The sequence below is a fragment of the Dermacentor albipictus genome, chromosome 10, assembly GCF_038994185.2.
Source record: "Dermacentor albipictus isolate Rhodes 1998 colony chromosome 10, USDA_Dalb.pri_finalv2, whole genome shotgun sequence".
NCBI classification, from domain to species: Eukaryota; Metazoa; Arthropoda; class Arachnida; order Ixodida; family Ixodidae; genus Dermacentor; species Dermacentor albipictus.
The window spans coordinates 94,810,637-94,880,847 of record NC_091830.1 but is presented as its reverse complement, the minus strand read 5'-3'; the positions used below and the strand labels follow the sequence as shown (position 1 = coordinate 94,880,847).

General features: G+C 45.9%; 1 protein-coding gene across 1 annotated transcript; it reads right to left on the bottom strand.

The window, feature by feature from the left end:
• Positions 1 to 12,770: 12,770 nt before the first annotated feature.
• On the bottom strand, positions 12,771 to 69,940 carry LOC135909571 (uncharacterized). The gene is made up of 6 exons (XM_065441546.2): positions 69,769 to 69,940; positions 46,539 to 46,722; positions 38,444 to 38,630; positions 29,913 to 30,211; positions 26,142 to 26,490; positions 12,771 to 14,243 (listed from the first exon to the last, which is right to left on the bottom strand). The coding sequence occupies exons 1-6, from the start codon at positions 69,847 to 69,849 to the stop codon at positions 13,853 to 13,855; spliced, it is 1,491 nt and encodes a 496-aa protein (XP_065297618.1). The 5' UTR covers positions 69,850 to 69,940; the 3' UTR covers positions 12,771 to 13,852.
• Between the last annotated feature and the right edge of the window lie 271 nt (positions 69,941 to 70,211).

The following is a 70,211-nucleotide window of genomic DNA, read 5'->3' as shown; positions in this document are numbered from 1 at the left end:
GCTTTAGTCGGTTCGGCTTTATGCGGGCACGTCGTGCGACAATGTCCATACGTCGCAGTAGGTGCACGTAGGTATGCGTAGGTCCTCTGAGGCCAATACTGACGTCCATCCGACAGATAGGCGGGGCCGTGTCATAATGCGCTTGAGCGCTGAGGCATAATGGAAGAGACGGAGCGATTCAAACCTTGTAGCGAATTATACAAAGCATCAATGCGAGCCAATGTTTAGTAACACAATAACTTTGGACAGGCACAGTGTGATGATTAGAGGCCTACTTTAGCAGGTACATGGAACTGTGTACCGGCCAGCCTTCCCTCTCCTTAACGGGACAGTAAAGCAAAATACTGAGTTGACGTGGACTGCTTAAATACCATTCCAGAAATCTCACAAAGCTCGTCTTGCACCAAGAAAACACTTAGTTTACGATGAAATTGCATCTGAAGACTCCGAATGCCTTTTTCGAAATTCACGGTTTGCGGTTTGAAACGTCAGCGAGATATTGAAAGCAATTGTTCTGCTCGCCGGTAAGAAGTCCCGAGTGAAGTACTTTCGAACAAACCGGTCAACATGCTTTTGCTGCGGGTGCGAGGCTGATTGTGCATTGTACGCTCTTAAAATAGTGCTTTAATTTCAACTGCAAATTTACGTTCACACGATTTTGTCAAACGTATATTTGAGGCATGGATTATACAACTTGACATTTTCAATTTTGCTGCATTGCCAAATGCGTCTTCTGCTAGCGAGCGCACATTCGTTGCGCGGATACCGTTTTTGTTGTAGAGATCTTGTACAGTACATTCTTTAAATGTCTTTATTTGCATTGGTGCCCTTATGGCTCTTGTTGGTTGTTACCAATTGTAATTTTAGCCCTGTAAACTGCTGTCTTCAACACGTTTTTAAAAGTAACACCTAAGTTTCTCACAGCAGCCACCGATCTGCAACATGAAGCTACCTAAGAAAATTTCCTCATGTTGTTTCACGCCTGCTTGTTGGTGGCGGAATTATAGAAAGCACAGACAATAATCGAAGAAAGCAATATTATAGATAAATAAACCAGGTTTACTAAGCACATGGCACAAAGAAGAGAAGCGGATGAATAAACTTCTTGGTAAATCAAATGGTACACAGACATATTCACGACATATATATATATATAATAGAATTATTACCAAATACTCTAAATGCACAAACAGAAGAAGTGATAACTCTTGACCGGAATATGCGTGTTTGCAGTAAAAAACGCCGCACCGCCATAATTTTCTTCATGGTGGTGCTCTGTTCATCGGAGTGCGCAAGGCAGCTTCGACCGACAGCGGTGGCTGGAGTGTTATCACGGATGGAACTAGCGTGCACAACAATTCTAGTAGCCCAGATGGAACTGACCCCTGTAAATTTTGGAGTCGGGCATGAAATAGATGGTAGCTGGCCCATGTCATAGTTCAACTTATTCACGCTGAGGATGTTGAAGGGAAGGACTGCTTCTCATTGAGAACGAGGAATATGGGTTTATTTACAGTATCTAAAAATGACGTTGCAGTTCATCAGTCTAGCATGACTGCAAGAGAAAGCACACTCAGCAGCCGCACAACAGTTGCTTATAAACACTCTGGCCTCCCTGGATCCCTAGGTGAGGGAAAAACGGCCGTTCAACCTGCTACAAACTCGGAGTGTTCACAGTCATCGTAGCCGACCCGCCTTTGAGGCGAGGTGTTTACACACAATTCCGCACAGCTTTCACTGACCACGCCGAGGTGAGTAGGTTCTCGTGGTCACGGTGCTTGGCCCGAGCAGGCGCCTCTTCATCCCAGTGTTGACCCCGCAGACAATGGCCACCGCGTCCGTCCATGACTTAGCGCCGTGAGACGGCCGCGCGAAATATCTTCCAGGGGCTCCGCTGCTTCAAACAGCGGACACGGCGAATCCACGAACAATGCTTGGTCCGCCGACCGCGTTTAGTCAAAGCGGCCCCGAGGGGGTGTTGATGCGGGACATCGTCGTCCCTACGAAACGAGTCACCGCGGCAGGTGGTGAAGGCTTGCATGGTCGCTTCGGGGAAGTTCGCCACGCTCGCAGCTGCAGCTAGCTGAGAAAAGTTTGCGTGTCGGCACCTCTGCAGGCCGTTCCTAAGACCCAAATATACCAATGGGATTTCCGAGAAGGAATCATGTCAATGATTCAATATACCGGTCTCTAATATTTGTAATCTCATATTAGAGACCGGTATATTCCCTGAAAAAATGAAAGTTGCACGCGTAACCTTAATATTCAAAGGAGGAGGAAAAAATGATCTAAATAATTATAGACCTATTTCTGTTTTGCCGCTCTTTTCTAAGATCCCCGAACGCATAATATACACGAGGTTAAACAAATTTTTAAATGCTCATAATATAATATGTAAACAACAATATGGATTCCAGGCTGGAAAATCAACGGAGACAGCACTGCTATTCATAAAGGACCGTATTTTGGAAAACTTTGAACAAAAACTATATACACTGGGTATTTTTCTTGACTTCCGAAAAGCCTTTGATTCTATTAAACATGAAATTCTTATGGAAAAACTGGGAAAGTATGGTATCAGAGGAATAGCACATGAACTGATAGACAGTTATCTCAAAGGAAGAAAACAATACACTAGTATGAATCAATTTCTGTCAGATATAGGAATAATTAAGTACGGTGTACCGCAAGGATCTATTCTTGGGCCTTTGTTATTTATTTTATACATCAATGACATCGTTAACATCCCCCTGACACCTGATATTATCCTTTACGCGGATGACACTAATGTCTTCTTTTCTGGTTCAAATCTAGCCTCACTTGAACAACATGCAAATCAGTGGCTGAGTCAGCTACAGATCTGGTTAAACAACAATGAACTTGACTTAAATATAAAGAAAACACAATATATTATTTTCCGTCCCAAAAATAAGCCCTTGAATCATCACGTCCAACTACAGATCTATAATACCAATCTGTTGCCAACAAATTCTTGCCGCTTCCTGGGCGTCTGTTTCAAATATGACTTAACATGGACAGATCACGTGGATCAGGTCCGTTTGAAGGCATCTAGGTCCATCGGTTTGTTGCAACGCGTAAAATATCTTTTACCTCTGTGCTTGAGAAAGCAGATTTATTTTTCCGTAGTTCACTCCTACTTTATGTACTGTCAGCTAGTTTGGGGTACATGTAACAAATCAGATTCAGACCGCCTTTTCTCGCTTCAGTTCAGGGCGTTGAAGACGGTATTCCGTTCCGCACCTGTTGTCAAGGAATCCCTGTACGACGCAGTTAAGGTACTGCCGTACTATCAACTTTACAGCTTCTCATTGGCTGTACTCATTTTTCATTACATTAAGCAAGATTTTACATCCTTCCGCACTAAGTACTTAAACAGGAACCTTACCCATAACTTGCGCACTGTATCTATGGTTTGGTCCAAGCCACGCACAAATTATGGTACTCGCATCATAGACAACCAAATAGTTACACTCTGTAACACTTATCCTTCAATGATCAACTGCATAAATGATTGCCAAACCCTTTCTCAATTTAAAAAAAAAATGAAAATGATGCTTTATTCTCCGGCCTCTTTTGCTTAGAATTGTACCTTTCTTTTATTTTGATCAAGTGCTATTTGAATGATTCTCTACACCATTGTTTCCGTGAATTAGAATGATGAATTCAATGTATAATATTAAATCATAGGATAATTTGTCATATGTGACACAGTTTTGTATTTCTGAACTTCCACTGATTTCTTTGACTTTGCAATGTAGTGAGATCTGCAGAATGCAGTATTTTGTCGTGCCGACCTGCTGTCATAATGTGATCCCGAGGTGAAGACCCTGTCAGGAGGCATTGTTGCCTCCTTTTGTCGCGCCTCGTGGACATTCTGTACTATCTGTATGTCCGAATAAACTGAATTGAATTGAATTGAATTGAATTGATTGGACGCTATTATGATGATGATGACGATGAATGTGGTATTTTGTGGTGCAAGGCCAAAAAGCACCAGGCCAGTGTTAATGACTTTGCAGTGGAGCTATGAATTGCGAGAGGTACATGGTATGTGGCTGTAAAGGGGCCTAAAAAACTGTCGCTGTGAAGTGCGTAAAACCTATATGTAATAACATTATTTGCCACGATCCGTTAACATTACCCAGCATCTTAGGTTCAATGCCCGGTCCTTCAAAACAGCAGCGAGTTTTGTATTTATTGTTCAACTACCTGTCAGAAATTGGTCTAATAGGAAAGCTTTAAAGATTGAACATTTCATATACAAAAGCCTAGATTTGCCCGCCATGTCACCTGTAAATATGAGTATCAGGTCCACTTGTGCATATCATACTTATGTATGAAACACGGGACAGCGTTAAGGAGCTCGTGTCGCCGGCGTTGGTGGCGATGGCCGCGGGTGAAAAATCCCGGAAGGCAATTCATAAATGAACAACTTGCAAGATGGGCTGGGTGGGAATCGAACCAGGGTCTCCGGAGTATGAGACGGAGACGCTACCACTCAGCCATGAGTTCGATGGTTCAAAGCGGCACAAAACGCCTCTAGTGAATGCGGTGTTGCCTTAGAAACGCGCCGTAGAAAGTTACACTGTGGTGTATATCGATAATTAGGAACATGTAAATTACAGAAGTCGCAGTTAAACGAGTAGCTAAGTACGTTTCCGTTACATTTCTTCTGCGCTTGGCGCACACGCAGAGCCATCTTGCGGCAAACACAGAAACGCTCCTCGCAATGTACTCGCCCGGTTCTCCCCTTCGTCTCGTTTGAACGCATAGGGGTCGTGCGGGGATCGATGCGAGGATGCCCCAATACCTTTGCGTTTAGTAAGTTTTCTCGCTCTCTCCCCTTCCAACTTCCAGCGTGCGTCACTCGAACCCTCGCGTTTAGGCGAGGCGGCCCCTCTTTCTCCTCGCAGCGCGATTCCTAGGTGCAGCGTCCGATGTGGGACGCCTCTGACGTGATTGCTGCGCCGTAGCTCGTCTGGTGGGAAAGCGTCCCCTGCGATGTGTGCCGTGCTGCTGGCGAGGAGTCATGCGTCTGCGTGGTGCTCCCAAGCGAGATAGAGAACGATCCCATCGAGGCGTCAGCCCCATGATCGTGTCCGCCTTCATGGCGCGCCGCGGCCCGGCTGTCCGTGCCGATCACGACGTTTGGCTGGCGTAGATCGTTTCTCCCTCCGAGACACCGAGTTCTTTGGTTCGTTCCGCTTGCTCAGGCGCACGTTTCGTCTTTGTGTAACTCAAAAGCATGCCGAGCGAATAAGTGGGCGGTGCGAACGGGGTGCGATAACGCCATCGCGTTCCACTCTTGAAGGCGAAGTTTAAGCGTCCTCCAATTTTTTATTCCCTTTTTCTCCCACTCTTCTCTGGAATCTTAATCCCATTCCCCATTCCTATACAGAGTAGTGTGCCAGCGGTTGTATACGCGCCGGCAAAATTCTGTTGTAATAGATGTTTACCTAACATATTTTACTATATGATCATTATTTCACAACGTAGCTTTCCTGTCCATAGCAGACTTCATTAGCCATTGGCATAGAGAGGGAGAGAGAGAGAAATAAACTTTATTGCTAGACCAGGCTCCTTGAGCCCAAAGGTGGGTGACCTGGACTGAGGGGGCCACCCACCTATGGGCTCAGGAAGCCTGGTCTAGCAATAAAGATTACTTCTTTCTCTCTCTTTAGTAAAGAGTATGTATATCTCTCTCTATGCCAATGGCTAATGAAGCCTGGTATGGACAAGAAAGTTACATCGTGAAATAATGATGATATGTAGTAAAGTATGTTAAACGTAAATATTTGCAAGAAGCAATACTGCATTAACAAAGCCCTTGAAATGCAAGGGCCTGGAGGCATGCGCTGTACAAAACTGCTATCACAGTGGCATCTGAAGAGGATGTGCTACAAATTTATGGGGCTAATAACATGTAAGACATCTTTCAGGAAACCTAGGACTGTATTGGTATAAAAAACGGTTCTGGTTCGAGAAACATTACAGGATGACGAAAAATCTGCTGCCGGTATGCTAGATGAAAATGTCTCTTTCACTCGGCTTCCCAACACTCCAGGAGGACGTGGAGGACGCTCAGCCTCTCCCCACATCTACCACAGGTTGGAGGTTCATTTCTAGTAAATGGAAAATTATGGGTGCCAAATGTGTGTCCTATTCTGAGATGACAGAATATAACATCTGTACGGCGTGATTTTGTTGCAGAGGGTCAGAAACCTAACTGTGGCTTTATCATGTGCTGTTTGCTTGTTTCCACGTGCCACAAGCGTTTCGAGTGGTTTCGTAGTTTCTTTCTTAAGAAAGGCCTCAGGTCTGTGGCAGGGACAGCAGCGATAGGATTAATAGCTTGCGATGCAATTCACGTGGCCATCTGGTATGCCAGAACATTGCTCTCGATGCCCTTATGGCATGGCGCCCAGCATATAATGACATGCTGGTTAGATTTATTCGTTTTACGCAGGACAGAACAAAGCTCAAAGAGTACGGGATTTTTGTTCTTGCAGAGTATCGTCAAGGCCCTCGACGTTTAAGGAGTCTATAAATATAATTGTTTTTTGGGGTTTCGATTTCCATATATGCTTCACAGCTGACAACGATGCATAGGCTTCAGCCGTAAAGACGGTAATTATTTCCGGATGCAGTATATCGGATTCCAAGAACAATGGGCCAACAGCTGCATAGGACACCCTGGCATCAAAGCATCAGTGTAGAATTCTGTGCAGGAGTGCTTGTACTGGAATTCTAGGAAATACATTCGGATTTTGAGCTCTGGAGCATGCTTTGTGAATTCTAGTAAACATAATTCACTTTCTACCACCTGCCGCTCCCAAGGAAGTGACGGCTTGGTTGGATGCATTAAGCCATGTTCGAGGAGTAGGACATGCATTTCATCGCTGTGCTCCCTCACACGCAGATAGAAAGACTGTCTTGCAGAGGGCCGATTACAAAAAAGTGTAGCACACGTCATATCGTTAACGGTAGTAGAACACGGATGTTCATGTTTTGAGTTAATTTTGAGAAAATATATGAGGCTGATGCATGTTCTTTGCAGAGGGAGAGAGCACTCATTTGGTCCTACGTATTAGTTTTCAATAGGGTTTGTTCTGAAAGCGCCAGTGGCTAGGCTGGTAGCTAGATGGTAGACGGGATCTATAGCATCTTTAGCAATCTTGGAGCGGCAGAGTTGTTACGACAGCACCATAGTCCAAGATCGAATGAGACTCTTGTAAAAATTCGTTAAACATTTCCTGTCGCTACACCATGTTGTGCGGGATAGAATTTTCAGTAAGTTCTTTGTTTTTAGACATTTTGCTTTAAGATATTTTATGTGTGGAATGGAAGTGAGCCTGGAGTCAAGTATGATACCTAGAAATTTGTGCTCTTTGTTGACAGGTATTTCTTGTCCACAAAGTTCTACACAAGAATCTCGAACCAGGCCTGTCTTGTGAAAAGAACACAGTAACTTTTGTGGGGGTTGACTTTAAATCCGTTTTTGTTTGCCCCTTAGACTCCTTGTTCAAACTCTGCTGCATGTTTCTCTCGCAGTCTGCGAGGTTACATGATTTGAATCCTATTTGTATGACGTCTATGTAGAAGAATAAAAAATAGCCGGTGCTAATAACGTATGGAGTGTGTTCATCCTAACGAAGAGTGTGCAGCTGCAGGAGCACGCCTTCCTAGGGAGCACCAGCTTCCTGTATAAATGCATGTCGCAATACAGTGAAACCTCGTTATAACGAACAGTTAAAAATTCGGAAATTAGTTCGCTATATCCATAATTCGTAATATAAAATTTCGTAAAAAATACATGCAAGAGGAGCAAAATTCAATCAGAGAAGGCACAGCAACTCGAACGATGCTTACTTGGGTCACGTTCATTTATTTACGCACAAAAAACTGCGTTATCGCGGCCTGCTTCTTTGTGTTGATCGCATACCGTATCACGCCCTGTTCCACAGTTTGCAAACACTCAATAAGGGCAAATCCACTGCCCTCAATAGCACTGCACGTTGAATAATCTCGAGCATGGTCTTTAACGTCAGTGCCACTCTTTTTTTCACTTTCATCGCCATCACAGCACTACACACACCCGCGCACCGCACTCGACACGACCACCGAAAGAGCCTCCACACAACGCTACGACGGCCACGCCACTGCTAACACTAAAACGCAAAAGCAACATTCGATCACGCCGCTGCTGAAGCGGCGCTGTCAGCGGTTGTGAGATGCGGACGATTTCTTTGGCTGTCAACTCTCGATGACGACGTGGCATCTGTGGAGCTGTCAGCGCCTGCGAGGTAGTCCTGAACGTTTGCTGCGCCGCACAACACAGCTGTAGTGCAACGAAGCCTGCCGTCTACTAGTAAAGGGAGGTAGGGCTTGGCGTCGCGAAGTTCGTTATATCCGTTTTATGCCAAACCGCGTTCGCTAAAGGAAGTTAAAAATACATGTGTTTGACAAAAATATTTCGGAAGAGTTCGATATATTCAATAATTCGTTATATGCGTGTTCGTTATATCGAGGTTTGACTGTACATTGACAATTTTGATGCAGAAGGTACGATTTGACAAATAGTTTTCTATTAGGTTTAGAACATTCCCACAGATGCCCATTCCCGACAAGTCTCCCAAGATTCCGTAGTGCCACATTGTGTCGTACGGCTTCTGCACATAGAGGAATATGGATAAGAAAAACTATTTGTGTACAAATGCGTCACGGATATTTCCTTCAATGCGCACACGATGATAGCTTGTGGACCGCCCTTCTCTGACACCACGCTGCTAGGGATCAAGCATTTTGTTCTTATCAAGGAAATGTATGAGTCGCCGGCTAAACAGTTTTTCAAATACAGTCGAACCCGCTTATAACGATACTAGTTTTAATAATATATCGGTTTTAAGAATGAGAAGCTGTTGCACCGTCCATCTCCACCACTAAGTATCTAAGAAAACGTGTGATATATACTAGTCTGAAGAGCAAAAGTCGTGAACAGTGGCAAGAATTACTGTTGAAGAGTACAAAATACATTTTGTAGCCGTTTATTTTCAAATGAATAAGTACCAAACAAGCATATTCAGTCAGAGAAATCGTCTGAGACTGCGCAACATGAAAAGCTTCCTTACAAATAAATGAGTGCCACATAGTCATCTTTTGTGTAGCTGGTGGAAGACGGTGAGTGAGGAAGGGCCCCGAGGAGAGGAATTTAAAAATGTGCTGAGGACAGTGCGCTGGTCAACTATATGACGGTAAGAGTGGCTATCGCGGGGCTGAGGCCTCTGAGGAGAACGACTGAGCCAAGGGTTTATGAGTGACTTCCTTCTTTATAATTTTCTGCTTATTGCAGTGAGTGCTTGCAGTGGGCACTAAGCATGATTATCAGCGGAGATGTGGGAGTGAAAACTGTATCTGTCAATTCTTGTTCGTTGAAAAATCTCCATAATTCGAGAATAAAACCTTCAGCCAGGACTGTGAAGGTCTCAATCATTAAATATTGCTGAATGAGTTTCGTGAGGCAGCGCTTTTATTTGTGCAAACAAAGTACAAGTTTTGCAAGGGATTGCAGAACACAGTTACATCATCACAAAATGCACAGGATCCGTTCGTCTTGTTTACATCACAGTTTTACACTCCAAACGTAGCCCACTTAAGCACTTCAAATTCAATGCCATCTGCAAATGAATATTAGGACAGCACAAAAATGCTGGTTTCAATAGTTGATGAGGAAAACGAGAACAAGGTAAAAGCTGGAACCAACGTTTCGACAAGTGTACTTGTGTTGTTTAAGGCCCTTGGATTTTTAAGTGGAACTTTTGCCACCTGCGGAACTTTTGACCACCTGGGGTTCTTTAATGTACACCTAACTCTAAGTTCACGGGTGTTTTCGCATTTCGCCCCCATCTAAATGCGGCCTCCACGGCCGGCATTTTAACCTACGACGTGGTGCTCAGCACCCAAAACAACAGCCACTAAGCAACCACGGCGGGTAGACCTACTCTAACCTTACAAGTGATGCGTGCCCAAGCGAAAGTGCAGCAAACAAGCCAATCATTAAGAACGTCATGCTTTCTAGGTGCAATGAAAATAAAGGCTGTGATGTTTCATTCTATAGGCCGGAAGGTTTCAGCAGTACGTAACCTAGTTTATCGCTGCTCAGCTAGTTAGGTCTATTAAAGTACTTGGTGTGCATTTTTCAGAATCACTGCAGGGGGAAGAGCATATCAATCCGATATTACAAAGGTTAGGTGCAACAACGGGAATTCTGAACAGAAACCGCTACTTATTTCCGAAGTCAATAAGACTGTTAAACTATAACGCCCTCTTCGCTTCCTATCTAAACTATTTCATTTGGTTAGGGGACTACCACACAATCAAATTTCTCGCGGCCATTAGTAATGCAAGAAATACTTTTGAGTATAATTGAGAATGTGCCACTACGGCATTCTACTGTGGAGCTCTTTAAAAGATTTAAAATAATTAGGGCACAAGACACATATGAGTATAAATTGTTGCGTGAATATCGCCTTAACTATGACTGTCATAATTATTTCTTCATAGGTATAGTAACTCTCGATTTCAAGGAAGCATCATGTGCCACTAGAACAACAGAAATATAGAATGTTCCACATTATCGCACTGGCTATGGTCGGCAAATGCTCCAAAACCAACTTCCACGTCTACTAAATGATTTTAATAGAAAAGAAATCGATATTCGCGAATCAAAATTATCTGACTTGTACACATTCTTTCCAGCCTAACATTGACCTTTAGAGCTGTTTACGATTGGTATTTAATTATATTGTTTCAATGTCACTATTACTAAGCGTACGTTGTTATGAAATGTGCTGTCTTTCAATGCTGAGGTGAAGTTAAGTATGTTAACGCATGATGCCCTACGTAGGACAGTAACACATGTGTTTAATTTTATGATTTTGCGAAAGTTTATGACAATGTTGTGCTTAATATGATAGTTTTGTAAAGGTGTACGACAATGTGAACAAAACGTGTGTGCCTCTGCTGTTGTCTTTGCCAGTATGGGGTCGAAGGACTCCCTCAAGCCATCCTTGAATGGCTTTTCCCTTCGCCTCCCATCACATGTATGTGTGATAAACCAATAAAAAATCAATCAATCAATCAATTAATCAGATATCGTCCGCAGTAAAAAAAGAAGGGGTTTTGTGAATTCAGTGTGCACTAGCAACGATAACTTGACACAACCTCTCGTGTGAAGCCGCATGTTTATTTGTACCTTGAGAAATGACATCCTCGTCAAATGTCTCGACTTTTGATATTTTAAATACAATACAAACAGAATCGTCAGCTTCATTCGTGACAGACATTTTTCATGTACAAGACACGATATAATAATAGAATAGCAATTTTTTTCTAAAAATGCTCAATATGTGCACTTTATTTCTCTAACTACATTGATATGGTTTGTTTCAGACACGGCGGGAAAAAGCGTCCAGCAAACATATGTAATACATCTCACGCCCTTCTTCAAACACGCAACCATCATATAATTCACATATTATATCTATATTTCCTGTGGACTACTTTGACAAGGATCACCCATCTATGAGAAACACTCCTTTCTAGGCTTAACAAAAATTTCTTGAGTTGTTCGCTATTGACCCGCATGTACCAGCACTCATTACTCTGGCTTCTCAATCACCTTTACTTGTTCCAGTTATTACAACGTTCTGATAGTATTCAGAACAAAAAGGTTAATCCAGTGGTGTCGAGCCCACATTCACTTCTGCTGAAGCATGACGGACATCAGGAAAGAAAACATCCCATAAGTCTTAAAAAGCTGCAGGACACGTATATTTTATTGTTTTATCAGATGAAAAGAAATCAAGGAGAAATGAAGTGCACCGATATAAATAGCAAGGCAAATGCAATAGCACAAAAATTATTTTCAGAAATCGTCAATGTAAAGTTCAATTATGGAGATTTAACGTGCCAAAACCACTTTCTGATTATGGGGCACGCCGTAGTGGAGGACTCCGGAAATTTCGACCACCTGAGGATCTTTAACGTGCACCTAAATCTAAGTACATGGGTGTTTTCGCATTTCGCCCCCATCGAAATTGGGCCACCGTGGCCGGGATTCGATCCCGCGACCTCGTGCTCAGCAGTATAACACCATAACCACTGAGCAACCACGGTGGGTAAACCGTCAATGTAATAAAAGCAGATAGATGTAGTAAAGAATTCTAATATGAAGACTAGGCGCACAACAATGACATATAATCTGACTAAAGCTCTCCTTGCAATGAAAAACAGCACCTGGAGCAAATGAAACCTTCTGCACTAATGCAAGCGGGTTCTTATTTATTGCCCCCCATATGTGTTGAAATTGTGAGATTGGGGATGCTGAAAAATTAATGGACACACACACACACACACACACACACACACACACACACACACACACACACACACACACACACACACACACACACACACACACACACACACACACACACACACACACACACACACACACACACACACACACACACACACACACACACACACACACACACACACACACACACACACACACACACACACACACACACACACACACACACACACGCACGCACGCACGCACGCACGCACGCACGCACGCACGCACGCACGCACGCACGCACACACACACACACACACACACACACACACACACACACACACACACACATATTTGTAATGAAGAAGAAGAGCACACGAACAAGGCCAGCCAGATCGTCTGTATCATGCCTGCAATGCAACTAGTGGGCCAGCCGGATGGCCAGTGCTTACTTAGCACGAGTGTGAGCTGTTCGGGCAACCAGCTGCTCCTGCTCTGCGACACCTGCCTTCTCGGTTACGAACAGACGTTAACATTTGAACATTTTTGGACTGTTCAAAGGACTGTTCAAATCTATGCATAAATGCGAACTCCATGGAGCGCTCAATGACTTACAAAAAGTCCTTGTAGCTCCTTTGTTTAAGCTTCAGTCCCGATGAACATCATTGCTACGTCAATTTAGCATACTGGAGATATTTTAGACTCATACCATTACGAGTTATGTTTTTCATAGTGTCCATTGTCCTGCGTGTATGTCGCCCATTTTCTCTGTAATACGGCAACACCAGCCACCCTTCGTTACAGCGTAGTCTCTCCACTATACGATTAAATTGCGGGCTCAATGAGGTGGAAATCGCAGCCATACGAGTATTAAAATGCGTCTACTTTTTCACTGTCTATAATGAGGCGTTCAGTACTCTTCTCATGAAAGGACTTCAATTACTACTCCAAAGACGCTACTGTGATTAGGTTTAATAGCTTGTATATCGGCTCTTGAAGCATTTCAAAACATTCTGACATTCCTAGACGTAGTTTCGCTTTAAACAAGCCGTCACTGCATAAACGCATCTACTGACACAATTAAAAATAACCCGACGGCATACATTTACAAGTGTTTTCATCCGGCATCCAATGATTACTCTCTGTTACGTTAGCCTCACCAAATGACTTATTTCGATAGCAATGTTAGCCCTGTCACAAGTAAAAATGTATTTCGAAAGGTGGATAGAGTCCCTACATTTTCGCATGCCTCTAACGCAAAAGAAACGCCAGTTTGTCAATGTAGAAAAAAATCTTACTTGGAACAGACATAACTTGTTGACGTGTCTGCTCTCAGGCACATTCTTAGATCGGCTGTCAGTGCCATACAACGACGATAATGGCGTCCTTTGCGCTTGTCAGAAATTGCCGTTAACATTCCAAAATCTTTTGCAGTTCATCTAAACCCTCTTATGATTCGCAAGTCTACTGACGCTATTCTTCGACAGGCCTGCAAACTATGCAAAGCACATGAATAACATAAGTACCAAGCATTGCAGGGTGCGTAACACTAACTATGTACGGCACCAAGTCACCTGTGCAACCTGTCAGCTCGCGACGGGCGCAGAGTGTCGGTATCATGCTTGTCTCAACACCGGTGGTTGTGCTTACGCCGCGGTGGTTGGCGCACTGGCAGCGCAGGAAGTGGGCGTAGGTTGCGTCGACCTCGTACCTCAGTCTCCGAACGTCAGTGCAGAAGTGTTGCGTCAGGTTCAGCGAGATTTGTCGAGGCTCCCATGGTTCAGTGCCAGCGTTGTCGAGGTATATTACGAGCTGGCGCAGAAAGGGCATGTCCCTGGTAGCATCCAATATTCGTGCGAGGTTTCTGAAATTGAGATAAGACAAGCAATATTTCTCTGCAACTGATTTTATGATTGAAATACAACAAGGAGAATGGTTGCCAGCAACTGAGCCGTGAACAATATAAATGGAATAGCAGAAGCTTGATGTGGGTGAGTTGGTTATGCATACTTGATGAAATGAGCGCTACGAAGACGCGGACGAAAGAACACATGTCTGTCGTACATGTGTTCTTTCGTCCGCGTCTTCGTAGCGCTCATTTCATCAAGAATATAAATGGAACATTGTTTGCAACAACAGCCACATCATTATAAAACAATCACATTGAGCGTTGTTTTCTTTCAAGTGCAACGGTCCAAGAAAAAAAACTTCCTTATTCTACCACTACAACTTACCCATGCTATTCTTAGGCAGTGAACATATTTCCTTGTACACGTCGTTGGTTAAAAAATGGTAAAATAAACGGACGAAAAACTTTTATAGGCACTAAAAGCCATAATATTGTGCACCCCCTGAAGAGTGAACAAGTGCAACGGCGATTGCAAACGAGCGCTCAAAATCATTCAAATATGACCCCAAGAGCAACTCATATATAGATAGCGACCCGATTTCTGTCTGTACGTTGCTGTGGCAGTCTTCCTAACTGGGCCTCTGTTTTATTCAAAAGGCCGCTGAATCCAGGACACGAATAGTGTCAACAATGGTGTGATTACTAGTGAATCAATGTAGCGGTGCTCCGTAATGCCACCATGGAAACCAATGTACAGCATGCGCTGCCAACAGGACTCCACTTTTGCGCTTCCATGGGGAGATACCTTGCTACCAAGCAGCGCCGCCGCGAACTCCTCACAAATTTCTTGGCGCGGCCGCCCAGATTAGGTCGGTGGCGCGTCGGTGATTACGCGCCGCGCTCATCTCTCACGCACGCTATGGGCCTGTTTCATGTTCGTGGGAGCCTCGGAGCCTCTCAAAGCGTACCTACCGCCGTCCGCTATGAAATTCATTGCCAAAGCCAGGAGGCCACCCTATGAACAATAGCCGCGATCGAAATGCTATGCAAGTAAACGCACTTTTTGAAAAAGTTCGGCCCCCAACAGCCAAAAAGTATAGTATATGTGAGCGGTACATCAAATACGTTTACCCAATAGTTAACGATCGAGCATCTCTGATTTCCAAAAAATGCAAAAAACAAATTTTTTGGCATCTTTGAGAAAGAAAACATTTACACGGAGTTTTTTTTTTATTTTTTATACGAGATGGCGCTACAAAGCTCGTGCCACTAAGCTGCAGAATTTGTTCTTTTCGCCATTTCGTGTGACCTAATATTTCGATGTCCAGTTAGCCTTGTCACAAATAACACTGAATTTCGGATTGTGGACAATGTCCCGACATTTTGCCGCACCTCTAGCGTAACATAAGCGGTATTGTTCAACACAGGGAAGACGAAGAAGTGGCTCTTGTGTGGAACCCCGTTTTCTACTGCTCTCATTTTGCGAGTATTTTTGCGTGTTTTCGGGAGGCGCCGCTTCCCAGACCTTCGGCGATGGAAGCGGAGTCAGCTAGACGTCCGGAGGAGACCGACGTCACAGCGTCGAGCGCTCCAAGGAAGCGCAATCACCTGATGAGCGACACAGGCAGCGAGGACACCTTGCTGTACTACTCTGCTTCAGAAGATCTGTCGGATGACGGCGACTACTTGACAGTTGTGAGGCAAAAAAGGAAAGAGGAGAATCGTCACTGCCTCCTCGTCTTCAACAAGGACGACGGCGGCAGCAAAGGCCCTTGACACGGCTCATACCATCCTCTTCCTACCCGAGACGCCCACCGACAACCTGAATCGCCTAAACAGGCAAGCCATGTAACACTAGAGGCTCTTGTTCCAAATGAGATCACGGATATGAGAGTTAACACCCGTAAGAAGATTCTCGCAGTTGACGTCAAGAACAGAGCAGCATTGGATATCTTGAGTACAGTGAAAATGCTGGGCGAGATAAATGTTCGCAGGATAATACCACAGGACAGCAATACTATATCAGGTGTGATTTATGATGTCGATGAGTCAATCGACGACAACGATCTGCCTATTTTGGTCAAACCCGCCGCAGCAGATGTATCTATTATTGAAATCCGTCGCCTAGGAGATTGACGCTGTTTGAGGATAACTTTCAAGGGAGGTAGCTTGCCGTCCCACGTGAAAGTTGGATTCTTTCGTCATCCAGTGCGACGGTTCGTTCCAAGACCACTTCAGTGCCGTAATTGTTTGAAGATCGGGCATGTCAGCGGCATATGCAAAAATTCGACCGTGTGCGCAAGATGTTCTGAGCAGCACAGCGCTGATGCTTACCGTGCGACTCACTTCAAGTGTGCCAATTGCTCCGGTCCCCATGAAGCATCGTCGAAAGACTGCCCGAGACACAAGACAGAGCGGAAAGTACTAAAACAAATGGTGAGAGACAACGCAACTCACAGAGAGGCCGCCGCCAAAGTGCGACGGCGTAGTGTCCGCCGTCACCGTAGACGATCCTCGTCTACTAGAAATACTGATACCGTCGCAAGACAGATGCTACTTCCTGAGGCTGGTGCTCCAGAGGCGCTCACTCACAGTAACAACATGGTGTCTGATGACGCAGTGAATACCTCTACTGCAAACGACTGGCCTGCACTTCCGACATTAAGTCCTCCAGCCCAACAAAGGTCGACGGTGGACGACTGACGAACCAATGAGAGCACAGATCACGTGCGAGGTCAAGACAAGCAAGTATTCGCCATAATGAAATCTCTAATCATTCGCGTGTTTCGGGTGTCTAGTCATTCGCGTGTCTAGGCATTCGCGTGTTGATAAATGACATGCAGACGCCATCTGCTCGAGCTGCACTACAAGTGCTGGACGGCCTGGATCCGGTTCTTGCGAGCCTCGGGTAGCAAGCACAATGGCTCTACCGCGTCAGCCGTTCTTCAGACAAGTCAAGGAAGCATCTATTATGCAATGGAATGCCCGTGGCCTGAAATCCCGCAGTGATTTTTGCCATTACGTTTTCACCAATCGATTCCCCATTGTTGTCGTCTGTGAACCGAAACTACAGAAACCTGTCCGGATCTCAGGCTATGAACCTCATGTGTCATCGACTTGTACTGACATTAGCAAAGTGGTCATCTACATACGGTGTGAACTGACATACGTTGTTCATCCAGTGCGGCCACATGACACTAATCAGTATGTGTGTTTGACCGTGAAAAAACAAAAACTTGCGTTTACTTTAGTGGGCGCTTACCTTTCTCCATCAAGCCGTTTCGATAGGCAGAGACTGAGTGACATTATAGATGCGACACCTGGTCCATGGATTGTTGTTGGGGACTTCAACGCGCATCATTACTTTGGGGAAGCAACAAGATCAATTCCAAAGGAAGAAACCTCGTGTCCTTTGCTTGCGACCATGAACTTTGATGACTAAATGATGGCAGTCCCACGTTTCTGCGCGGGCGGACGTACAGTCGCCCAAATCTTTAACTGGTGTGCGGGAGCGGCGACTTTTCCGGGCGTCAGCGCCGTATGACGCGGCGAGGCTGGAAACAGCCTAGTAGACGATGGGCCCAGCTGAGCGCGCTTTGTCCGCATGCGCTTAGCCTCAGACTGTTTCCAGCCTCGCCCCGTCAAACGGCGCTGACGCACGGAAAAGTCGCCGCTCCCGCACACCAGTTAAAGATTTGGGCGACTGTACAGTAGTTGTTTACACTTAGCATTTGTTTCGCGATGCCTGACTCACGGAAGTGATCACATTCCTACCTACCTGAAGATAAAAGGCCTCACCAAATCCGTTCCATCTAATTTTAAACAAACAATCGATTGGCCCGTGTTTAAATCACTTATGGAAGACGCATGCCACGAAGGCATTTCGTCCACACTAGAATTTGAGATCGCCAAGGCTATGCAGGATGCTATGCGCTCATTTCGGCCATTAGAAAAATACACAGATTTTGATTCGGAAATACAGAGCCTCCGTGCAATTCGCCGGCGTGCGGAGCGACGGTACACACGGACTAAATCATTGTACGACCTTAGAGAGGCCAGACGCATTCAAAAGAAAATTCAGCGTCGCCTTGCTGTACTGCAAAATGAACGCTGGAAATCGTTTTGTGAGTCTCTCGACCCGCGTAAACCTCTGTCGGTTGTCTGGAGAACAATCCGTGGACTTCGAACAGCTCCTCAACAGCCTCGTCCATTTAAGTCTCTAGCCCTACATCAAGGACGCCGAGAAGTCGAGGTAGCCGAAGATTACTGCGCAAGTATCGCGGGTCCGGCGCTCACGTATTCACCTTGCGCACCTATTCCCAATGTGCCCCCTTGTTCCCGAGATCCTCGTATGGACGCTGCTTTCTTCATCGAAGAACTGGAGGCCGCACTTGCTGGGTGCAGGCGATCTTCGTCACCAGGACACGATGGCATCACATACTCTGCGCTTGCAAACTTTGGTCAAGAGGCCAGAGATGCCCTTCTTGGCCTATACGACGCATCATGGCGTGACGGCCTGGTCCCTACAACGTGGAAATCCAGTCGGCTTATTCCACTCCTCAAGGCTGGCAAATCCCTGTTAGAATTGTCATCTTACCGTCAAACAGCACTGGCCAGCTGTGTCGGCAAGGTAATAGAGAGAATGATCCTTGCGCGGTTAGAATGGTACCTGGAATTTTACAACGTCTATCCAGAGGTAATCGCTGGTTTTCGACGTGGCCGCTCGTCAATAGATAGCGTTATTGACCTGGTAACATACGTACAACACCAGAAACATCCGAAACTAATCACTGCGGCCCTATTCCTTCATGTTAAAGGTGCGTACGACAATGTAGACAATCATGCAATTCTGGACGCCTTAGAAGCTATGGGGATTGGTGGACGCACCTTTCGCTGGATATGCAACTATTTGAATGGAAGATCTTTCTTTATTTTGACTGACGACGGACCAACGCCATCTAGCTATACCAGTTGTGGTGTACAGCAAGGCGGAGTACTCAGCCCTACCCTTTTCAACATGGTGCTCGTTGGTCTCGTTGATTCGTTACCGGAAACCGTACAGCTCTCCATATATGCAGACGACATTTGCATATGGGCTTCAGGCGTGACACCTGTACAAGTCCGCACACGACTTCAGAAAGCCTTCTTAGATACTGAAGAAGACAAGGCCTGGAGCTTTCCGCTGAGAAATGTGCACTCGTTGCTTTTACTCGCAAATCGATGACCCCGTATGCTTTGCGGAATAATGACCAAATTATACAATATAGATGAACGCACCGATTTCTTGGCGTCTTCATTGATAGAGATTTGTCTTGGAGCCCTCACATCTCGTACATGACAAAGCGTTTGGCCGCCATTGTGGACCTTCTTGCGTTTCTCGGCGGGAAGTCCTGGGGCGCAACAGTACCGTCAATGTTGCAACTATATAAAGCACTGTTTTTGGGCTTCCTGCGGTACAGCTTACCTGTAATAGGAAATACTTGCACTACGAATATTCGCAAACTCCAGAGCGTGCAAGCCCAAGCACTCAGGACTTGTCTCGGTCTTCCCAAAACTACGTCATCGTTTGCGACAGTGGCCATAGCCAGAGACGCTCCTTTGACAGTCTACATTGATACAGATGTCCTGAGAGCGTACATTCGACACCTGACTCCGATTCCTTCACACTATCTTGCTTGCTTGCCAGCAAAAAGGCCACTTTCAACTTTTGCTAAAACTATTGTAAGACATCAGTCGTATTTGCCATCAGAATTTACGCCCGCTACAAGATTATCAGATCTATTGTGGTGTCTGCACCGACCGCAAGTGCAACTGACAATTCCAGGAATAACAAAGAAAGCTAGAGCGCCATTGCAAGCTTTGAAACACGCAACTTTGGAGCACATTCACAACGTGCACAGATTCCGGCAACATGTATACACAGATGGTTCAGTAAAACTCAACAGCTGTGCTGCTGCAATCATCATCCCGGCGCAATCTGAGGAAATCAAATTAAGAAATTCATGTGCGACCACATCGACGGGTGCAGAACTCGCGGCGCTCCGTGCTGCACATGATTACATTACGCAGAAACCACCGCAACAATGGACAGTCTTTAGTGACTCCAAGGCAGCCCTTCAGTGCATACGAAGCCCAATGCGCCACGGACCCAATGAAGAACTGGCCTCAGAAATTCGGCACCTATATCATCAAAGCTATGACAAGGGACACAACATAATCTTTCAGTGGCTTCTAGGACATTGTAACATCAGCGGGAATGACCACGCCGACGAAGCCACCCGATCTGCGCATGAAAGTGGTCAACGAGTCTTCTTTCCGCTTTCGCGAACAGACGCTGCGGCTGAGCTGCGATTGATGTCCCGTGAATGTACTTTGCCCCTGTGGGACTCAAATGTTTTCACCATGTGTAGGTTGCGTTTGTTGTCTCCAGACATACGGATGCACCTCCCGCCTGGATTACCACGACGTGAACAGACCATGCTCTACCGTCTGTGGCTAGGCGTTGCCTTTACAAACGCCTATGCATTCCTCATAGGAATGGCCAACAGCCCCACGTGCGACACATGTAACATCGACGAGACGCTCACACACATTATCTGTGTCTGCCCGCGATACAGTGGTGAGAGACTAGTGATGTGCAGAGTACTGGACCAGTTGGACAATCGTCCACTTTCAGAACTAAAAGCTTTAGGCCAATGCTCCGAAAGAACATCTGCGTTGAAGGCCCTACTCCCGCTATTAAGGTTCTTGCGGTCTACGGGGCTTCACGACAGACTCTTAGAATGCCGCCCCCTACCGCTCTGTAGTGTACGCGCTTTGTTCGTGCTTGTCTCCTTTTCTTTCTATCTCCCCCTTCCACTCTGTTGCTCTTTTTATCCCTCTTAATCCTTCCCCCTGCGCAGGGTAGCCAACCGGAACTACCTCTGGTTAACCTCCCTGCCTTTCTCTGCATTATTTTCTCTCTCTCTTTGTTCAACACATAAAACATGCGCATTTTCAACACAACGTCCCCAATGCGTATGTTTTCAGGCAATTTCTTAGGAAAAGAGTCGGCATAATATGTAAGCAATATATATTTTTCCTGCATGCTGCTAGCTCTCGCTTTCCGTCTGCAGTCAGTAAAAGTGCGAATGATTTCCCAATGTTAAGGGCAATCGTTAGATTATTCTCAGCAAAGTTCACGTCGAAATCTGAAGCGATAATGAAAATGTGGTACAATAATAAAGACACCATAAATATTTTCACATGAAAGAAGTGCAATAAATAAAACTCATCCCAATTCCTGAAAACACATTACTGATACCAATTGTCTATCCTACAATCCCCATTAAGCTTTCTGGACGCATGGCGATGACCATGACTACATCACTACTTATCCGAAGCTCAAAGCTGTGGCGAAGTTTACTTCAGAAACCTCTTCGCTGAATCGCCTGACCTGCATTTAGAATACGTATGGAGGAAACGTGTAAAAATCATCTTGCTTGGAACTTGGATGATAAGATCAGATGGACTATTCAAGAATTGTCGAGCAAATTCTAGTCATTACCTTAACGTGCAGAGTACGACGAGCAATTACAGCGGCCTGGAGTCTGCCGACGAAAAGCGGAATGCAAATACCGGCGTGCCAAATCACTTCTTTATCTTAGGGGGGATAAACGCACTCAGAAAACGATACAGCGACTTGTTGACATATTCCAGGCCCGTCACCGGAAATTATTATGGGAAATCCAGGATCAACGTAAGCGGCTTTCACAAATCTCGATCTGTGTACAATATAGACGCCTCCTCAGCAGTACGGTGTGGCCCTTTCAGGGCCCTTGCTATTGATCAGCGATATCGTTAAATCGACGCTGGTGAAGATTTCTGGGCAAGGCTACAAGGCACAGAATTCTGCCGTATTACACTTCCTCCAGCCGCTACACTTTGTTCGCGACTTGCACAAATAAATATTCGGCTGTGTATGAGGGTCTTGGAGGTTTCACTAGGTGCGTACGAACGCTCGTCATGTCTGGAACTTGATGGATGCACATATTTCAGACTTGGTAATCTGGACCCGAATCCTCGACATAACATTCTCAACTTGTAAAAGAAAACATGGCAGGAAGGGTCAGTCCTTCAAAATGGAAGTAAAGCCACCTTGTTCTACATTTAGCGCCTGCGAAGTCTCCATCGGCTCCCTCTTTTACCGAACAGGAGCACTTGCCAGCTACATTGGGATAGTTATGAAGAGGAAGGCACTGAAGCTCCTTCAACGCCATCGTCAGAGCAACAAGGTCTCTATGAGCTACGTCTGTGTTCCAATGTCGACGATCAAGACAGATTGTGATGCATCTCGTGACGTAGTTGCCACGCCAGATACTCCTTAAACGTCTAACCGCGGTGCTATTTCTAGACCTCTAGGAGCATACGATAACGCGACTCATGAAGACACACCGGACGCCTTCAACACTGTAGGGATTTGTGGTCACATTTACAATTCAATATGCGCATATATGTGTGATATAGTTCTTTGTCGTATCTGAAATGGAGGAACATTTTAACAGCGCAGCTGCTTAAGCTTTCACTCTGCCGTGGAGCGTTATTAGAAAGGTCAGCTCAGCTCAGCACTGCGCTGCTTCGCGTTGCCTAGCAACCACCTGCAACAGCACCAAGATACGTAACCTCCTCGCGCCCCATGCGCGTATGCCGGAGTCGTGACGTCACAGGTGACTGAAGGCTCGCAACAGCCGGAGCGGCTGCACACATCTCGCCTCCTCTGCTCCGTGCTTACGTGCTGCTGCTATGGGAAAACAAAAACTCAGGACGCCCGAAGAAGAAGCGGCTTAGAAGGAAGAGCACCATACTGCCAAGCGAATAGCGACGCTTCGCCGCCAACCTGAGCTGGAACACCCCGCCGAAGCTGTGGCTGACAAGAAGCGCCGCCGAGTCGAGGATTGCGAGTTTCATTCCGGGGAACGCGAGAGTCGCCGCCTGAAGGGTCGACGTCACCGAGAAAGCGATGCCGGCAGCGACTACTCGAAAACTTCCACGGTCAAACCCGCCGAAACATGGGGGGTGCGTACGGCCAGCGCAAATTTCTGGGCATAGAGTCACCGATCCGATGATGCCGAGTTTTCGGCCAGAAACTACGAACGCTGCCGACTGAATGTTGGGCGCCGCCGGGCATCCGTAGAGGGCCCACCTGTCACAGAGAATTTTAAACGCGAAGCTCGCAAATGCATGCGAGGGACGAACGGCCGCTTCCAGCGCGAATTCCTCAGGATAGAGCTTGGGCACAGCTGCGGCGTATGTGACTGGCTCTGGTTCGATGTGAATCTTTCCACGGTGAGCTCGGCGATGCCTTCCGTGACGCCACCTACCATGACGACAACAACGACGTCGGTCGGACTTTGACGACGAGGAGAGGATCGAAGATGACGACGACTGGTACTGATGCGCTGCACATAATACATTCACATACACGTCCTGTGGTTTTTATGCGGTGATTGGGGGTGGGGGCGGAGTGGCTGGGTTTTGTTTGGCATGCCGGCCTGGCCGTGTATGACCTCGCAAAAATTTTGAGAAACTTAGCAAATGGCGGCGACACTTAATATGAGCATAATTAAGCCATGCCTCACATTGTAAGACTTAGCAAAACCTAGCAACGCTGGGTATGAGCCTAGCCATGCCATGCTTTACATCGCAAAACGTAGCGAAACCTAGTGAACCTAGCCAAGCCATCCATTGCCTCGAAAAACATAGGAAAACCTAGCAACACTCAGTATGAACTGTCGCTAGCCATGTATAACCTCCCAAAACCCAAGGTAAACCTCACTATTCCTGAATTAAAAAGCAAAACTCTTTAGCAGGGAGAGGCGACAACGCACGAAGAAGAAAACACACAGGCAAGGTGTGGACATCTGCGCCTGTCCTGTGCGTTTCTTTCTTCGTCCGTTGTCATTGTTGGCACGGTTACATAATGCATTCCAAAGAGCAAAGCTGTGGTGGCGACAACTGTGCTAGGAGAAGTTACCCTACAATTTCTACACGAGGGGCACTACGGCCCACTCCGCGTTCATACTAACGGTTCTCTCAAATCTACGTGCTCGACACGAGCAGCTCACATGCCAGAAAAGCTTGTGTAAATCGAGATCAAGAATCCTTGTCTGGCGAATGCCACGGAAGCACAGCGTCCAACGCTTCGGTTGGCATACTATCGAAATAGCAATTACATGGACATTCTAAGCGCACTTCCACCTTCGTTGTCGCCGTGATGTACAGTATGAAGGCCAAGTGGGACAACTCCTTGGCTGCGGGCCGCACGCTTTATTTGCAAGTGAAACAGTAAGAGGTTCATCTGTGGATGGTGACTTCCACCTCGAGCAAGGCAATGAAGGAAGGGGGTGCGTTCTGCTCCGACGGCCTGTGCGTATCGCGCAGCTGAGCGCGGACACGCGGGCCCGATATTGAAAACAATCTGATGAGTACAGAGGCTAACTGCGCGGAGGGCAGGTAGCTTATTATGCGCTGTATTATTGCCGCTTTGTTCGTGCTGTAGCGAGAGGCACCAAGAAGGTTGATTCGCTCGCTGCTGCTGCCACTGTTCCGCACGCCACCCTTTCGATAGCAATTGTCCGCGCTCATCTAGTGACCCCTCTTTATGTTTGCCTGTGCGCGCGTCACACCATGCTTGCCAGTCAGTAAGCAAGTGTTTAGGAGTTTACACAACCGATAAAACGACTATAAATACCGTGTATAGCCCTCTAGGAATTTGCTAAAGTAAATGAACCTTGGCCTTCCGAACGAAACTGCTACGTTTTCCTGTAGTAACACCCTCAACCCTGCACTATTTCTTGGGATTTGGAGGCAGCCTTCTAATTTATACAAATTTATATAAGCGTTGTTCTGAAACAAGTGCCACATGCAATGTAATACTACAATGACCCCATCAAGCAGCCGTTCAAGGACATCGCATAATTTTATCAGTGGTAGCCGGTGCACTATGCTGACTTTGAAAATCATTCCGCTAACTTATCAGCCAAGTTTCCCTATGGTAGTGGAAATCTGCTTCAATTCGACTTGAAAGAGCTGGCGTAGCAACTTCATTGTTTCATGTGTGCCAATGATTTCCAAAAACAGTCGCATACAGTTCCCGGCTCCTGACTTGAAAATCAGCTTGCAACCTGCACTAATAATGTGTAAAGAAACTTGTACCGACCGTAGATTGATAAGGCGTTTACCAAATCATACTCTTTCATATTACCAGGGGCTAATAGCACTACCTGTGGCAGACTTGGAACTGTGAAGGTACCATAGCACGTCTGCTTCTTTGTGTACAATATAGAGAATACAGAGAAGAATACAATACAGAGAAGCGAGCGATGTGTACCATGTTAAGGATAGTGCACAGACGGCCAATATCAGAGAAATATTTGGACAGTGGTAACAGTGAACTTGCGCAATGAAGACGACAGCGCTAGTTGGCTTCCTGAGGTCTGCAGTCCTGCGAGTTATGCTTTCATAGTAAAATGTACCAATACAATTTTCGGCGCCAACTATAGATTCTGTGCTCGTTTTTTGTCGCTCGTCGTGACATGCTTGCACGCACCTCTCCTAGCGCTTTTCCAATTAGGGAAATCTTTCTTAGTTCCTATATTTAGAAATATTTCGTTTTTTCTTCATACAAGGCATTGAATTCAACTTTTTTGGGTGCCCTCTCAGCATTTGAGCGTCGTGTCTTACTCTCAGTGATAGAAAGAAAGCCAGAATAATTACACAGTAGGTCGTGTAGTGGCGCAGTTGGCAAATGTATGCGAAACATCCAACAATTCGTAATAAACGTTTCTCCCTTAAATTCGGCGGCTAAAATTTGTCGAAAGCATGGATAATTCGGGTCCTACTTCCTTAAACAGAAAGGAAAAAACAAAACCCTACCTGTTAACGTCCAATTCGAGACGAGCATCCATCTGGAGCAATTCACAGAACATCTCCTGTCCTCGGACGTCACGATTTAGGAGAGCGACGTCTTGAAAGCCTATGTCAGCCTGTTCAACCATTCTTAGTCGAGATAGACTACGCAAATACGGCAATACAAAGTCTATCCACGGGTCACGAAATGCAGAGACTTCAACGTCAATCACTGCGGTTCCGTCTCGCAAACTGAAGCCCCGGTAGAAGTGTCTGGGTGACCGGGAGTCTGCCGAGATGCTCAGGGTCAAGCAGTGAATACAAACGTGAACAGTCAGCAGTGCCCTTGTGAACGTTTCCCATTCGGCAAGATGATCTGCGAACAACAATGTTATGAAAGTATTTCGATTCTCGAAAGTAATTGTTTCGAATATACGCGTATAATAGAAAACTCACGTAAAAGCACCAATAACGTTTATGAATGCTAGCGGGCAATAAAAATATTCTTAGAATTCCCTGCCCAAATCATGACATTTTATCAAAGACAGCCGCAGCCTACAGTGCGTCTGCCGGTCTCATCGTGGTCATCCTTCGGGAAAAATATGTCAGCGATTTGAAACACTAAACTTTCGCACAAGCTGTACGCTATATTAAAAATGCATGTTTGGTTGTCTGGATCTTGTACTTACTTTCCCAGCGTTCGAAATATGTATGTTTCAACTCTTCTCACTCACCCTTGATGCCTGTTTCACCAGGTGTTCTCCAAGGTTCAGTACGTGGTCCTCAGTAACTCCTGCTTTATATTAAACATCTGCCCCTACAAACCTCAGTTAAAATCCGCCGTTTTACTAGTGATTGCGTTTGATATCATACAAACTTTCATCGTGTTGTCCTTAACAATTATTTTCCTGACTTCTTCAACAGGTCCAAAGCATGGCAAATGAACATCAACCTTTACAAAACTGTCTCTATATCTTTTACACGACGCTAAATCCCTTCTTTCTTTGCTTATTCCTTTGACAACAGTACTTTAAATGGGGTCTTTGAATTCAAATATTTAGGTATTACACTAACGCGCGATTTCTCATGGTCGAAACACATTCATGTCCCCTGTAACAAGGCCTTTAAAAGAGTGTTACTTACATCGCAAGATGCCGTCTTGCTCCTCAAGAAACTAAACTTCTTAGACATAAAAACCTCATTTGCCCTATCCGCGAATATGGCTGCGTTGTATGGAACCCATACAAAGGTTGTGACGTCAAAAAACTGGAATCAGTGCAAAAAAGGCAGTGCGTTTTGCGTGTAGGAGATATGACAAGGAATTTGCGCTGTCTAACTCTGTTCCCCTATTTGGTCTCACTCCTCTTGCAGTGCGTCGCAAACTTGAATGCCTAAAAGTCCTTCACGCATTAATCAATCCTCCTCATCCTAGAGAACTAGTTGACTTTTTCCAAACCCTCATGCGTAGGTCATCACGCTCTAAATATCTCAACCTTTTAAGCCCGCACTGATTCCTTTAAACACACCTTTTTCAGTCAACTACTGAAATCTGGATTTCATTACCGGGCAACATCCGTTCACTACCACTGAAACAATTCACGCGAGCTTGTTTATAAATGTTGTATGTTTGCTGTTCATCCCATTCCTGCAATAGTCTCATTGAGGCTGATACATGTAAAAACAAAATAAAATAAATTATAAGCAATTGAACAAACTGAAAAACGCGGATGAGCACTGAAATCTGCAGATAGCGTTTCCGGCATGAAACACACGGTTATGGCTATGCCAGATATAATAAATTATAAGCTAGTGAACAAACTGAAAAACGCGGATGAGCACTGAAATCTGCAGATAGCATTTCCGGCATGAAACACACGGTTATCGCTATGCCAGATATCTAACCCTAATATTACTGCAATAAAAATTGCCCAAACAGGTTCTTTGTTCCTAGTGTGTCGCGGATAGTACGCCGTTATCATGCTGCAGATAACACTCTGGGCAAGTAGGACACACAGGGTGATCAAAATTAACATTTACTGATTTCCTAAACTTAAAATGATAACGAAAGTTCGAACATAAACTATGCGGTCAAGTTATTAGCGCGATCGTAGCTTTCTTGCAAGAGTAATGAATACAGAAAAGAAAATTTGCTCTCGGATATCTCGGAAGACGGACATACTAAAAGTATTCCCATAAATATGTTTGTGCGTAAGTAAAACTGCCCCTTACTTTTTAATAGAAACATGCCCTCTTGCTGCAATAATGAAAAAGAAATGTTTCATTTAATTTATTCAGGTGTTTGGCGCCCTTCTCAATTTGAGTCATCATGGCGCCATAACATATGTGCTGGCTTAGGTAGACTTGACATACACCTCAGCTCCAAACTTTAAAAAAACTGGGAAATTTAATTTCGATCATCTGACCCAAATGTTGCAGTGGGGGCATCACCTCTTTTTGTAAGAGTGAGAATGCACGCCTATTCTTGACGAGTGAAGTATCATGAAAGAGCACGATATCCGCGAACGCGTGATTTCACGCAGTTCATGTTCGAAATTAAGCAGACCAGCATGTGAGCACCATATTTAACATGATTCCAGGACTTAGATGACCTGCGCAAGAACTCAATAGAGGCAAACATAAAGAGACATGCAGGTCGAAACGTATTGATTACATCCTTATACTTGCAGCGGGTTTATACTTGAAGTTTGCTTTATTTGGCCATCAAAATTCTTGGTTTTCTAAACCTTCCGCTCAAAAGTAATTGATTTCGTTTATTTGAGCGTAAACTTGGCAAGACTGACACTTGTGCAAAATCTTTCAAATATCTAGTCAACATACCTTTCAGGCAACATGCGACAGGTCTGTTACGCTGGTTGTCCAAATCATATCACTGAATAGGTAGGGGAACCAGTGCTAAAGCGAATTCACCAAAAATGAGGCAAGTCAGCGTGCCCGAAGACCGAGTAGAAAGAATGGGCAATTAACCCATACATATCTCCAGGTCATCAAAATATATTTGCAGAACGCAGTAATAATACTGTTGCGTTCTCAAGCCAAAATAAATGAACAAGTCTGGGCGGGAAGAGCAGACGAGGCTCACAATCACTTTCTTTTTGATGCTGCCAGATTTATTGTGCTCGGGCGGCTCTATCGGGTGGACAGGCGCGCCCCCGGCGAGCCATTTCACGGACGAGTTCTCGCGGCCGCTCGCCGAAGACTGTCAGTTACTCGAAGGAACACAGGGTGCGTGGCCGTGCCATCTGTTTTCCGAGTGTGAATTGAACCCAAACAAAGCCGGCGTACCTCTCGCGCAATGCTTCGTTTACCGTACAGGCTCAGGGGAGCATTCAGTAGGGGAGTAACCAAAATATGACACTGTACTGTAGGTAGACGTATTTTATAGAATCCTGTTATACGTTTGGACCGTTTGACGACAATGCGTGCACACTCCAAATACATTGGTGTGTTATTTACACTGATCATTTTTAAATGTTTGCCTGTTGTTTAATATGGTGAAATAGGCATTATGCGGATAGCGAACGATGAGGCGTAGGAAAAGGGCTCAAAATATGTTCGCATATGGCCTGCCACTATTATAGAACTAGGAACTTAGATTTAGGCACGAATCCTGCGCAATGCAGCTTAGCATTCTCGCTCCCGGAGGTGCGTGTAGCATATGCGAAAGATAGAAGCATGCACATAGCCTCATTCATGGCAATGGAACTTTGTGAAGTTGTAGAATATTTCTAGATTTCTGAAGCATTGCTAATGCAATTGGTCGTTTCTTCAGCTGCTTACGTGTTCCTTCCGCCGCTCCGGCTTCGTCATTGGCAAGCATTAGCGTGAGGCGGCAGGGCCCTTCTTCCAAGACTTCGAGGTCTGGAAGCACGCGCACTCGTACGCTTGCTTCGTTTCGCTGGCCGAGCGTCGTCCTTCGTGCATGTGCGCCGACGAAGCGTTCCAAACTCGGGCCTGCAATACGCGTTCGCAGTGGCGTCCCGAGCGTCGTCCTCTGTCGCCTGCCGCGAAGAAAGTGCACCGTCATCCGGTGCTCCAGAGGCGCCGCTTGCGTTTCCCTCCCGTGAACTGTGTGCGCCCTGGAGAGGTAACGTATACGCTGTTCTGGAGCTACAAAAGGAAATTGGTGAGCAAAGCGCGACAAGCACGACGTTGCTTCGATCCTTTACAGTAGGAAAAAGCACAGCCTTCGATATTAGTTTGTGTTATTCTGCGGAAACAGATATGGAGCTAAAAGTTGAAAGCCACCTAATGTTAAATTCTTCATCTCCCCGTAGTCAAAGTTTGGCTGGGAGACGATGTATTGACTTAAACAATGCCGACCACTGCAGGTTCTTTAAGCAGCACGTATATGGGGAAAGCACATTTGCATACCATCCACGCCCGAACTCAGCCGCTAAAGGATCATTCACAATAGGCCAAAACGACATCGATTTCGGTCTGCCGATGCTCAGCGACAGCGTTTTTTTCTTTCCTGTCACAATTTACCGATGCTGAGCCCTCAGCCGACCGTCGGCAGATTGTCGGTGTGGGTACAGTGTGACAGAGGCGCCGACGCGAAGGAAAAAAAAAACGCTGTTGCCGACAGTTGGCAGACCGACATTGGACTCGTGTTGGCTTAGTGTAAATGAGCCTCGAGCATCGCTTGGCGTATTCACAGAGCCTATGGGAAAGGCACATTTTTTAAGCTTGCATGGTATATATAACCACTCCTTTTCAGGCGTCTAGCCGTCGTGACTGGCAGACGATCACCAGAGGCTTCCTTTAAGCATCTCACAAGTATTTAAAAAAATTACTATATCGCTATTTATAGAAAGCAGCACCTTTATTTCACGAGGAGACCTACGTATCGCAGCATCTGTCAGCAACAGTATCTAGCGGACACTGGAGCTAAAATTAAACATATCCAGTATGAATAATGAATGCGACATCATGTGAAGGAATGACTTCACACTAAAAAACTGAGTGGCTTTCCACTCTGAAGACTGATGGCCAGCGAAGTTGCTTTTTTGAGTCACTCAATGGCAAACTGCACCTCACATTGCACTACCTTCGGGATCGGCTCACGTCTGCTTCACCTCCGCGACGGGTCGCCCCGGCATTTCAGTATCTTCGGGATCGGCCCACATATGGGGAATTTTGTGTCTCCACACCACCACGACCCTTGAGAACCTAGCCCTTAACAGCTTCGTTATAATTTGCAGTAAAATTTCTTACATCTTCGTGCTTCTAAAATAAGTAGTAAATTAATTAATGACGATGACGAGCGCGGCAGAAGTGGCACGTGCGCGTTGGCGTGTAGCGCCGAAGGGCACCAACGAGCCAGCTGTGGAAGAAGGTGACGCTGGAGCTAATCGCGATGATGATAGTTTCGTTTTACCACATGGTTACGATTCTGGTGGGAGTAGCCCTAAACAGCTTCGCTGAAACAGGTTATACACTCGCAACGCAAGCGATCGCTCCACAATATACCTCGTGTTAAATTCTGTTTTAATTTTGTCAGCAGCACAAAAAAAATATCACCGTGCCTGGACTGCGACAGCCCTTTGCAAGAAATAGCTGCTGCGCTAATTCCTGTCCGCCGGCGTCGTTCTCACTGTAAGTGGGAGCCATAGTGTCCAGCAACCAGTGCTACCAACCACAGGAATATTTCCCTACATATAGAGATATGTAGCACAATTTAGGGAAATTGGGGATTCCTTCCAAATAAAGGAATATTTTGAGTAAGGAGAAACGAATGCTTCGAGGCCGCGACGACCGATACGTGTAACTGCTACCGCGAAGGCGTGTTTGTATTCTTGTGGGCACAAATACCCGCATGACCATGTTAAGTATGACTAATGATCGTGGTGCAGAGTGGTGAGGGTATCTTGCTAAGTAAACTACAGGGTACGGATGCCCTTTGGTCGTTAATGAACTATTGCTGTCGCCGTTGTGCTGTTGATTTCTGTGCACTGTGACGCAAATATTGACGTGTAACAGGCGAAAATTAACCGATGCTTCAACCCCCCCTCCCTTCCTCCCTCCCCGCTTACCCACACACACAAAAAAAGGAATAACGTGGTGTCCACAGAACGACAACCAGCACCAAGCACGATAAGCCGGTCGCTGCGCTGGGAATCTATACATGCATGTGCTAAAATTTAGCACGAACTGGCAAGCGACACAGCAACCTCGACAGAGACAGCAGTTGTGACGTGCTAGGGCGAGTTCTCGCATGTAGGAAAGAAAAAATGGCGGCATATTTTCGTACTGTGAACGACATTTACTGTAAACGACCTTAAGCACGTAATTGTAGATGTGCTCCACCGGTACGCTGCAAACGAGAAATCTCATTGCACATGCTTCACAATTTTACATAAGTGTGGTAAAGTCGCAGATTGCGTTGTCACGCGTTTTCCGTTGTGGAAAGAAGAGCACCAATTTTCTGTCCAATTTCAGAAAAGGCTCCACGTAATCCCTATTTTTTATGTAGAGCAAATTACGAGCATGCGGACGTATTCTACTGTGGGTACGGAGACTTCAAGCGAAAGCATGTTGTCAGCCTGACAAACTGCAATGCAACATCTTGTCAGCTTGAGTGAAATAACTTTTATGCGAAGCATATTACGAGAGCTCAACCCAGCTCCTCAGGCGCGGCGGTGTCGCCTTCAATGAGCTTTGACCCCATGCTATACCACGTGACACCGTGACGTCACGACCGAGGAGAAACGGGGCTCCAACTCGCGCCGTCGCTCGCGGCGGTATATAAGCAGCTGCGCTTGTTTCTAGGTGGCTTTGGCTCAACTCTTGCAAGATGGGCTGGGTGGGAATCGAACCAGGGTCTCCGGAGTGTGAGACGGAGACGCTACCACTGAGCCACGAGTACGATGCTTCAAAGCGGTACAAAAGCGCCTCTAGTGAATGCGGTGTTGCCTTAGAAACGAGCTGTTTCTAAGGCACAGGCGTGCGTCGCTTGCTGAGGCGCACATTTCGTTGCCGCGCCGAACGCTGCGTTGCTCGACGCTCACCGCGTCCAATGCGGGGCACGTAGTCGCTGCGCCGTAGCCCATTGTCTTAGACCCCTTGGCGGGTCGACGGGAACGCTGTCGCGTTCCACTCTTGAAGGCGAAGCAGAGTAACGCATGAGTTGTTTCTTCATCTAGCCGAACCAAATATAGCCAAGCAACAGCAGTTCACCAGGTTAAACAGTGGTTCAACAACTAAAATAAAGGCTAGTATGCTTCGCATCCTGGGCTTAACCTTAGCTAAGCCACAGCCATTTTTTAACGCGATAGCGTTAAGGAGCTCGTGTCGCAGAAAAGCCGGTGTCGTCGGCGTCGGTGTCGGCGTTTGCGGCGTTGACCGTGAGCGATAAATCACGGCAGGCGCTTCATAAATAAAAAGCAACTTCTAAGATTGGCCCGGTGGGAATCGAACCAGGGTCTCCGGAGTGTGAGACGGAGACGCTACCACTCGGCCACGAGTTCGATGCTTCCAAGCGGTGCAAACGCGCCTCTAGTGAATGCGGTGTTGCCTTCGAAACGAGCCGTGGAAAGTTATACTGCGGTGTATATCGGTAATTATGAACATGTAACGTACAGAAGTCACAATTACACGAGTTGCGAAGTGCGTTTCCGCTGCATTTCTTCTGCGCTTTCCGCACACGCAGAGCCATCTTGCGGCAAACACAGAAGACCCCCTCCTCTCAATGTACGGCGCTGCCCCGACAGGAGGCGCACCGCGCGCGCATTGGGACCGCTGCCAGGCGCGTCGCGGGACTCCCTCTCCCCTGACGACGCTTCGCCGTGCTCCCGGTCCTTTCTTTAGATTACTATCTATCTCTCTGCCCGTGCCGATCGCGACGTTTGGCTGGCGTAGATCGTTTCCCCTCCGAGACACCGAGTTCTTTGGTTCGTTCCGTTCGCTCAGGCGCACGTTTCGTTGCCGCGCCGAACGCTGCGTTGCTCGACGCTCACCGCGTGATAGGTGGGCGCTAAGTCCGATGCGGGGCGCATCGTAAGTGATCGCTGTGCCGTAGCCCATTGTCTTACACCCCTTGGCGGGTCGACGGGAACGCTGTCGCGTCCCACTCTTGAAGGCGAAGCTTAAGCGTCCTCCAATTTTTTTTCTTTCACTATTTGATATCCAATATTGAAATTAGTTTCACCAAGGTATTTGCCGTCTGCTTGCGTGACACAAAACGTATCTTTATATAAAGTATGTTCACAAACTGAACTACCACATCTCGCAAAAATGTAGGGAAATCAGGTAATTTTTTGAAATAGCGGAAAGCAAGCTTCGGAGGCTGGCAGTACTGCAATCAACAAACAGTAATAGGCCGTGCAGTGCTTTTAGGCCTCTCGTCACCGACATGCCTTGTTGCACCTATTGCGATTTAAGTGAGCTGAATCAGGCCAAGAGCTCGCGAAGATCCAAGCAGCTACCACCTTTGAGCGATGTATATTGCTGCCACCTTTGGGCGATGTACATTATGTCCACATACACAATGCTAGATTTCCTGCACGATGCAGTTTTAAATTTTTTATTTCACTTTCTTTTATTCCTCATATGTCTTGCGGAAAGTTTAACGAAATATGGAAAAAAATAGATAGGATTGAAAATCCCCAACTTGGTCCACCAGTAGGGGTGTGAGGTTAAATTAAAAACATGTAGACGAGTGAGCTTAACACTTAATGTTGACGGTTTCACTCGTTTTTCGACATGATTTACGCTTAAGTGAGCGAGAATCTTAAAAAGGTCACTCATTCAGTCTACACTTTAAGTGCTTGAATAAGGTAGTCGATTTCTGCAGTCGTCATTACGGTGCCTTTCATCAAATCGTGCGTGAGAAAATCCTACACAATTTCATATGCTGCGACAGAAACAGATGCTTTGCCATAACAGGACCTGGCCGTTATATCTTTTGTTTGCAAATTGAAATTTCAATCGTGCGTACTTACGAGGGTTCCATTCAGAACTGCGTTGGTAGGGGGATCTGACGAGGGCTCTGGTAGTGGTACGTCAAGGGCTGAACGCTGACAGTGTTCACCATATGGGGTGCGAGTACCCAATGCAGCAAATGTGATTTCACTACTTTCATTTAACATGACGACAGGTGAGAATGGCTGTGATGACCCTGCAATGAAAAGACGCTCTCCTTCTGCTAGCCCACGTGCTTCCGACAGAGCAGCCTGCGGCTGTCCATGTGTGTTGATGAGGAAGTTGAATAACGGCCTGAAAGTGAAAGTTATATACTTTGAGGTGCTCTGTAACTGAATACTTGAAGTTCAGTCTGTTTTGCATGACTGGGTACTTTGTCTGCTTGGTGTAGGCCTTGTAGAGGTGGTCTGAATCTGTGAAGTGGAAAATGTTCGTTCTGGAGTTCCTCCATTTGGAAAAATATTTAAAATTTATTTCAATGAAATTGAACACCTTAGCCAGTAAACCAAAGATAACTGAGTGGTTTTAAATCATGCTAAAATTAAGCTTTCCTATGCGCAGACTTTTGATAGAAAGACAGCTGCTCTGCTGACTTACTAAGAGCGTCAACGTAACCTTTCGAACATTCAATAGGCGCGGTGAGTGGGCCATTGGAGTATATAAAATGTATTTCTGCACACTTATCTCATTTTTTTTTGTTTCTCTATGATTGATGAATTTCCATTGACAGTGTTCTTCCAGTACAACGGAATAAAAACACCACTTCTGGTTTTTTCATGTCTAGGTGCTATTATTGTCTAACATTATCAATACGACCTACAATGATAAAACGTATTGCACATTCCGCATGCAATAAAAAAAAATACAAGCAAGAGCTATCCGGTGTCAAAGAGCAAGCACTCTTGCCAATATGACGTCGTGAAGATTTCCTGACCAAAGTGCGCAATCATTCCCGCACAACATAACACATGCAAGATCACTATTGATTTAATGTTATTCATTCACAGGTTTCTACAATTTCAGCACCAAGGCTATTTTTGGTATCTTAGGAATGCTTCTGAATGACGCAATAACAATATTTCTGCATTTAAAGCTTTTATAAGACGTCGTCGGAATTTAGGCTTGTCGTAACGTCAGCAATTCCTTGCCCTCCAAAGTACTCTAAAGATAAATTAAACTGCGCTAGGATCTGCCTTTTACTACAATAGAGAAAAAAAAAGTCTTTTCTTTTGAAAACGAAACTAAGACGTAAGACACGTTGCATATATACATGACATATACTCAGTGCCAGGCGCGTACCCAGGAATTTTTGCCTGGTGGTTGCAACCCAACGTAAATTTTCCATGCAAATTGGGGGGGCGGAGGTATTTTTAATAGTGCAAATGTGAATACGGCCCACCATTCGCGCCAAAGACGCGTAAGCCCGCAAAATAGAAAGGGAATAAGGTGTATCTCACAGTTACGCCTGTGAGATACACCTCTCGTGTAGGTTGCAAACAAGAACCAAATCAAATGGCCTCGCGCAGGAAAGACGCGCAGGAAGAATACCGCCAAGAACAAATAAACAAATCAGAGTGGAAAATAAAGATTTCTTGTAGCTTTTTTTAATTAGATCTGCAAGAATTATAGACAAATATATATTTGCGGAAAAATCAGAGTTCTTTCGGATCGCTCGTTTACTGCTGTACCAAGTTATGTGTCAAAACCGACTGATATTGTTATTTGGGAAGTTGCGTAAGGAGGCGCAGCCGCCAGTACCGTACACCCGCGTAAAGCGCAGGACGCTAGGGCTCTAGGCGTACTGCACCCACTTCGGAAGGTTAGAAAAACACCCACATAACCACAGCAGAGAAGGATTTCACGGCTTGACTGATAACAGTAGAAGCGTCATTCAGAACACACTGAATTATTCTCCACTTTCGGTGGATTTTTCTCCAACTTCCTTCTTATATAAGAATTTCTCCATAAATATTTTCTCATACAATGGTTAAATTTGGTAATTTTGTTTTCCTTCCTCTATGGCTGCTGCCTTGGCTCTCTTCCCTTGAAGCCCGCCTAATTTCTCAACTCCTGATGAGTCTTGCTTCCAGTTGGCAATTTTGCACAAAAACTGCTGTACAATTAAGGAAAAACGAGACGAGGTAATGAATGAGTCATATTTCTTATGGTTTCACGGGTTATTGCAGGGTTTGATGATGGACGTGGTTTCACATGATTTTATTTTCCACGTTATGTAAGCATATCGCGGTTATATGCTTCCGAGGATCTGCCAGCCTCTCTGTGAGCCGTCGCTCAAGGAAATAATGAAGCATATGGAAAAGTCTCACGCAACTGGCGTTTTCTCCGGCCGCAACTCGTTCCACGAGCGTATAGACCAGCTGACTACGAACCGAATCCTTTGCCTGGTCCCTGGATCAGTATAAATAAAGATGGTTGAACTAACAAAGAAACAGAGAGACGCGTGACCATTGAATTGATGGGGCCAGAAAATGTTGATGGCGAAATAAAATTACATAAAGAAAAGAAAGGTTTAAGCCATGCCTGCTAAAAGATGGGGACAAGTGGACGAGGCTCGACTCAATCGCGCGGCCACCGAATCGATCAGAAAGCTGGTCTTTACACCCCAGTAGAAGCCGATAATTACCGCCATCGAAAAGGACTGAAAAAGGCAGCAAAATGTTGACTGCCGAATAGCTGACAAGTCTCACGCTTGATTTGACGGCGCTTTAGCAATGTGTGTGAGTAGTGGTGGCATGGAAGGGGAAGGGGGGGGGGGTATACCGCCTAATATCAGGAAGGGGAGGGGGCAAGCCTTCTTCCTAGGTACGCGCCTGCTAATTGCAGCGCTTGTGTATTGTCTGGAGCTTTTATTGTCCTGTTTGCAGACGTGTCGCACCAAGCAGTTCAAATAAAAAAAGGCTTACGTTTGTTTTCGTTGTATTCAAGATATTGGTACATTTTATGCTACGCATGCTACAATGTTTTGTAGCATGCGTGGAAGAGAAACAAAATGTGGTATACTCTTTCTTTTTTGGTTGCAAGACTGCAGAAAGCAGCCAACAAGGGCGGAGAAGGCATACGTTATAATTATTCCCTTTATATGAAACGTACAAATACGTTGAGCAGAAATGAAAGCAGACAAAGAGATAGTTGCTCTAGGTGGAGAGGGAATGCGCAACTTTCGTATAGTACGAGCCTTTCTCTACCAATAAAACATGCCGCAGTGGTTCTGATTTGATTGTTTGTATTTTGAAACATCTTTTTCTCAACCTTAGCACTTTTGTTTTCGATGTGTACTAGAGATACCTTGCAGGCGAGTAACTATCCTGCCTTGCTACTTGTGCCCCTTTTTCTCAATCCGCTGCTTGAAAAAAAAAAAAGCGACGTACCGCACTCGCTGTAGGGCCCCCAATATGCTTGACGGGTGGACAGCCGCCATTGCAGCCGCGTGATCTGCTGAAAGAGCGTTGCTGTCCTCATAGGATGGCTGCGTTACTTGAGAAGCTGGGCTGGACGGAGACTCGACGGCGTCGGAGAAAGGTTCTGGTGCAGCACCATGTTCATTTGACTCGACACCTATGCGTGAAACAGGAAGGAGTGCGTCAGAAATGTTATATTTGGTGCCTTTCTTGAGAAGCAATTCTTTTAAATCATTGGCGGTCACATTTACGCAAGCTAATTGCCGGACACTTTAAATTTGTTCTCATTATTGTAGGAAAGAGGGACCTTAAGGGAAATTATTTATTGCTAGCGATAATATCTAGGTAGTGTGTAGTTCTATTACCCAATTAACTAGACAGCAAAAGTTGTTAACGATCTCCTGTGGAGCTGTAGAATAGGTATAAGCAAATCGGTTTTTGTTAGCTGTTTGCTTACTGTAGCCGCGCGAGCATCGTTTGGGAAGGCGCCAGCATCCTCCTCGTCCACCAAAGCAAGAGCAGGAGACGGGGCTATGAAGTCGAAAGCTGTCCATCAAACCGTTCAGATGTCTTCAAGCTCTCGCACGACAGCAAGTACGTCCTAAAAACCTACCATAGTGGACATTCGGCGACGAACACGCCCTGAAATTCGGTTGCGCTATCACAAACGCCATTTCAAACAGCGTATACCTTTTAGCCACGAGGCTACGACAACCACAAAAACGATCGAAAGGACTGAAAAACTATCTGAAAAGAGCCTATATGAGATCTCTGCGGACCGTATCACTTGAAAAATAAAGCGTCTACATATGTAAAAATCATCGAAATTGGTTAAGTTTTTTGCAATGTGCAGCATGCTCCGTTCATCTCTGGATGTCCAGATTGTCTGAATATTGCCAGTTGGCAATCTCTGAAACTTCCACGACATGCACCGATGTGCCGGAACCGCAAGCACGTTCAAATATTTTTTTGTGATGATCGGACAAATTAAAGAAGGAACGGCACGCAACGTAGAAAGGGTGCTTTATAACATAAGCATTTATACATTTTACCGCAAACTTTCTCCCAACTTTAAAGGAGTGTTCCGTTCATTAACGTAACACCCGTATAATGCAGCCAGGTAATTAAGACGAAGTGCTTTAAATGCGTATGCCATTACAATTGAGTACCCTCCCCTCGTTCCTTACTAACGCTTGTTAATCCTTCATTGACAAGTGTAGAATACAAGCAACACCGCCGAAAAACTTTTTTCTTGCCAAGTTTCAGTACTGAGTACGAAGTTGTGGCTGGATGTGCTCGGTTAACACTTGGAATGGCAGGCAGAAAGCGTGATTTGTTGGTTTGGAGCAGAAACACGGTACGAACAAATTTGGCACGCGACTCGCCTGCTTTTGCAAGCACGGTCAGAGGAGACAGACCGATGCAAGATCTCCGGCTGCAGTTGTGACGCGCATGGGATGTAAACCAAATGAAGTGTACACCTACAGTTCGCCTACGATGAGAGTTGCCTGCATGTGCCAAATCCAAATGAGAACTTTAGGTGCCTTGGGGTGAAGCCCACTTCCAATTTCCTGCCTGGGGTTTTCCCCTTACTGCTGAAAGGATTTCCCGAAAACATCCTTTGTTGTTCCATTTTTTTATTATGCTCATTCTTGAAGTGTTTTGCACATATAGAAACAAAGTAAATATTTTAGGAGGGGTATTGATATGTATCGTACTTAAGAGATTATATTTCTGTTGTTATTCGACAGTATATTTTGATAAAATTTTCCCGCTCGGTTAGGTTGGTGGATTCCGGTGAAGTTCACGGCTGGCTCCAATGGCAATGTTCAACATCTGTGGGTATGAATATGCGTGTGACCAAAAAAAAATGATTGCAACTGCCGGTAGGGTATCTAATGATGTTTTTATATTTTTCAACAGTGCACAGTAAAAAATGTAGCAAAAGTACCCCATTCATTTCTCTGTCATGGACTTCTCGACTAACGTTTATTGTAAGAATGCAGGGCACTTTGGAGACTAGATGTTGAAATTCTAGGCCTGAGTAATTAGCCCGTAAGCTATTATGTCGGCGCACCAACTATTACAGGCAGCATATTTATCACCCAAATCAATCATATTTATGGGGTTTGGAGGGACCCTGCAGCTGTTTTCTTTTTCAGACTACCATATTTGTTTTCATTACTTTAGGCGCTTTGAACAATGAGTAGCAAAAAATAATTGTGGTACTTGAGGCATGCAAATTGAAGTTATAGGTGAGATAAATTTCAATACGCACCCCTAAGTGAGAGTTCAGGCTAAACTACACCTAGGCTTGGCGCCACGCCGAAGCTCGCGCCCGGGTTGGTTGCTGTTGCCGTGCCTCACTTGGAATTCAGGCTTAAAGCTGTAAGACTTGGGCCAGCGTCCGCCCACTTAGGTCACTATTTTCCCTTACTTAGACATCGCTTTGTATTTTCGCAAGGCAGCCAGAGCATCGATATTTGTCTGAGGAAAATATCTGTGCTCACGCAGCAATTTGATGCGTATGACTTCTTCCGCACCTTCTCCGCATGCGTATGCGCGGGCACGAGCTGCTGCGCACAGGCAAGAGTACGTGTAAAATGTCCGTACACCCCTGTACAACGCCACCCATATAGCACAAGGCCTGTGCACACTGCTTGAAGACGCCGTGCTATTAGGGCCCACTGTCGTATAGAATCAAGTGGGAGTGCTGTCGTGCACGCCGCAGTGTTTGTCACCTCACCGCTTTCATCGCGGCGGGCACGGCAATGTAAACGTTCGCCCTATTATTATGACGTCATGAAAGAGTGTAGAAAGCTTGCGATATCTAGGTGTGGTTGCTTGGGATGGCACATTTTACTATCCCTTGACAACTTACTGTGACGTCAATTGCAGAAGGACATTAGTGGAAGACTGAGTGTCATGGTTGCCCCCGTGCTTGCTCAACATGTTGATGACGTTTATATGGCTTCTGCGTTATGTCGGGGCGCGTTCAGTTCTCGGAGGCCGGGGTGTCAGTAATACGGTTACAACAACTTGTGCGTGATGGCCGTCGGCGCACCAAAAAGTTCGTAACGTTGATGTGTCGTTCCGATGATTGTAACACGTGGCGTGGATGTGCGATGCTTAAATTTATTGTAAAACCCAATGCCGTAGTTTTTTGCCCTAAAGGACTTGCAATAACGTTCGAACGTAAATTGCAGATTACCTTTTTAGAAATGATCATTCCGTCATTCGTCCTTATTACATCCTGTCTTCGATGTACACAATATGACCGCATCGGGGCGTTACAATCGGTGCCGCCCAAGCTGTGCCTGACGCGTTACATTGCTCCCTTATCTTTCAGGAACACGCGGTCTGTGACACACGGCGTTGGCCATCTTGTGTTTTTCAATGTGCTGATAAATATGGGCACATGAGAGTTTCGTGCGATTAACATTCTGCGCGAACTTCCCAACGTGTTTACAATATCTATATATTTCTATGCCTAGCCTTCTTACGCAAGCTTGGGCCTCAGTATGTGACACTATAGAATGAACCGCTTCTTTGTCACTTCGAATAACTGGTTACATGCCACTGGGTATCTGCTACCCTTGAAAGACAGAGAGAACCCTCTAAATTTTTATTCCAGCGATAGGTGGAATAGATCCCGCGTCATATACAAGTATAGACAGTCTTGTCCGAATACTCATTCAGACATGCGCGACACAGATTTAGGGGCGTCGCGGTTAGTTGGGGCGGCGAGTTTGATGGCGTCCTTATAAAGGAGTCTGGATGCTGTAGAAGCGTTGTGCATAAGGCGCTTTTTTTTTTCGTTGGCAACACGTTCTGTCACTACTTAGTTCCGATGCCTATTGTTGAAACGTAGAGACTCGTCCTTGGAAATCTGCTGCCAGATCATTTTTGTTCCAATTTTATACTAATCAGAACACGGTCCATGCAATCGGTCCACGGCCTTGCGCTCAGCAGCAGAACCGTATTGACGTTGAAGCAGATTCTTCAACATTCTGTCATGAAGGATTCGTCATTTCAACCTGTCATTGAACTGACATTTCTTTCAGAACGTTGTAACAGATCACGTGTAATCGTGTAACAATTACGTGTATTTGTCGTGCAATCTTGTGGCTTCGTACTTGCACGGTGATGGGCACAGTGTTGTGTCATTGAGATATTACAAGATCATTGCGACAGACAAAATGTGCGTAAAGTTATGAAAGACTCGAAGGGACAAGGCCATATGATGTCTGCTGCGCTTTGGGGCGGGGCTCACAAGCACCGGCAATTTCGGCATAGAAAAACTGCCTACCGTGACGCCCGTGACCACCGTCGCAGTAAAGATACCATCCGTATTCTTTCTGCTACAGTTGCTTCAGTGCTGTGTGTAATGATTTTTACTGTGAACTATGCCACTGTGGACGACTTAAGCCCGAGGCGTTTGCCCGAACAAACAATTCTGCAGCATCAGCTTAACTCCAATCATAAAGCAGTGCAAGTACCCTGTGCTTTCAAGCGAATACCGTTCTATGACTTTTTCTCCCGCCTTCTTGAGCGGTGGCTGGTAGAGGACGAAATTTCACCGCTCATACGAATTCGCCGATGTAAAGATAACGTCTTTAGAGTTGTGAGGCGGGTTCACAGCAGAACGCACTAGAGCCCTTTGAGACGCATGAGCCCTCGCGTTCTCATGCCATCTCTTCTCTGGGTGGTTTGCATCAGAAATCATTAGCAATCACCTTCAGGGCTGGCACCTCTCGCAAAGCTACATAAAGCACACAATTTGTATGTATTGACACCTAGAGCACCCCAATCGATGCACCAGTTCACAGCTGTCCACAATACTGTGACTATAGAATAAACGATAAATATCATTACTGGAACATTTATGGGTCTATAAGAGCATCGTTCCTTTATTAAAACGAATGGTATTCTAGAGATGTTCCGCTATGGTTTATATTGATGGTCATATGGGTATTTCCTGCACTTCCTTGCTATCCATCGTTATGTGTAAGTGTTTTACCACTTCTTTTTTCCATCTATACTGCCCTTCTATCTCGTCGTTGCGTCCAAACTCTTGCAGGGACAGAAAGAAGAAAACTCAATTATGTCAAACTCTGGTCTTTTGTACTTTAAAAGGCGCAAAACATTTATCACTCGCCCTCTACGAGATTTGGTGGCCAGGCCACAGTGCACTCGACTCGGTCTAGAAGATATTTCAAACAGTGAGCTCATTTGTAACATGCCATTCTAATGTGCTGCAATGGGGAATAATGAAGCAATAAAACTACGGACGCCGATCAAAAGAAGTACTAAAAAAGGATTAAATCTTAACGACGTAGAGCCCTGTTCACAATGGTATGCAGGAGAGTTCACGGAGGCTTACGTGTACTTCAGAACATGACGTAAGCAGCGCGTGTATGACGGGCGGAAGGTTCGCTCATTTCGATTGAGCGTGTGAAGTGTTTTTTGTATCTCCAGCGATTACAGATAGAACCGCGATTTCAGTCACACAGTGTCGACCCAGCCGAGGCTTCTGTGCTGGAGCTAGGTCTGAATTTCAATGTTGGACCTGCCCCTGCCGTCAGTGTGATTGTGTGTGCGGTGGAGTGCGCGGTTAACCAAGATGACCCGTCCCGCCGTGACGAGGCTCGCACCCGAGCTATTGGTGTCCTTTCTGATCTGCACGGGTGGAAGTTTGTTTCCCCTCTTTCTGCATAGGAATGAAAAGCTGTCAAGCGACTTCAGGCGAACACTGGAATCGTGATTCTTCCCGCTGACAAGGGGAACGCAACAGCGCTAATGGCACGGCTGTCTACAAAAACAAGAGGTCGGCCCTACTTAAGGAGAAGGACACTTACGTGCGGCTCACTCGGGACCCTACCTTCAAGATTCAGAGGGACTTCCAGGTTCTCCTTGATGACGCGTCCCGCTTCGTAGTTCTCGAGCACAAGTCTTTGCAAATTAAGCTTCTCTGTCATTATGGTGCTGCACCTGCACTTTATGGCTTGCAGAAGGTACACAAGCCTAACGTCCCCCTGCGTCCAATCGTTAATTACACCCACTCCCCTCTCTACGAATTGTCCGCATACCTGCACCAGCTTCTGGCTCCACTCATAGGAAAGAGCTCCACGCATGTGAGCAACTCATGCGACTTTATTGAAAAAGTTCGTGATTTGTGTCTAGACGACGACGAGGTGATGGTTTGGTTCGACGTGGTGTCGCTGTTTACCTCAATTCCGACTGACATGGCGGTGGAAGCATGCACTTCTATAGAATCTGGCAGGATTTTGCCAGACAGGTCGCCCATTCACGTTCCCGACCTCAATAGGCTCCTCTGTTTTTGCCTTGAAAACATGTACATCTGCTTCGACAGGGTCTTCTGCAGGCAAGTCCATTGTACGGCAATGGGTGCATCCGTCTCTGTTACCGCAGCCAATCTTACGATAGAGTGTTTGGAAAGTCGTTCTCTCGCGTCCTTCAGTCCTAGGCCAAAAGTTTTTCTTCAAAATGTGGACGACTGTTTTTGTGTGATTCGGCGCAGCGCTTTGGCGTCGTTCACTGCGCACTAAACATTCTGGAAATGGCCACCCAATTCACAGATGAGATACAGGTCACCACACGCAATGGACGGCTCTCGTTAATCCTATACCGTAAGGACACTCACACTGGCCTCTACCTGAACTTTCAATCCGTTCATCCTGAAAATCACAAAAGGTCGGTTGCTGCCCCCCTGCTCAACCATGCGAAGCGCATTTGCATCACAGCAGAAAGTCGTTCCACTCTCTTGGACCACGTGCGAGGAGATCTCTCGGCAAGTGGCTATCCCACCTCTTTTTTTAGTGCTGTGGAACCCTGCTTATCCAATTCAGTCCGTCCGGCTAATCCCCGACCAAGAAGGCGTGCTGCCATACCCTACGTTCCAGTGATAAGCGAAACCTGGTCTCGCATTCTGCGAAGTTATCACGTTGAGGTGGCGCACGTGCCCGTATGTAAACTGAGGCAAACACCTGTTGGCCTCAAGGACAGGCTTCCGAGAGAACCGTTTCCCGGCTTACCTATAATACACCTTGCGCAGATTGCGACTATCCATACATCGGTGAATCGGGAAGCTTCAAACAGAGACTGAGACAGCATCAGAAAGATGTCGAGAAGAAACCTGCAGTTTCGAATGCCCTTGCCGACCACACGGACGCAACGGGCCACTAGATTGACTGGGATTGCTCTAGAGTTATCGGCCAAGAGACCTGAAACCGCGGCTGTATCTGGGATCGCTGAAGATACAAAAAACACGTTGCACGCTCATTCGAAATGAGGGAACCCTCCACCCGTCATACACGCGCTGCTTACGTAACGTTCTGAAGTATACATAAGCTTCCGTGGACTTTCTTTCATCCCATTGTGAACAAGGCTTCGGTAGAAAAGCCGAAACGTCCTTTAGATTTCTTCCTTTTCTCGTACTTCTTTTAGTCGGTGTGCGTCGTTTTTTTTTTTGCTTTATGCTTCATCCCGACCAGACAGGCTTTCGTCAAACCTTCGGCTTCAATGGCGAATAATATTCTCACCTGTCCTAATCAACGCGGTGCTTTCTTTTCACTTGTGAAATAACCCTTACTGACATGTGAAATGTTTCTAGCAGCTTCTCTGTACACAGAAATACAAATATTGCTAATTGTCCTTTTTTGTCCGAATAGCAACAATCCTATCATCATGGGTGATTTTTCCAGCTACAGCCGGTCTTTAGGCCATCAGACATCTTCAGTTTCACAACTCTCAACCCAGGAAGGCAAACATTTTGGGTCTTGATAATTTATTTATAGGTTTTACGCATGACACCGACAATATAAATTAGAGGCAGGACGTAGTAGGGGGGCGGGACAATAATTCTAACTACCCGGGGCTTTTTAACCTACACTTTGTTTTATCGATAAGCTTCCGTCGCTGCCTTTATGGAATCCATGGCCTCGAGCTAAGCGCTGGAATGCCATAGCCACTCTGCTTCAGTATAGGGTGGTTTTTTTACTGTATTGTCATCACTGAGAGGAGTGACCGTTTAAACACTACTTACTGTGTTCATGCACATCCCGATTGTCTACCCCCGCAACATTGTTAATATGCTCTGGATTTCCCGATGAGGAAGTGATGAAAGAACTCCTCAGAGGCCCTCCTTCATAGGGATTCCGTTGCAACCGCTCGCTGTCGGATTGCGTAGGCGAATCAAGTTCCTGCGAAATTTCGCTTGTTTCACCAGCCTGCGAGAAGCCAAATGATGAATGAATGAATGAATGAATGAATGAATGAATGAATGAATGAATGAATGAATGAATGAATGAATGTTTGATGCTAAATGGCGCAAGAGCCAGGTATGGCCAAAATGTCCCATGCTCGCGGTAATGAATTCGCAGCATAGTTATGTGTTCTATGAAGTTGTTGATACGTGGCTATAAAGGGGCCTTAAAAATAGTTGCTCTAAAGTGCGTAAAATCGATGTGTAGGAAAAGTATGGCGATGGACAAACGACGTACTACGAGTGCTAAGATGTTTTGCGAAAGAGCGATACGAGGTAGATAATATGTCAGATGAAAAATTTCACTGCAGCACTGCTGCCTCGTTAGAGCCTTTCAAAACCAAGAGCGTGGAGGCATGTGCTGTACAAAACAATTATCACGGCGGACCTCCGGAAAAAGGATGCACTACTAATTTAGTGGACCTATAACATGGGGGATAACACCATTAAAAATAACCGATGGGTGTTCTTGGGGTTAAAGAGCTGTTCTTGACCAAGAAGCATAGCCGGATGAACAGAATACAATAGCAATATGCAACAGCAAAATGTTTCTTTCTCTCAACTTTGGCCTCCCAGCACCAGGGGGAGGTTGGAAGGTCATTTCCAGTAAGTAGAAAATTATGAGTGCTAATTGTGTGTCCTATTCTGAGACGACAGAAAAGGACATCGGTTCGCCGCGATTTTGTTGCGGAGGGCCAACAACGTAACAGTGGCTTCATCACGCCTCGCGTATTTACTTCTCCGTCTCACACGCGTTGTCACTGGTTCCGCAGTTTCTTTCGTAAGAAAGGCTTCAGATCTGTGACAGGAACAGCAGCGGTAGGATTAACAGCATGTGATGCAATCGATGTGGCCCATCTCGTCTGCCAGAACGTTACTCTCGATGCCCCTATGTCCAGGCAACCAGCATATAATAATATGCTGGTTTGATATGTGATCTTTACGCAGGTAGGAATATAGCTCATGAAGTACTGGATTTTTGTGCTTACAGAGCGAAATCGAGGCCTTCACGCCGCTTCAGGAGTCCATATATATATAACTGTTCTTGGAGTTTTGATTTCCGTATATGCTTCACAGCCGATAATAGTGTGCAGGCTTCGGCTGTAAAGATACTTGTTTCCGGATGCAATACATCGGATTTTGAGAAGCATGGGCCGACGGCTGCATGGGAAATCCCGGCATTTGACTTCGAATCATCTCTGTAGAACTCTGTGCAGGAGTGCTTGTACTGGAGTTCTAGAAAATGCATTCGGATTTTGACCTCTATGGTGTCCTTAGTAACTTCTAGAAAGGAGATGTCGCATTCTACCACCTGCCACTCCCAAGGATGTAACAGCTTGGTTGGATACATTAGGCAGTGCTCGAGGAATGGGACATGCATTTCATCGCTAAGCCCCCTCACATGCAGCGAGAAACCCTGTCTTATAGAGGTACAAATATGGAAAGTTAGAGCACACGTCATGTCGTTAATGGTATTAAAACATGGATATTCATGATCAGACTATTTTTAGAAAATATGTGAGGCTGATGTAGGTTCTCTGCAAATGGAGTGGCCATTCATTTGAATCTGCGTAGAAGCTTTCAATAGGGCTTCCCCTGAAAGCGTCAGTGACTGCGCGGACACTTAGATGATGGACAGTCTGTAGCATCTTTAGCGTGCTCGAAGCGGCATAGTTATATACGACAGCACCATAGTCCAATCGTGACTGAATTATGCTCTTATAAAGATTCATCAAACACTCACTGTCGCTACCCATGCTGGGTCGGATATACTTTTCGGTAGGTTGTATGTCTTTCAACATTTTTTAAAGATATTTAATGTGTTGAATGAAAGTAAGCCGGCAGGCAAGTATATTACATAAAAATTTATGCTCTTGGTAGACAGGTGTTTATAACCACATAGTTCAGCACAAGGATCTGGAACCAGGCCTCTCCTTATCGTAAAAAGAACGCAATATCTTTTGTGGGGGTTGATTTTACATCCGTTTTTGTCTGCTCACTTGGACACTTTGTTCAAGCCCTGCTTCACCTGCCTCTCGCAAACTTCGAGGTAGCAAGATTTGAAGTCTATTATAATGTCGTCCACATAGAGGGAATAAAAAAGACCTGGTGGTAATAAAGCCCGAAGCGTGTTCATATACACGATAAAGAGCGCGCAGCTAAGCCGGCCTCCCTTGGGTACACCAGTTTCTTGCTTAAAATGTTGCGACAATACGCGGCAGATACAATTCAACAAGCAGCTTTCAAATACGTTTTGCATATTTCCACAATTGCTCATTCCTGACAAATCTCGCAAGATCCCGAAACACCACGCTGTGTCATACGCCTTCTCTATATCGAGGAATATCGATAAAATATACTGTGTATAAATGCATCGCGGATATAACCTTAAATGCGCACAAGTTGATCAATTGCGGAACGCCCTTCTCTGACGCCACAGTGGTAGGGATATAGTATGTAGTTGAGTTCAAGGAAATGTAGAAGACAAAGATTAATAATTTTCTTTTTCAAAAAAGCTTACAAAGGCAAAATGTAAGAGCTATATGACGATAACATACCGCAAAGGAAGGGTCATAACCCTGCTTTAAAGGATGGACCACAGTCGCTTCTTTCCACGTGGATGGAAGGTATCCGGCAGCCAAAATAGTGTCGAATAATGCGAGTAGTGTAACTTGTGTGTCAGTGTTTAAGTTTTTGATCACGTCATACATGATTCTATCAGGTCCGTTGCAGTGCTCTTGCATGAGGTCAAGACAGCTCTCAACTCGGTAACTCAATGGCGCGTTATACGGTTCATTTTGCTTTTCTATATCTTTGTAATTAAAGGATTGAGAATAGTTGATTGAGCTTGACACACGCTCATAGTGCTCCCCAAGAGAGTCTGCCTAGTCTTGCAAGGTACCCCCATGGTGGTGCACAAGAGGCAGCGGATGGCTTTGTTGCCGTTTTAGCTTTCTTAAGCGATTCCACAGTTTAGCCTCCTTCGTGTATGAATTGATACCCGAGAAGAAGGTCACCCAGCTTTCTCTCTTTGCCTGACGTCGAGTCCACTTTACCTGTGGTTTATTTTTTTTGACTCAATTAGATATTCGGCATTTGGCGATCTACGTAACACGCGCGAGCCCTTGTACCACCAGGAAACACGTCTTGTAAGTTACCCATTCGTTTGAGGGATAAAATTTTCAGTTGCATCAATAATAAAAGCCATAAAATCATGTATCGTAAAATCATTTATAAAATCTCGTGGTAGATTCTTTAAAATGCTCTCAGTGCACCAATGATAATTTTCATCGAGAAATATGCGGAGGGTTCTCATGCAGAGTTATCTGGTTTAAACTTGTAGCAAAATGGTCACATCCATAAAGTTTATTGATGGCGTTGCATTCTAGGTGAGGCAGAAGAGAAGAAGAGCCAATTGCTAGACCTATCCCTGAATACGTGTTCTGTTGGACACTGCAATACGTCGGCTCATCATTAAACAGGCAGGCACTAGAGGTCATAAGAAAATTTTCAATCGATCGACCTCTGGCTTGACATCTCGAATATCCCAACATCGTCATGTGGGCAATAAATCACCCGCGAGTATGTATGGGCCAGGAGGCCAATTAGGTTACAAAAATTGCTTTTTCCGAGATGATAGCTGGTATGTATATATAAAACTCCCTGACTGGTTTATTAAAAACGATTGCCCTGACTATCACTGCCTCGAGAGGCGCATGAAGGGCGACGTGTTTACAAGCTACAGACTTCTCCGCAAATGTTGCAATCCTGCCGCAGGCATTAGCCTCGTCACAGTTTTTTAGAAGATGGTGCAATGGCGAAGAAAATTAGCGTTTGTGTGTTTCAGATGTGTCTCTTGAACACACAGCAGCTTTGCATTACGTTTGTGCAGTTCTCTAATATCTTCAAAGTTAATAATGAGTCCTCTAACATTCCATTGTAGTATTTCTGCTTGCATTATGATAAATGTGTTTTGTGTTGTGTGTTTAAGATACGGAGATTAGCTCACGTGCCTTTGCTGGCGCTGTGAGGGGAGGTTTCTCTTTTTTGGAGCAATCGCGAGAGTCTCGCTGCTTCTTAGGCGCTGGTGGGGCCCGCTGGCCCGTTGTGTCCATCGCCTTCCGGGCTGTACCATGAGCAGCTCCGATTTCTGTGGAGCGCAGCTCAGGCCACAGGTCCTGGCATACTCGTGGACGGTCGTTGCCGCTCTCTGCAGGGCTTCCTCCGCCCAAGCATCGGAACCCGCGCGGTTCGTCCACACCGTTATATCGTCGGCATAGAACGCGCGGTCCACGCCCTCGATCTGATTGAGTAGTTCGGGCAGGGGCAGGAGTGCTAGGTTGAAAAGCAGAGGCGACAGGACAGACCCCTGTGGGGTACCCCTGTCTCCGAGCTCCACAGGCTCTGACCGTTCATTTCCTATCCGGATAGTTGCTGTTCTATTGGTTAGGAAATCATTGATATAGGCATAGGTCTTGCGGCCACACCCCGTCTTGCGCAGGTTCTCGAGCACGCTGGCGTGCTCGAAAGAAAGAGCCGCCGCCGAACATAATCATCACCATCGACGGCACAGAGATCAAACCAACGCAGCAGATCCGGATACTGGGCCTGCTGTTGCGCAGCGACGGCAAGGCGCACGCAACCGTCAACAAAATCAAGACCACATCCGAGCAAGTCCTGAGCATGATCCGGAGAGTCACCAACCGGAACAGAGGAATCAAAGAAGAAGACGCACTGCGCCTGGTGCAGGCATTCGTCGTGTCACGCGTAACGTACTCCGCCCCGTACCTCCAGCTTGCGAAGGTGAACCACGAAACGCTGAACACGACGATAAGGAAAGCAGTAAAACTCGCCATGGGCATCCCAGTCTGCTCGTCAACGCAGAAGCTGCTGGAAATGGGTGCCCACAACACGGTGGAAGAGCTGGTAGAAGCACACCTATCCCACCAGAGGGTAAGGCTGAGCCGGACAGAGCACGGTCGGGCCGTCCTACGCAAGATAGGATGACAGATTGAACAGCTACCGACAACGGAGCCGCTCCTCACAAGGTGGAGAGACATTATTAAGACCAAGCCCCTCCCCAGGAACATGCAGCCGGGGAGGAACAACGAGAGACGCTCTGCGCGGGCCAAGGCACTGGCACGACAGCTGGAAGAGGACCCCGAAGTCCTCTACGCAGACGCCTCTCTTCCTAAGCACGGAACCAGAGCAACGGCGGTCGTCACCACCATCGATAAACTGGTCACAGGCGCGTCGATACGGACGACGAATACAGCCGAAGCAGAAGAAGTGGCCTTGGCCCTCGCACTCGCCCAACCGGGAGTGAGGACCGTTGTCACAGACTCCCAGACCGCATACGCAAGCTACCGCAAGGGGAACATCTCTTCCGTGGCACTAGCGATCCTCAACAAATGCAAATCACCGGGGCGGGCCGTTGAGCTCGTGTGGGTCCCGGCTCACTCGCAAGTGGAAGGCAACGCACTCGCCGACTACTATGCCCGAGAACTGTCGATCCGGGCTGAGGACGAGCCAGGGCTACCGCAGCCCATGACAAGCTACAAAGAAATCACGCAAAGGTACAGAAGCGGCAGATGTAGGCTTCCCTGTCCGCATCCGCAACTCAACCGAATTCAGCAAACGATCGTGCGACGCACGCAAGCGGGGTCGCTAGCGCATCCCGTACTCTTGCATAAGATGTTCCCAACAGAGCATGACACTTCATGCCCTTTTTGCAGACGGTCAAAAGGCACTCTAGCACACATCCTTGCAGAGTGCACTAAGCTCAAGAACCCCCCCCCACCATCCCTACCCCCCACCCTCCCCAGCCCCAACCCCCCCGAGTGATGGGAGACCTTGTTGTCCAGCCCCGACCTACCGACCCAGCTCGCGCTGGCGGCTAGGGGCCAGGAACTGCTGGACGCATATGGGACCTGAGAAGAAGGTTCCACACCATCTGCTGCCAGCGCGCACCAACCGTCACTAAGGGCTCAGCACAAAAGTTGATTCTCTCTCTCTCTCTCTCTCTCTGTCCATCACCTCTTGCAAGGCGCTCAACACGCGCTCTTCCGAGCGCTGTGTTTGAGGTGATGGCCTCACCACGTCGGACGAGACCCTTCAAGCCACTGGCCCGGAGGTCGATGGTCCCTTATTCTGGGGTGCCCGAACAGCGCTTGCTGTGGCCACCGGGGAGCCAAATGGCGCCATCACCGGCTCCCTGCGTGTGGGCCGGACAACCGCCGGAAGCCATTGTTTCGCCGCCCCCTGATGCGTCACATCGGCAAATGAGTTCTTGGGCAGGTAGGCCACTCGTCTGTGTGCCTACTTGAAAGTTATGTTTTCCCTATGCTTTCATCGTAACAATTTCTTTTTCTTTCTTGCAGGATGGGCACAACCGTCAGTACGCAGAGTGCTCCCCATCACAGTTTACACAGTGGTGAGTCTTCTCGCAAGATTCAGATTTATGTTCATGAGCACTGCATTTTGCAAACGTTTTGCGGCATCGGCAGCTCTGTGCGGACAGGGGGACAGGAAAAGGCAACTACCGATTTCCCCGGATGGGCCAGTCCGGAGGTGCCGTCTACGTGAAGCCGAGGCCAAAGGGGTGTGTTGCTTTCGCCGAGGGGCCTTAGAGGTCCAGACACTCAGCATCGTCTCACCCCCGAAGATCCTCTTTTCAGAAAACACTGCTAAGATGCGCACATTTAGACGCCGGATGGTCCAACCCTCATGTGCTCGAGTGCGTGGTGCCCCAACACACGAAACGGCTGCTGGCACAGACGCCATTGTGGGGTGCAAGAAGCCAAAGTAGTTATAAATGAGCCTGTCTGTCAGAATACACTACGAGAGCAGAGGGAGTATTCTTATACGAAAATAACATTAGATCCATGTAATGATTGTCGCAGTTATCTCGTCGGAAACAACCCAACAAAGATAACGTCACATCATTCGTCACTAGTGAACCTAGTGAATAACTGCAACGTTTATGGTAGGCACCTGGACCACAAATTTGCTATCGCAATCGATGGTTCGCCTTTCGGGTAAAATTACGGCCTTCTTGAATTAGCAGGTAGCGTGACACAAGTTGGGCACACTTTCTCAATAATATTCTAAGACTGAAAATTCTTCCTTAGGAAAACACGAAGTTGTTTTGTGGTTGAGAAATGCCTTACAGGACTCTTTATGGGGCATTGTGTAAGGACAAGCGAGTAAAGCTGCACAAATGAAGTTAAGAACCTAACCAAATGCACACAAAGGTAACCAAATATATCAATCATGGGAGCAAACCGGGAACAATACCAGTTGAAAATGTAACTAAAGAACTCTAATATTACATCGATGACAGGCAACCAACTAAAAGCAAAAAGACAATCTAGAAATCACGTTATACTAAGCGAAGACTGAACGCATGAAGAGACGTTAAAGGCAACACCATCGAAAATTACAAAATGAAAACTATATGAACATATAACGGCCAAGCAACCAGCGCGAATAAGCCATAATGCAGAAAAAACTTAAATGGACAAATGGACATCATAGGAAGGAAAACATTAAGGTACTGTACCTCACAAAGGATGTAACGAAGATGGAAAATAACAGCAAAGGGAATTTATGAATGCGGATAAAGTTGCTGCTGAATTTTTTCGGATTTACATTTTGCAACCATGCACTCAGTAACTTTATTCCACAGACGTAAGGCACGTGGAAGTGTTGAAGACTAAAATGCGTCTTTATTATTTTAGATGCCCTTGAAGCGTAGGGGATTCTGTAATCTAAGTGAGGTGTATGACCATGTTTCTAGGCGTCAAAGATCTTGCCTCAATTGATGCAAGTATTTATGAAAGTGCGAAAATCGGCTATGCTACGCAGTTGCATAGCACCTTCAGAGAAAACGAAATATTTATTTGTCTTATGTAGAAGTAATTGCCATATTTGCGAGAAATAAGTTAGCAGGTCAATTTTGTTGTCTCTAACTATGTAGTTAGATTATTTTGATGGGAAGACGAGATGGGCTAAAATCAGATTTTGTGCGGCAAATATATAATTTACTAAGGAATCACGTTATTATGGCCTTGTGGACGCTGACCTGTCATAAAAACTGGGAGCCCTCAGGGTTAGCTTAGGTAATAATAAAAACTGCACGTGATCTTCAGTTATATCTTCGACTCTGGCTTTAAACGAGCGTCAAAAAGCACAACACCACGATGGCGGCCCGAGATTGCAGTTGACAATAAAGAAAAGGTAGAATTTGTCAGTGTAGGCGTAGCTAGGAACATCAATTTATGTTAGGATTGCATCTGTGTTCGTCCTGTCACCGGGAGTACTTTGACTGGATAACTCAGTTTTCAACAAGCATGCCCATGTAATCGGCTCTGTCTGCTGAAAAATTCAATGAAAATGTGTCGTAGTGTATTCAAGCCATTGTAGGCCAAAGGAACACGGAAAAACAGGACAGGCCACCACGGGTACTAACTCATACCGGTTGATTGGGTCAACCCAAGAATAATAGGAAACAACACATACACTCAGTATAGCGCATGCGTATCTGTTCTTCATTGCAAAGAAAAAGAATATTCAAAAAGGCGTGTCTCACTACCAAAAGAACAGATCACCGTGTCGCTAACGCAGTCTGACTCTTTCTAATGATGATGATGATGATGATGTGTGTTGTTTTGTGGCGCAAGGGCCAGGTTTGGCCAAAGAGCGCCATGACAAATGGTGGTGTTCACGATGTGTTATGGGAGATGTGACTTGGCTGTAAAGTGGCCTAAAAATAGTCGCTGTAAAGTGCGTAAAATCTGCGTGCTATAAAATTATGGCGATGACTAATGACGAAGACTGTGAAGATTAAAATCCATCGTAAAAGAATGATGCATTGTTTAAAATATGCGAGACGTTAAATTGCTTACAGCACTACAGCCTTGCCAGAGCCCTTGAACCACAAGGGCCTAGAGGCATGTGCTTATTCAAAATAATTATCGCAGCGGCATCCTCTGAAGAGAGGAAGCGCTACGAACGTGTGGATCTAATAACATGCAACACAACATCTTTCAAAAAACCTAAGACGGCGTTGGTGTCAAAGAGTGGTTCTGGACCAAGTAACATAACAGGATGAAGGGGGATGTGGTGTTTGTATGCTAAGAGAAAATGTTTTTTTTTTCTTTCGGGTTCGGCTTCCCGACACTCCAGTAGCACGTGGAGGACGGTGAGCCTCTCCCCGCATCTACCACAGGTTGGAGGCTCGTTTCCCGTGAGTAAGTTATGTGTTCCAAAACTGTGTCCTATTCTTAGACGGCAGAATAGGACATCTGTCCGACGGGATTTTGTTACAGGAGGCCAGAAACCTAATAGTGGCTTTATTACATGCAGTTTATTATTTGTTTCCATGTCCCACGAGCATTGCCAGTAGTTCCGCAGTTTTCTGCGCAAGTAGGGCCTCAGATCTGTGACAGGGACTACTGCGGTAGGATTTACAGAATACGATGCAATTGATGTGGCCATCTGGTCCGCCAGAACATTGCCTTCGATGGCCCTATGACCGGGCACCCAGCATATGATGACATGCTGGTTACATATATACGTTTTACATTGGACGGAATAGAGTTCGTTGATGACTGGGTTTTTGTGCTTAGAAAATTACATCAAGGCCTCACAACACTGAGGGAGTCCGTATATATAACTGATTTCTGGAGTTGTGATTTATTTATATGCTTTACGGCCGACAGCAGTGCGTAGGCCTCAGCCGTAAAGATACTAGTTTCCGGATGCAGTACGCCGGATTCCCAGAAGGATGGACCGACGGCTGCATAGGACACCCCGTCGTGTGACTTCGATGCGTCTGTGTAGAACTCCGTGCAGGAGTATTTGTGCTGGAGTTCCCGGAAGTGCATTAAGATTTCAATCTCTGGAGCGTGTTTTGTAACTTGCATCAAGGATATATCACATTGTATGAGCTGCCACTCCCACGGAGGCAGTAGCTTGGCTGGATGCATTAGGGGAAGCTCGAGGAGTGGAACGTGCATTTCTTCACTAAGCTCCCTCACACGCAGCGAGAAAGGCTGTCTTACGGAAGGACGATTGCGAAAGAGTGTAGCATATGTCATGTCATTAATGGTATTAAAACAGGGATGTTGAGGATTTGAGTGGACTTTCAGAAAATATGTTTGGCTGATGTATGTTCTCTGAAGATGAAGTGACCACTCATTTGATTCTGCATATAAACTTTGTATGGGACTTGTTCTGAAAGCGCCTGTGGCCAGTCGGATTCCTAGATGGTGGACAGGGTCTAGCATCTTTAGTGCGCTCGGGGCGGCAGAGTGATAAATCACAGCACCATAGTCTAATCGTGATCGAATGAGGCTTTTATAGAGTTTCAATAAACACTTCCTGTCACTACCCCACGTAGTCTGGGATAGAAGTTTCATTATGTTCATTGTTTGGAGACATTTTTCTTTAATATGTTTAATGTGGGGGACGAAAGTGAGTCTGTAGTCAAGTATGACACCTAGAAATTTGTGTTCTTTGTTTACTGGTATCTGTTGTCCACACACTTCTAAGCAGGGATCTGGAACCAGGCCTCTCTTCCTTGTAAACAAAACACAAGAACTCTTGTGAGGATTGATTTTGAATCCATTTTTCTCTGCCCACCCTGACACCTTGTTCAAACCATGCTGTACCTGTCTCTCGCAGACTGCGAGGTTACAGGATTTGAAAGCTATTTGAATGTCATCCACGTAGACAGAGTAAAAGATGGCGGGTGGTAATGAAGCACGAAGCGTGTTCATCTTCACGATAAAGAGCGTGCATCTGAGAACGCCTCCTTGGGGTACACCCGTTTCTTGCGTAAAAGGCCGTGAGAGTGCATTGCCGACTTTTACCCGGAAGGTACGATTTGACAAATAGCTTTTTAATATATTAAGCATATTACCGTGGATGCCCATTTCTGACAGGTCTCTTAAGATTCCGTAACGCCACGTCGTGTCATACGCCTTTTCCATATCGAGAAATATCGATAGGAAGAACTGTTTATGTATACATGCGTCCCGGATATTTCCTTCAACACGTACGAGATGATCGGTTGTGGACCGCCCTTCTCGGAAGCTGCACTGATACGGATCAAGCATATTGCTCATTTCAAGGAAATGGATGAGTCGCCGATTAATCATTTTTTCAAATACCTTACAAAGGCAACTCGTGAGGGCGATCGGGCGGTAACTTGCCACTAAGGAAGGATCTTTGCCTTGTTTTAAAACAGGAACCACAATGGCTTCTTTCCATGCAGTTGGGAGGTATCCTGCAGCCCAAACGGTGTTGAAAAGTGTGAGTAGTGTAACTTGGGTATCACTGGGTAGGTTTTTGATCATTTCATACATGATTCTGTCTGATCCCGGTGCAGAGCTCTTGCATGAGCTCAAGGCAGCTCTGAACTCGGCAATACTGAAAGGGCAGTTGTACGATTCATTCTGTAGACATTTTCTTTTGAGTGGCTTACATTCTTCTATTTGTTTATACTTTAGGAAGGATTTCGAATAATGTTTTGAACTTGACACACTCTCAAAGTGTTCGCCAAGTGAGTCTGTCTGATGTTGCAGCGTATCACCCTGTGTGTTTACCAGAGGGAGTGAATATGTTTGCCGCTAATTCTATTTACGCGGTTCCAGACTTTCGCCTCATCTGTAAACGAGTTGATGTTCGATAAAAACTTTTGCCAACTCTCTCTTCTGGCCTGTCGGCGGGTTCTCCTGCCTTGAGACTTAACTTTCTTGAAGTTAACAAGATTCTCTGCAGTGGGCGAAGCACGTAGCAACCCCCACGCCTTGTTTTGTTTCCTACGTGCGACTCTACATTCATCGTTCCACCACGGGACATGCCGTTTGCATGCCGAGCCACTTACTTCACGTATGCATTTACATCCGGCATCCATTATGAAGGCTGTGAAGTATTCCACAGCAGCATCGATTTCTAAAGAAAACATGTCATCCCATGATATACTAGTTAAATTTCGGAATTCCTCCCAGTCTGCTGTGTCAATCTTCCACCTAGGAGCCTGTGGTAGATATTCATTTTCTGTAAGTGTTCTTAATAGTATGGGGAAGTGGTCGCTTCCGTAGGGATTATTTGTAACTTCCCATTCGAGTTCGGGCAGTATAGACGGGGAAACTATGCTCAGATCAATTGAAGAAAAGGTATTGTTTGCAAGACAGTAATAAGTGGGTTTCTTCTTATTCAGCAAGCACGCAGCTGAAGAAAAAAGGAACTGCTCAACAAGACGTCCTCGCGCGTCTATACGAGAGTCGCCCCACAGGGAGCTGTGCGCATTGAAATCGCCAAGAAGAACATAAGGTTCTGGCAATTGATCTATAAAGGATTGGAATTCGTGTTTCGTTAACTTGTAGTGTGGGGGCACGTAAAGAGAGCTAATGGTGATGAGTTTGTTTAGGAAAACAGCTCGAACCGCCACTGCCTCAAGGGGGGTTTGTAGCTGTAAACGCTGACAGGAGATACTTTTATGAATACAAATGGCAACACCGCCTGATGATACGACAGCATCATCGCGATCTTTGCGGAACTTGACATACTGTTGGAGAAAGTTTGTGTGTTGTGGGTTTAAATGTGTTTCCTGTAGACACAGCACTTTTGGATTGTGTTTTTGTATAAGCTCTTGCACGTCATCAAGGTTCCTAAAGAGACCTCTGACGTTCCATTGAATAATTTGTATCGCCATTTTGAAGGTATATAAGTGCTGTGTGTATGGAAACGGAGGTGATGCCTTAAGTTACAGAGCTCTTTCGAGGCCCTGTAACGGGCGTTCTACTCTTTCTGGAGCGTTCGAGGGAGCCTCGCCGCTCCTTAGGCGCTGGGTGCGCCTTGAGGATAGTTGTAGTGTCCGTTGCCTCTTGTGAGGCGCCGGACACGTGCTCTTGCGAGCGAGAATTTACCAGCGAGGGCCCTGCCTTGGAGGGCAAGACCCCTGCACCCACCAGCCCGGAGGTCGATGGGGCTCCGTGGGGGATTTGGCTGCGCTGGCTGTTGCCAGCGCTGGAAGGGCCGGGGAGTTTGGGGCAGCCTCGGCTGCGCCCACCTTCGGGGTTGATGGTCCCTTCTGCTCGGTTGGCGGAGCAGCGCTAGCTGCAACCACCGTGGGGGCAGATGGCGTAACTGCCGACTCACTGTGTGTGGGTCGGACAGCCGCCGGAGGCCGTTGTGACGCTGCCCCCTGACGCGCCACTACGGCAAAGCTTTTCTTTGGCAGGTATGCTACCCGCCTGCGTGCCTCTTTGAACGATATATTTTCCTTAACTTTGATTGTAACTATTTCTTTTTCTTTTTTCCATGATGGACAGGACCGCGAGTACGCGGCGTGATCCCCGTCACAGTTTACACAGTGAAAAGAGTTATTACAAGCTTCAGTGGCGTTTTCAAGGGCACTACATTTCGCACATGTTTGGCGGCCCCGGCAGCTCTGCGAACTGTGGCCGAAACGCTGGCATTTGAAACATCTTAGGGGATTCGGCACATATGGTCGGACACGGAGCTTGATGTACCCCGCCTCTACAGACTCGGGCAGAATACTTGAAGCAAATGTGAGTATTAGGTGCTTTGTTTGAATTTCTTTTCCATCTCTTCTCAGTTTAATTCTTCTCACGTTGACAACATTCTGATCACTGAAGCCCTCCAGGAGCTCAGCCTCTGTCAGCTGGAGCAAATCGTCATCCGAGACAACGCCGCGGGTGGTGTTGAGAGTGCGGTGTGGACTCACTGTTAGTGGAACATCTCCAAATGATACTAGACTGGGCAACTTTTCGTACTGTTTCTGATCATGGAGCTCTAACAGGAGATCACCACTTGCCAGCCTTGATACCTTGTAGCCTGGACCAAGGACATCAGTTAAGGACCTAGAAACTAGGAAAGGGGAAATGTTTCGTACTTGTTTACCGGATTTATCGGAGTGGATGACATGATAACGTGGGAAGTTTGGTCTTTGACGTCCAAGGAACTGGAAAACTTCATCGGTGCGCCCTCTTTTGTGAGGGCGATCAGGAAGCGGAGGGAAAGAGGTTGCCATAAAGGGATTGAGTTTTCGGCAATAACGCCAGCCACCCACCGTGGAGTCCTACAAGGGGACGCTACAGGGACTGTAAGAACAGGTCCTGCAAACGCCAGCTGTACGTTATCACTATAACCAAACATGAGATAACCTAGGTTGGCTATTCACACAAGGTTAACCCTTGCTGCCTGGAAAATTTGGAAGTAAGCGGAAGGAAGGAGAAGACAGGAAAGATGAAAAGTGAGAGAAAGTCGAAGGCTGGAGGAAGAGAGAGACAGGAAAAGGCAACTACCGGTTTCCCCCGGGTGGGTCAGTCTGGGGGTGCCGTCTACGTGAAGCAGAGGCCAAAGAGGTGTGTTGCCTCCGCCGGGGGGCCTTAAAGGTCCGAGCACCCGGCATTGGATCAACCCCCAGGATCCCCCTTTCCCCGGACATGGCTAAGCCGCGCACGGCTACACGCGGGAGGGTCCAACCCTCGTGTGCTCGGGTCCGTGGTGTCGCAACACACCAAACGCCTGCTGACGCAGACGCCCCTGCGGGGTCTTTCTAATGCTATAAGCTTCCAAAAGTTCACGAGCAGTAGTAACCTTACTTCTGCCTGGAATCTTGCGCTTACGAAAATCATCCTTTACACTTGCAGTCCCGACAGTGCGCAGGCAGATGCGCATTTCTTTTATCACCAGTTGAAAATTCGTTCTACCGTGCTTGGTCGTTAACGCACCTCACTGTTTGACCTACGTATATAGGCCTTACCACACCAGAGCGGTATTATATAGACGACACCGTGGGCGCATTTAACATACGGCCGGATGTGCTTCTTCCCGAAATCAAGCCTTCTTTATAGGCAAATAATGCATGACCACAAGCCTGCTCACTTGTGCGGTGCCCAAAAAATCATTCGTACAACAAACCTACTGGCGACTTTCTTCATGTTTTCGCACATCCAGTGCACATAAGGGTCTACTTCGGCCCTTATCTCCTTTCACACTGATTTGATGGGAGTACGTAGGGGCCCTTTGCCTTATTTAGCAGAGTCTCCGAGACAGCTTGCAAGACCAAGCAAGGATAGCTCACAGCAATGAGGTTTGCCAGTTTTTTATTAAAACTAGCCTGCGTCATATCTGGACAGTATTTCACGATCGCGGATTCCGTGCATAGGGTCGCGATTTCTCTTTTGACGAGCTTTGAGTTAGTAGAATCGCATGGCATGAGAGCTACGTGGTTTGTGGTAAAAATAATAAAATGTCTACAAACTTGATTGGACTTGAAATGCGCTTTCAAGGATAAATAGCATGCCTTTCCTTATGTTGCCGAAAAGCAGGTAAAATGTGTCCGACAGAACGGTAAAAACCGACTACGCAGTTATATATAGGGCGAAAATGTCATCAGCGTATCTTAAACATTTCAGAAAGTATTCGTCAAAAACAGATGTGAAACAAGTTTCTCACATATGTTTGCAGGGCACAGGGCCAACGCATGAGGTGGTACAAATGCCTTTGTTTTGCAAATAAAAATCATTGCTAAGCAGATGAAGTAGATTGAAGAGAAATGTCCAGTAGTGCTATGAAATTGGCTATAGACTTGCCCACTGAGCTCTGGAATGCCACACCGTCGTCATACTCTGTACACTCCTGAACGGAAGCGCACATTTCTTTCTGGGGCACAAAAAACAAATCTTCCACGTGAACTGAAAAGGCGCTTCCAATCAGATCGCTGTTTTGTAGGAGGGAAATCACATATTTTAAACTTGTTGTAGCAAAAGGGTGCTTCGCCTGGAGTATATTAAGTTCTTGCATAAGAAACTGACTTGCATGCAGCTGAAAAATGTGCCCTTACATGCGCCCTTTTCGTTTACAATCGTTCTGAACGAAATGCTTTCTTTAAGCTAAATTACCGTAAAGAACACACTGAGGGTGTCACCCTTACAATCAGTTATCGCCTCGGCTAACCTTGTAAGTTGTAATACTTTACACAAAGCTGCAGCCTTTCATTTTACCATTGAAACCTCCAGCTTTAAGGGAACAAAGTTCTTTTTCACCGCTTCATGTGCCATAACACTATAAGCACCCGTGAAAAGTGCCACAAATGGTCCTTCCTTGTCGGGCTGCATAAGGGCCAAGCTGATCGTTTGGAAAAAACACCTGACAGAATATTTAGGATCATACAGGTTTGCACGCTTCATACCGACGGTTCTTAAAAGGGCGTTGAGTCGTTCCAGTTCGCACCTGTCGTGGTCTTCAGTAGGGGTGATCCCACAAACTTCGCATGCGAAGGTATTGGGAACGTTCCCCATTTGCGGCCAGATGTTTTTTTTCATCCACTTTAATTTCCATTATTTATCGTTCCTTCATTTTATTTATTACCCATAAGTAAGTTCCCCTATGTTCTCCTTGATGTCAGTGTTTGATGGCTTCTTATGATATCGCTGATTAAAAAAAAGACATTTAACTTCAGTCATTGCAAACGCGCCACGTGATTGATCTTCGTTGGGTCAGTTTCACTGGTACATGTATCTAAAGAAATCTCACCGGCTGCCGATTTATGCACCGGTGCGCATGTCGTCAATGACACCTGTGTGCATGATACTTTCACAGCACGCAAAGTTCAATGTGCATACATGCATGCAAACACTAACCTCATCATCACTGCCGCGCGTTATTGCAGATTGGAACGAGCTTCCGAACCGCATTGCATCCATTTCACACCGCGGCACTTCTAATGACTTCAAAACGCTCTTTTGTATCTTTGTATACTGATGTTCCCCTTTACTATTTGTAAGCTTTGCCTTATTGCCTTTCTGTTTGATGCTGCCTTTCCTTTATTCTGGAGAAACCTAGCCCCCCTTACTCCCTGCCCTTCAATGAACCTGTAAGGTATTGTAAGGAAAAAGAAGGACGAAAGGTGTGGTATCGCATTTGTTTTAGAGCTGTCACAGAATGTGCAATGAAAAGCTATTTGTTGCATCGCCGTAGTTCCAACTTTGTCATCCGACACTCGCCTTGCATTCATCGTCAAGCTATCGTTGCCATACAGTCGTACTCAATTCATTGTCACACCACCATAGTTATGCTGTCGTGGTCGTGCGATGGTCACCTTTCCAGGTTCGTAATCTGAGTGTACATGCTGCCATCTTTATTCCAACACCGACCCAGTTGTCTCAGTTGTCTAATAGTTTGGGCCACTAGATATGTGTTCGGAGTCGTGGTGGTCGAGGCATCTTCGTTTTTCCAGCTTTGTCATCCGCATCTCTTCATCCGATCGCCATCATGCCGTCGCCAACACATCGTTGTGGTCATGTTGTCATTATCATGCTGTCGTTTTACCATGGTTATCGTTTCAGTAATGTGATCTCATTTTCGTCATAGCGCCTTCCTCTTTGAATGAACCTAATTATTTCTTCGTCATTGTATTGTAATCATTATGTTGTCATTCAAGCATAATTATGTGAGCGTATCCTTTTTTCCTGAATACATATCCGCATTTCACACTCGCTCAATTCATGAAAACTGGCTGATATTCAAGAACAAATTAAATCATCTCACTAATATGTTCGTACCAAGGATTACCTTTCATACTAATCGCAATAAACCATGGTTTACCCAGCACTTAAAACGACTCGAAAACAAAAAGAAACGATTGTTTCGTACCGCCAAACGAAACGACACGCCTGCCGCATGGGGAAAATACTTCGAGGCCGAAAAATCATACCTACTTTCTGTTCGTAACGCCAAGTACTCATTTTATCATAATGACTTACCTAACTTACTTATAAGAAACCCCAAGCAATTCTGCCAAGTTTTAAACCCAACACATCCTCATGATATTAAACTAACCAATTATTCACATGAAGCGGTGACTGACCACGACTGCGCAGAAATATTTAACCATGCATTCGCATCTGTGTTCACTACCGAACTGGACGCACCTTCACAATTACCACCCTTTAACTTAGATAGCCCCATGCCGGCAGTCACGTTCGTCGAAGAAGGCATCTCATCCATAATTCATAATATGAAACTTTCATCATCAGCTGGTATGGACCTGATTAATTCAAAACTATTGAAAAATGTGGAATCAATTTGCGCATCATATTTATGTCTCATTTTCTCACAGTCACTCTCCTCAGGAATTTTGCCTCTTGATTGGAAAACGGGGAAGGTCGTTCCAGTCTACAAATCAGGTCACAGAGACTCGCCATTGAATTACCGCCCCATTTAATTGACTAGTGTGCCCTGTAAAATCATGGAACATGTCATTTACTCACAAATCATAAACTTCTTGGACCGAAACCATTTTTTTCACCCTTCACAACATGGGTTTTGTAAGGGCCTCTCTTGCGAAACCCAACTAATGCTTTTCCTTCACGACTTGCACACTAATCTAGACCGTAATATGCAGACCGACACCATCTTTCTTGATTTCGCTAAAGCTTTTGACAAGGTTCCCCACCGCCGGCTATTACTAAAACTCTCAAAGCTGAACCTACCCCCTAATATTCTCAAATGGATTGAAGAATTCCTAACTAACCGTTCTCAGTCTGTCTATCTTAACGGCCATCTCTCTACATCTCTCCCGGTTACTTCAGGCGTCCCACAAGGTTCTGTCCTCGGTCCCTTCCTATTCCTAATATATATTAACGACTTGCCCCTGCATGTTTCCTGTAGTATTCGAATTTTCGCAGATGATTGTGTTATTTACCGCACCATTAATAACTGTCACGATCAATACACTCTTCAGACAGAGCTTAACAGCGTACTAAATTGGTGTAATAACTGGCTAATGTCCCTCAATCCTAGTAAATGTAAACTCATGTCCTTCACTCGTCGTCCTAATCCATATCTCTTTCAATATTTAATTTCTAACACACAGATTGAGCAAGTACAATCATATAAATATCTAGGAGTCACCCTCTCTTCTAATCTATAATGGCAGGTTCACGTCGGTAACATCATTTCAGCATGAAACAAAACACTCGGTTTTCTAAAACGCCACCTTCGTCTTGCCCCACCACATGTTAAATTGCTCGCGTATAAATCACTTATAAGACCCAAATTAGAATATGCATCCCCCATCTGGAGCCCACATCAAGCATATCCAATCACCGCATTGGAAGCTGTGCAGAATCGTGCTGCCCGATTCATTCATTCCTCATACTCATATGACGTCAGTGTTTCATCCTTGAAAGCTACATCCGGACTGCCACCCCTCTCTTTTCGTCGTCACATTGCTAGCCTCACCCTGTATCACAAATTCTTTTATTCTCCTCTCAATCAAGAACCGTATATCGCCGCCGCATCACGCATATCTCACCGCACCAGTCATCCCCTTCAAGTTGCCCGCCCACTATCACGTACTACTACGTTTTCAGCTTCATTATTTCTTCGAGCAGCCACGGACTGGAACGGCCTACCCCATGACATCGTCGCCATCGCTTCAACACCTGCTTTTCAAGAACGCGTAACAGATCACCTTCAATGTTAAATCACCAACGCTGTTTGTTTTTCTCACTACGAATGTAATCCCACCCCTTATGTAACACCCCCTGAAATGGGGCCCTTTAAGGAATAAAACTGAACTGAACTGAGCGTCGTGATGCCGTGATTGGAAGGAAGGAACATACAGTGGTCATGTACAAAATTCGCCATAGGAATATAATTTGTCGCCACATTGTCCGATTGTTATTACCATCGGCAGCCATCATGGTATTACCATCGCCAGTCATAATGAAATTAGTTCTGCCGTCTCCAAATTGCTATCATGGCTTCATTGTCCGGCTTCGTCGTAATACCGTCGTGCTCTTGTCATCATCGCCACTGCAGCTTCGTCATCCGGCTCTCGCTATGCCGTCGTCTTCGTCATACAGGTTTCTTCATACAAGAATCGTCGCTTGATTCTAATCATTCCGTTGTCATGACAACGTCGTCCATGCGTGGTCGACATACAGTGGTCATGTACTGATTGTCACAGCATCGTCAGGATGCTGTGACCGTTGTAACTTCGACATTCGCTTCTTCATCCGGTTGTCATCATGCCATCATCATCATGTCGTCGTTATATTTTAACAATTTGAATAACACCACAGTATCCTCATGCCATCCTCGGTCTAGGCCTTTGTCGTTCAATCGATATCATTCCTCCTTCGTCATTCCAATGCAACTGCGTCGCCGCCGTGCTTCAACGTCAATAGGCCACCTTGGCTACTGAGTGCCATAGCAAAGAGGTTTGATATACGAGAATATCACACATATTTGAAGGAACGGAAGCCTCATAATTTTAACTACAGGTGGTAAACAAAATTCGCCATAGGAATATAATTTGTCGCCACATTGTCCGATTGTTATTACCATCGGCAGCCATCATGGTATTACCATCGCCAGTCATAATGAAATTAGTTCTGCCGTACGTTTTCCCCTGTTTTAATACCATTCAAGCTCATTAAGATGCGTGTTTTTTGTATTATGGTTTTGGTTGTGTGACTGCAGGCAACCTTCGATTTTTTGCGTCCCCCTTACCTATGTGCATTAGCCTTATACCACCAACGGCGGGCAGGGTCGCGAACTCGAGACGTACGTATTCACAACCATCACGAATTAAGTCCAGGCTTCATCTTTGCGGCTGGTAACAATAGCAGTGCCGGAGGAGGTCACCAGTTAAACGTTCATACAATGCACTGAATGTTTCAAGGAATTGTAAATTTGTTAAAGAAAAAAAACTATATTTAATTACGGCACGCGCTTTACAGACAATTTCAAAGAGTATCTGTAATCAGCGCTAAATAAGCTGCATACCTAATTTAATGTGAATGTTTCCTGGGAGTTAATAAAACAAATGTGAAATTGCAATTTTTTTGTGATCATTCCCTTATCATACTGCTGGCACGGGGCGAATTCAGAAGGTGAAATAAACCGTTCGATTAAATGGTTACAGCACATTTAATAATTTGGTGCTGCTTTCACCTCTCAGTCCAAAACAAGTTGGTGTGACCGTATACGTATTGTATACCACCACCTATGCTCTGGTAGCGCGTCCAAACAACCCGTAAATCCTGTGGCGCTGTGAATGCCTATCTCGAGAATTGCTGCAGTGCTCGGCGATTGAAACGCGATTCTTGGTGGATGGGGCTAAGATGTCACTGTGGGATACAATGAAAATTAGGTGGAACCTTCCTTAACGGGTACTTTTCAAGATCTGCGAAGCATCTAATCTGTTAGGCGCGGTAATTATGTGTGCGCGGAATATGCTAACGTAGTATACGTTATTTATTTAGATATGCGTGAGGAGTACGAGCTGAAAGATGCCCATATATACATTGCCGAACATATACATTCCACCCCATGGTGACTGCCATATAATGCTGCGATTTTCATGCGCTGTTTCCGTTCAGATACGCTCCGCCTGATTTTCGCACGATTGCCGGGGCAGCATAACCAACGCGATTAAATTATAAGGTTTTACGTCGCAACATCACTATCTGATTGTGAGGCTCGCCGCAGTGCGGAACTCGGGAATAATTTTATAGGCCGGTCAGCCGACCCTCGCGCGGTACTGCTAAAAAATCGGTCGACTGTACGTCATTTTACAGGAAATATGTATATGGCTAGGTTCTGGAAAAGTTCGAGCCGTGTAGATGAAGAATTTGTCCCCATACATGGGCCAATCGCCAAGATAGTGCAGTACCGCGCCGACCCGCGGTGGTGGAGGTGAAGCTCATAAAAACAGATAATACGATTTGACTCGCGTCGGCCATGTCTACGTTCGTACTGCTTTCTCTTTTTCGGCGTTCCGACCACTTCCGTATCTCCTTTCCTGTCTTTCCAGTCTCCCTTGGTATCAGTCCCGTGAGCGTGCTGCCCACCAAGACAGCGAAGCGGAGAGAAATGCGAACCGTCCATGCGGCTCCGATCCCGCCAACTTGTAACGTTACAACGGATCAACGGCCATGCTTCAGATGGCAGTTTGTGGGGCACAAATTTTGTGTGGCCTCTGTTGTGCGTGACCGCAGAGTGCTCGGAAGTGCGTGCCTGGTTTCGATAGTGAAAGGTGTCGTTTCAGGTTTTCCAACAATACACGGGTATGCTTACCCCGAGGGTGCTTCAGAATCTTGCGAGGCTGAACATCGTGGAGGAGAGACTAGTCGCGGCTCGCGGATCAATGTAAATACGGCGTTTGACGCACGGCAATGGACAGGTCACCATTAAGGGGCCCACATACACAGCTTCGCTGCTCATTTACATTCACTGAGAGTAATGACACCAAATTTTTCAAAGCGCATCGGGAAAGGTGCGAAGAAGCGAGTAATGGAGCGCAATACCATCAAGCCAATGACCGCCTGTAGCACACAACAGCACCTTCCTTGCTTAGGCACCACTGAGAAAGTGCACTGTTTATAGCGGAGCCAAACAGAACAACGCAGCCGCATTTCGATGGGGGCAAAATCCGAAAATGGCCGTGTTCTTAGATTTAGGTGCATGTTAATGAACCCCAGGTGGTCCAAATTGCTGGGCTTCCCCAAGATGGAATGTCTAATAGTGAGATCGTGGTTTTGTGACGCAAAACCCCAGAATTTATGTAATTTATATTTATTGAGTATTTCAATCGCTGGTTACTAATAGAACGACCATACGCTTAGGTATTTTCACCAGAAGGGCAGTATTTCACGCAGCAAACAATGCAATATTGCAAAGATATCGCCCTGCATCTTTATGTGCAAAGTGCAACTTTCATAGAAACGCTTCGACAAATGGCATGCTTCTGATCTCGGTGCTTTGTTACAGGGCAGCTTTGTTCGGTAATATAAGCAAAATTATAAGCAATGTTCATGATACGCAGTTCTTGAAAATAGAAAATTATGCATGTCAGGAAAGCCGGCCTAACATTTCTAGGCTGCCGGCACCAAAAAGATGTCCTCACCAGAAAACTAATCATCGTCGCCAAGAAAGCTACATATAACCAAGTACCGCCACTTGCCTGCGTCCTTGACAATGATTTCGCTTGTATAGCTGCATGATCTTCGAAGACTGCGTCTACTTGATCACCATCGCCTTGCATGTTGCTCCGTCATTCCCACGGTGGGTTTGTGGTTCCGAGCGTTCGAGCGGATCCTTAGTGAGCCCGTACCCTTCGTTTCTCGGTATGTTCTCGATATGGTGCTAGGACGACTATACTGAAGCGCATGTATGAAAAGTCACGTGTCTCAAGAGTTGTTAGGACACATAAGCAGGCCACGCATACGCTGCTCGTGAAACGCCGAGATAATATTATTTCGCTTTTCATGCATCTTCTATTCGGATAGCGGAAAGATGGTATCAGTCGTTTCCCATATATTCGTGAAGACACGCAGTGGTATCGTAGCCGTCGGCTTCGCATGGCATCAAATTTGTTTCCGTCATATATCCGCTCGCAACTGCGTT

Coding starts and splice junctions, on each gene's coding strand:
- LOC135909571 (XM_065441546.2), bottom strand. CDS start 69,849: ATGCAAGGCGATGGTGATCAAGTAGACGCAGTCTTCGAAGATCATGCA. Junction 30,212..38,443: donor GGGGCCCTACAGCGAGTGCG/GTACGTCGCTTT, acceptor TTACCTCTCCAG/GGCGCACACAGTTCACGGGA. Junction 14,244..26,141: donor CTCGAATTGGACGTTAACAG/GTAGGGTTTTGT, acceptor TCTCAATTTCAG/AAACCTCGCACGAATATTGG.